We start from the raw sequence: 72,089 nt of genomic DNA on the forward strand, positions 1-72,089 counted from the left end.
ACTTCATGCTACCTACTAAAATTCTTCGCACTGATGTTTTCCATGTCCTCGCTGGCCTAAACCCTCGGAAGGCTTATGGACCTGATGGGGTCTCCCTGTTGTTCTCCGAAACTGTGCCTTCGTGCTTGCACCTTGCCTAGTCAAACTCTTTCAGCTCTGTCTGTCAACATCTACCTTTCCTTCTTGCTGGAAGTTTGCCTACATTCAGCCTGTTCCTAAAAAGGGTGACCGTTCTAAACCCTCAAACTACCGTCCTATTGCTTTAATTTCCTGCCTATCTAAAGTTTTTTAATCTATCCTCAACAGGAAGATTCTTAAACATCTATCACTTCACAACCTTCTATCAGATCGCCAGTATGGGTTCCGTCAAGGCCGCTATACTGGAGTTCTTCTGGCTTTCCTCACTGAGTCTTGGTCATCCTCTTTTAGAGATTTTGATGAAACTTTTGTGGTTGCCTTGGACATATCGAAGGCTTTTGATAGAGTCTGGCACAAAGCTTTGATTTCCAAACTACCCTTCTATGGCTTCTATCCTTCTCTCTGTAACTTCATCTCAAGTTTCCTTTCTGACCGTTCTATTGCTGCTGTGGTAGACGGTGACTGTTCTCCTAAATCTATTAACAGTGGTGTTCCTCAGGGTTCTGTCCTGTCACCCACTCTCTTCTTATTATTCATTAATGATCTTCCAAACCAAACTTCTTGTCCTATCCACTCCTACGTTGATGATACCACCCTGCACTTTTCCACATCTTTTCATAGACGTCCAACCCTTCAGGAAGTAAACATTTCACGCAGGGAAGCCACAGAACGCTTGACTTCTGATCTTTCTAAAATTTCTGATTGGAGTAGAGCAAACTTGGTATTGTTCAATGCCTCAAAAACTCAATTCCTCCATCTATCAACTCGACACAACCTTCCAGACAACTATCCCCTCTTCTTCAATGACACTCAACTGTCCCCCTCTTCTACACTGAACATCCTCGGTCTGTCTTTTACTTATAATCTGTACTAGAAACTTGATATCTGATCTCTAGCTAAAACAGCTTCTATGAAGTTAAGTGTTCTGAGACGTCTCCGCCAGTTTTTCTCGCCGCCCCAGCTGCTAACTCTGTACAAGGGTCTTATCCGTCCATGTATGGAGTATGATTCACATGTCTGGGGGGTTACACTCATACTGCTCTTCTACACAGGGTGGAATCAAAAGCTTTTCGTCTCATCAACTCCTCTCCTCTAACTGACTGTCTTCAACCTGTCTCTCATCGTCGCAATGTAGCATCTCTAGCTGTCTTTTACCGCTATTTTCATGCTAACTGCTCTTCTGATCTTGCTAACTGCATGCCTCCCCTCCTCCCGCGTCCTCGCTGCACAAGACTTTCTTCTTTTTCTCACCCCTATTCTGTCCACCTCGCAAGAGTTAACCAGTATTCTCAATCATTCATCTCTTTCTCTGGTAAACTCTGGAACTCCCTGCCTGCTTCTGTATTTCCACCTTCCTATGACTTGAATTCATTCAAGAGTGAGGTTTCAATACACTTATCCTTCAATTTTTGACTACTGCTTTGGACCCTATTCTGGGACTGGCATCTCAGTGGGCTTTTTTTTTTATTGGCTTCTTATTGCTCTTGGCCAGTGTCCCTCCTACATAAAAAAAAAAAAAAAGATTATACTTTTATGTGGTCAGTGTGTGTATAATATCCTTATCAGATGAGGGTGGTTTTTGTTACTGTGAGGGATAGTCGTATGAGGTATTATACGTCAATATTTGTTGTCTATACCGTCTGTGCTCCATAACATGTGGCTCATCAGTTGTTTCCAGCATGGAAAATTAAAGTGGCGTTTGTTATACTCCCCTCTCGGTCAGTGGGTTAAAATGAGTGGCGATCTTAGAAATTTGTTAGTTGTTGCAGGTGCTCTGCACTAGGTAACGTAAGAGGTGGACCTTAGAAATTTGATAGTTGTTGCAGCTGCTCTGCACTAGGTTATGTAAGAGGTGGCTTAGGGAAGCTGACCCGAATCAGTGGTAGGTGTGAGAGTGGCTGTAGGTGGTCGTAACAGAACTGGCGACCTTGCCAGGATAGGTATGTGGGGGAGATAGTTGCGTATCGATTATTTGTTTGTCCCTTGTGTGCCCATACTCAGCCTATGATATCGAAGGGAAAGCTGGTAACTAGGGTAATTTCAAACCTGAGTCCCCTGTGTCTGCCAGAAGTGGCAGTGTAGATCTGGAACAGTTCAGTGTCAGGACACAGAATCCTACAAAGTGTCCAAGGCCGTGTTAGTCCTATCCACAGTATTGGTGGATTTTCCCTGATAGAAGACAGGTCTGAGGAGATGAGCTTCATATTGGAGATGAGGAGAATGGAATTGGAAGAGGCTAGAGAAGCTAAGAGATTAGAAGCAGAGAAGGAGAGGGGGGTGAGAAGCCTTGAGTTAGAAGATGAAGCTGATAGAAGAAGGTTGAAGGTTGAGGAAGCTAGAGAAGTGAGGAGACTTCATGCCGCAGAGAAGGCGAAGTTACTTAAGGAGGAGAAGGAGACGAGATTGTATGAGAAAGATATTAAAATACTTGAGGGAGAAAAAGAGAGGGAGGAAGCTGAGAAGAATAGAATATCTGAGTTGGAAAAGACTCGAATAGAGGTTAATTCACCTCATGGTCCGCGAAGCAGAGGAGTAAAGGAAGATACGGTAGAGAATCAGATGGTGAGAAGCCTGGAGCTAATACCCGAGTTTGATGAAAAGAAGGTGACAGAATGGTTCAGTTTTGAGAAGAAACCAGCCGAATTTGATTGGCCTCAGGAGAGATGGGTTGGCTTTGTTGCTAATATGTTGAAGGGCAAGACGTTAGAAGTTTATGACAGGATGTCAGTAGAAGATTTGAATGATTATGAAGAGTTTAAGACTGACATCCTGAGAGCCTATGATCTGTGTCCTGAGGCACATAAGTTGCAGTTTCGTGAAGGGAAGAAAAGGCCTAGAGACTCTTGCCTTGAGTGTGCTCGCTATTTCGAGGAGACTGAAAAATGTATTGCTACCGAGCAGGTCATCTCCTATCGCGTGTTAAAGGAGCTCATGTTAATGGAACAATTTGATATTGTGGTGGAGAACGAACTTGTACCGCTGCTTCGAGAAAAGATGTTTAAAATCCTGCTATGTGGGCAGATGACCATGTGTTAGCCCACATACCTGTACCTCGTTGGATTAATCACTGGAACGTCTGGCAGGGCTAGTGACCCCTACCACCCCTACCCAAACCAAAGAGACTTCAATGACCTCATCAGATATCTTGGTTTGACAAAGTCAAATGGTGAGCTTTTGATTTCAAGGCTGAAGGAATGGGATTTACTTGATGACACTGTGCAAGTGACCAACCAAAGAAAATGTCACAAACATTTCTCCAGCTTCTTTGTAAAAGGAGGACAGGCTGTACTACTGCAATGATGTATCAGGCTTGTTTGATGCTATTGGAATTGTTTGCAATGCAAATGAACGGAGACTTCTCATTGACAGCTCCTCCAAAAGCCTGAAAGCTGTACTTTTGCATATTGGAAACAAGTATCCATCTCTGCCTCTTGCTCATTCTGTGCATCTTAAGGAAGACTACAGCAGTGTAAAGCTTCTACTAGAAACTTTGAACTACAATAAGTATGGCTGGGAAGTCATTGGAGACTTCAAGAAGATGGCTTTCTTGATGGGACTGCAAGGAAATTTTACGAAGAATCCCTGTTTTCTTTGCCTTTGGAACAGTAGAGACAGAACAGCACATTACCAGAGAAAGCACTGGCCCCCAAGGACTGACACTACAGTGGGAGCACACAATATCAAACATGAGCCATTGGTGAATCCTCAAAGGGCTTTGTTTCCTCAACTACACATCAAACTGGGTCTCATGAAACAGTTTGTTTCAGTTCTTAACAAGGAGTCTGCTGCCTTCAGATATCTTCAAGACTTCTATCCTAAGCTTTCAGAGGCAAAGGTAAAAAGCTGGTATCTTCATTGGACCACAAGTAAGGAAACTTATGCAGTGCTCAGAATTTCTACAGAAGCTCACAAAAAAAAAAAAAAAAATCATCGTTGTAGTACAAGGCTTTCTTGGCAACAACAAGGCTGACAACTAAATGGGACTGGTTGAAACTTTAGTGAAAAGGTATGGTGACATAGGTTGCAGAATGTCCTTGAAGGTCCATATCTTAAATGCTCACTTCGACAACTTCGAGGAGAATATGGGGGCATATTCAGAGGAACAAGGTGAGCGCCTCCAACAAGATATAATGAACTTTGAACAGAGATATCAGGGACCCTTCAATGAAAACGTGATGGAAGACTGCATTTGGGATCTCATATGTGAAAAAAAAAAAGATTTGTTGTATTCACGTAAATCAAGAAAAACTGTTCATTTTTTTAATTCTAAAAACTAGTTTCAGAAGTAAAAAAGAAAAAAAACTTGTCATTTGAATTTGTTTTTTGTTTTCTGTCAAAAAATGGTGAAAATAGTGAAATTTAGCTATTTTGGGGCAAAGAATCATTCTAAAAGCCAGAAAGGCAAAGTTAGAAATATTTTATTGTTTTGCAATGAAAAGAGTTGGAAAGTAACACTTGCTTGTCAAAGACAAAAATCGTGTTACAGAGTGTAATGCACGGGATTTAAAATCCGGTAATAAGTTCTTCTTAGAGACAGCAGGGTTGCAGACAGAAATCTTCCAGAATTACCAGTAACCAACTGTAAGGAACCTACAGAAACATACAGAAACGTACATTTTATGCTACCATAGCAGATACAGCCCTGAAACCAAAAGGTTTAAAGAACCTCTGGTGAGACACATATATAGCTGAGGACGTGAGTCGCAGGAGAAGGCCACACCAGAAACTGACTCGGGAAGACGCTGGACTCGATACCAACACCTCAACATCCAGGACTGGAGACGCAAATCCAACGTAAGGACACCAGCATCCACCAGTAAGCTAGGGATTGGGGATTAAGTGGAACACACCAGTTTCCAGGCGAACACCGGTGTAGCGTCAAACAGGGGAGGCCTTTGCAAATCCGGGAACGAAAGGGATCTTCGCATGCGTAGGATGTTGGCGTCCTGGAAGACGCTAGATCACGGAGCAGTGCGCTCGTCACCGTTAGCATTGGCGAGTCCTCAGTAGTGGTGCGCAGGAACCGATAACTTAGTTATTCACGGAATCGATTGCTTGGGCTGGCGGATCCGTCGGAACCGTTTCCGGAACCGGTTCCGCGAAGAATCGTGTAGAGCGCGCGGGGCCGGTACCAGAGTCTTGGAGCCGCCAGCGCGCAGGGTGAGTACCAGTCTTGAAGCCGCCAGCGCGCTGCTCAGACGTTTACCAGGCGGAGACGGTTCCGGAGTTGGTTCCGTGGAAAATCGTGTAGAGAGCGCGTTGTTAGTACCAATTCTTGGAGCCGCCAGCGCGCTGCTCAGACGGTTACCACTAGTGTGTAGCGGTTCCAGGACTCACCTAGAATACTGGCTGAGATTATTATTACAAGCTCCTCGTTAGACCGACATATTAATTTTCCCCAGATAGCAGAGAGTGTATGTCACGTGGTCATGTTGCTTTAAATATCGTTCCATCATGTAGTATGTAGAATTCTATCTAGTTTCTACATTCTGAATGTTTTTTTGAAGCCTTCTTGTACTACTCTTGCACCTGCATGAGCTTATCAAAAGCCTTCACGCTGTGATGCAAAAAACTTGCAATAGTCTTTATTTTTTCTTTTAGCTTCTGGACATCCTCAGTGTTCTTAATGGAGTCCTGAACAACTAGATTTAAAGTGTGTACAAAACACAGGATATAGCGAACATTCATTTGTTTTATTGCTGCAGTCATGTTAGCAGCAATGTCAGTCACATTTGAGTGAATTTTATGTAAAATGTTCCAGTTATTGTAGACAAGTCTTATCATTTCTGCAATATTATCTGCTGTATGGGACTTAACCATACAAACAGTATCAAGCACAACAGACTTGAGGACTCACTCTGGGGATATGTAGTGAGCTGTCACTGTGATGAATGCTTTTGTTTGTTGGGATGTCCATAATGTGTCTGTTGTTAAAGCAATACGTTTAGCTTTCTCCAGCTCTTGACGGACTCTTCTCTATCTCTCTATTGTAAATAGGTCATATCTGGGGCTGAGTCCATTTACTAATCTCTTGAACCCCTTGTCTTCAACAACAGATAGTGGTTGTAAGTCTCCCACTATCATCCTGACAATCAGAGCGTCATGTTCTTTCTTTTTATTCGAGTCATTCTTATAGGGCTGAGCCCTAGTGATGGCCTCGACCAGTGTTGGTTGAGCAGAGGTGGATGGTCTTGGGTGTTTGGCAGCAGTTTCCATATCTGCATCCTCCTTGAGCTCCGCATATCCAATGGAACGTCTGGTGCGCAGGTGTTTCATCATGTTTGATGTACTTCCACTGTACTTCAGCTCATCTTTACCCACCAAGCATACAGCGACGTCAGACGATATCTGTTCCATGTACGTCCATACTAGAGCTGTTTTATTCTACTTAGATGCCATTGTTTTACGTGAAATTTATGCTTAATAAGTGAGATGTTCACCTCCGTTCTCTATGCTCTGACGCTGCTAAGTAGGTATAAACGCGATATGTGCGCATTCAGCATGCTGCCTTTGAAAAAGACTTGGTGCCTGTAAAAATATAACGTTATAATGTGAGAGAGGAAGGGTTGGAGTACAACGTGCAAGTAAGTTATTTTAAGTATCCGAAAAAAAAATAAGATCTTCATTTATTCATGAGGATGATGGTCACAAACTACCTTTTTTTTTTTTTAAGCAGTTTTAGCTCCTATGAGCAAGTCGCTGCCCGCGCACTACTATTTATACCCTGTCATGACGTCACAGGACGTCTACCAATCAGAGTGTTAAGAAACTATTACTCATATGGTAACACTAAATCGGTGCATACTATTGGCCATCATGAACGAAATATTTTCATATCATTCATGCGATTTCTTTGCTATTCATGTATCATTCCTTTACATTCCATTTCGTTCATTTGTAGGCAGCATTTGCAAAACTTCCGGAATAATATTCATGATTACATATTTAAAACACTGCTTAACTGTTTGTGATTTGTAACTCACGAGCACCAGCCATCACTACTCGAGAGGAACCGTTAAGGCGGAACCGGCTCCAAGACTCGGAACCGATTTCATGTAAGGCCTAGCGGAACCGCCGGAACAGATTACGGAACTGGTTCTCGCCCAGCCCTATTTCTCAGTCGCTCTCATCTTTTGGAGTGTAAGGTCATCTCTACTGCGGTTAGGTTAGGTTAGGTTAGTTTACGTTCAATTGGGTTAGGTTAGGTTAGGTTACGTTAGGCTGGATTGGGTTTAGTTTAGTTTATGTTAGGTCTCTCTCTCTCTCTCTCTCTCTCTCTCTCTCTCTCTCTCTCTCTCTCTCTCAGGGTTCCTAGTGAACGGACGTGTTTAGTGAGCAGTGACCTGACGCTAATATAGCTGGCTAGTGTAGACATGGCGCCTTGTGTTGCTGAGTCGACTGGTTGTGTTAGTTCTCCTGTTCTCGAGGCCTTCGTTGTGAAGGTCTCAGAGGTGGAGGCTGAGTTCCATCGAAGGTTCTCGGAGGTGCAGGCTGAGTTTCGTAAGAGGATCTCAGACCTGCAGGCTGAGTTCTATGAGAGGATCTCAGCACCTGTGGGAGGGTCGTGCCCCACCGTCACCTTATCTAGTAAGGCGACGGAGGAGCAGTGCTCGGTTGTGTGCAGGGGAGACAAGAGGGTGAAGGTCCTCAGGGCACCTTGCGTGGAGACGAAGAATCACTTCAATGTGCTGGAGGAAGGGAAGGAGAAGGAGGTGGACAGGGCGGGAGGAGGCAAGAAGGAGGGGGCAGATGCAGTTACCCTGCCCCAAGGTAGAGTGCTTGTGTTTGGTGATAGTCAGGTTAGGCACTTAGATAGTGCGTTCTGTGCTAGGGATAGGAAGCGTAGGTTGAGGGTGTGTTTGCCGGGGGCCGGGATAGGGAAGGTAGCTGATAGGCTAGACACGTGGTTGGAAAAAGATGGGACCAAGCCCATTGTTTTTCTCAGTGCGGGAGGGAATGACCTTGGTAAGGTCAGGAGTGAGGAGCTTATCAGGAGGTTTCGACAGGCTTTGGACAGGATTAGGGACAAGGGAGGGATCCCCGTGGTATGTGGTGTCTTGCCGAGGAGGGGAGTTGGTGCTGAGTGGCTGTCCAGGGCTATTACAGTGAATCGGAGGCTCGCGAATCATTGTAGGAGTAATGGATGGACGTTCATCGACAACTGGGACCTTTTCTATGGTAGGGACACCTTGTACGCCAGGGATGGAGTGCATTTGTCACGCCAGGGTGTTCGTGTTTTGGCCGAAACACTCGAGCGGGAGGTAACTGCACTCCAGCACTTTTTTCGTTAGTCGGGAGGGAAGAAGGGGTAGTGAGGAGAAGGCGAGGGGCAAATTAGTTAAATCTAGAAAGGTAGCTAGCTCAGGGATGGTGAGAAATAGCTTAAGTGTTTACTACACAAACTGTAGAAGTATTCTGAATAAAATAGACTTGCTTAGAGGAATAGCGAGCGTAGAGAAATTTGAGGCGTCGCGTTATACGTTAGGGACACATTACAGTGTTGTATGAACAATAGAATTAAAACAGATAACAAAGGAGAGTCGATATGGGTAGATATTAAGGAAGGATCGCAGTAAGTAGTACTAGGGGTAGTTTACAGACCACCGACCAGTACAGAGGAAATTAACACCTCACTGTGGCAGGAATTAAATAGAGCAGGAGGTACAGTCAGGTATGTGTGGTAGATTTTAATTTTAGGAATATCGACTGGAGTCTGATTGTGGGTAACAAGGAAGCAGAGGGATTTCTTAAGATAATTCAGGATAATTTTTTGAAACAGGTAGTCGTAGAACCCACAAGGGGGAATAATATTCTAGATTTAATTCTTACTAACAGGGAGAAAGCAGTCACGCAGGTAGAGGTTGGAGGACAGCTAGGTAACAGTGACCATAGTGAAATTAGGTACAATTTGGAATGGGAAGAAACTGTTAGAAACAAAAACACTAGTAAAATACCTGACTTTAGGAGAGCAGATTTTGAAGAATTAAATAGGTACCTCCAAGGAGTGGACTGGTAAAGGATGCAGGGTGAGGTCAGGTCAGGGACGGATTTCAGAAAGATAAGGCAGGATGAGAGAGGTGAGGTGAGGCTCCGGAAGGGAGAAGGAAAGAGGAATGGGGGAGATAGGTGTGAGTATGTTGGAATGTCAGGTCATGCTGAAACGAGAGAGGTGAGGTCGAGGCGAGTAGATGAGGGAGTGGAGAGGATGGTAGGGGACGAGATGAGGGAATTAGGTGAAGTAAATGTAGATGAATTGTATAAATATTTCGTAAAGTTCATACAGTACAGTTAGCAAATATCCCGTATAGAACAATAAGATCACAAAAAAATGACCCTAAATGGATGACTGCTAGGTTAAAGCATTATATAGGGCGTAAGAGAAGTATATATGAGATTAAGGTCAGGTGAAGAAGTTTTAAGGACACAATATAATGAATTAGTTAGAACATTCAGGAAGTTAACGAGGGAAGCTAAGGACAATTATGAATTAAAGGTAGCCAGCCAGGCGAAGACGGACGGGTATACAGGTATACAGGACGAAGAATAAGGATACTGTAGGTCCATTAAAGGCAGCAGATGGGGAGCTGGTTAGTTCTGGGGAGGAGATTAGTAAACTTCTGAATGATTATTTTTAACTGTCTTCACCCAGGAAAACATGCAAGTTATGCCAGATAGTGAACAGGTGTTTAGAACAGATGAGAATGAGAAGCTGACAGATATTTCCATAACTAGGGAGATAGTGGAACAGGAGATAGATAGGCTAAAAAAGTTCAAATCACCAAGACCTGATGAAATATATCCCAGAGTACTTAAGGAATGTAAAGAGATTATTAGTCGTTAGTTTCTGTCTTTAGGAAATCACTGGAGTCGGGTGAGGTACCAGTAATGTGGAGGCAGGCTAATGTAGTACCCATCTTTAAGAAAGGAGATAAAACTTTAGCGTCTAATTATAGACCTGTCAGCTTAACTTCAGTTGTAGGTAAAATACTAGAGTCAATAATAGCGAGGAACATTAGGGAACATTTAGACAAACATAACTTGATAAATCAGTCACAGCATGGCTTCACGAAGGGGAAGTCTTGTCTGACAAACTTGTTAAATTTTTACAGTAAGGGTACGAGGCGGTAGATAATGGTGATAGTTATGATATCTTATATCTGGACTTAGTAAAGCATTTGACAAGGTACCCCATCAAAGGCTCCTGAGAAAGGTTAGGGCACACGGGATAGATGGGAAGGTGTTAGGCTGGATAGGGTCATGGCTTGGTAACAGACGACAGAGAGTGGTAATAAACGGCTCGAAATCCGAGTGGGGTCATGTAATTAGTGGGGTGCCACAGGGATCAGTATTAGGGCCATTGTTATTTCTAATATATATCAATGACTTGGATAGTGGAATTAGTAGTGATGTTAGTAAATTTGCGGATGACACAAAGACAGGTAGATTAATTAGGTCAGAATCGGATGCCATCGCCTTGCAGCCAGACTTAGATAGAATGAGTGAATGGACGGATAGATGGCAAATGCAATTTAATATCAATAAATGCAAAGTGCTTAGCGTAGGTAGAGGAAACCCACACAATAGGTACACATTAAACAACCAAACTCTGGTAGGTACAGGGTACGAGAAAGATTTAGGAATTATAGTTAGCTCTGAACTCCATCTAGGGAAACAATGCATAGAAGCCAGAAACAAGGCAAATAGGGTACTAGGATTCATTTTTAGGAGTTTTAAAAGTAGAAGGCCGGAAGTAATATTAAAGTTATACTTGGCGCTGGTCAGACCTCATCTAGACTACGCTGTGCAGTTCTGGTCCCCACATTACAGGAAAGATATAGGTCTATTAGAATCAGTACAGAGGAGAATGACTAAAAGGATACAGGGGATGAGGAGTATTCCTTATGAGGCGAGGTTGAAGCTGTTAAATTTAAATTCTCTAGAGAGGCGTAGGTAAAGAGGGGACCTGTTAGAAGTCTTTAAGTGGTATAAGGGTTATAACAAGGGAGATGTAAGCAAAATTCTTAGGATCAGCAACCAGGGTAGAACAAGAAATAACGGGTTCAAGCTTGAAAAATTTAGGTTTAGGAAGGAGATAGGAAAAAATTGGTTCTCAAATAGAATGGTAGATGAGTGGAACGGACTCAGTAATCATGTAGTTAGTGCTAGGACACTAGAGAGCTTTAAGAGAAGATTAGACAAGTTTATGGATGGGGATAACAGATGGAAATAGGTAGGTGTGTTTCATACAGGGACTGCCACGTGTAGGCCTGGTCGCTTCTTGCAGCTTCCCTTATTTCTTATGTTCTTATGTTCTCTCTCTCTCTCTCTCGCACACATACACACTAACTGACCAGTGTTGCCACTTTACTTTCATGATCCACGTAAAAGTTACTCTTTATCCACAAAATATCCACAAAAGTCATCAATATTCCACAGTGTATTCCACAAATTTCCTTGAAATCATGGTTTTATTGTTTCATCACACTATTAATTGATCACAAACTTAAACGGTATGAAATTAATATAAAATTATACTTTTAACAAAAGTAAAATTTCTGCACAACAAAAACAATGTAAAAAAAAGTATATATATATATATATATATATATATATATATATATATATATATATATATATATATATATATATATATATATATATATATATATATATATATATATATATATATCCTCTTTCTTTTGCATTTCTTTTTTATTCTGCATCCAGGTCAAGGGATATAATAGCTGCATGGTCATCGTCACTTTCAGCATTTCCTTTAGCAATGAAATTCTTTATCATATCTTCAGTTGGCTTGAAAGTGACGCATGACATCCATCGAACAGATAATCCATATCTGATCTGAGTATTGCCTCTACTGATCGTACACTGAAACGATTCCTTAGCTTAGTGTGTACCACATTCATTTGAGAGAAAATGCGCTCTAATGGCATTAGAGAAAGGTAAGGCAAGCAACACCAATGCTAGAGATGAAACGTTATGATATTTTGGCTCCCCTGCAGAATTCTTGCGATGGAGTCTTTGTGCTGGGAAGTAGCAATGGCAGGATGTAATTTTTTTCAGCATTAGCAGAGTTTCAACGTTGCCAGGCAATCGCATCTGTACTTGATCCAGGAGTTCTAACAGGTATTTTTGACAACGTTCTTTCACATACATTATTTGATTGCCATTTAGAGGACAGGCATTAGCACTGACATTGAATTCATATCCAAAGTTAATGACATTCAGTGTCAAGAGATGACGTAATTAAGTTTAGGGAGATTTTCTTTTGGGTATTTTGACAGAAAGCCTGATTCAATTACCACTTGCATCAGATTCCTATACATGTCAAGAAGATCTTCTGTAAGTTTTGTGATATCTACATTTTGTCCTTGAAAGAGTTTGTTCACTCTCATAACTTCCTTAAGGGTTTTATGAACAAATTAAAGGAAAAGTTTATTCTGGGGATCTTTATATGCTAAGCTAAGTTGTTTTGCAGTGTGGCAGCATTCTTTTGTAGAATATACATCAAAGTGAAGCTTCTGTGCGTCCCATTGATCAAGAATAGCATTTAAAGCCTCCAAACGTGACAGCCAATGTGTGCTAGCTAGCCTTGGAACTTTCTTTGGTATGTAGTTTTCTAAGACTTGGTACAACTCAGTGTAAGTTTGCATTTTTTTTGGGCTGTTAGCAAACCATATGTGTGTTTCTTTCACTATTTAGTCAACTACTGCGGGAAGCCCGTCGCATGCTTTACTTGCTGCTAAATGAAGAGAATGACATACACACATGATTAGTGTGATATTTGGATTATCCCTTCTCAATAATGTTATGAGAGAGTGAATGCGTCCATCTATAGAATGTACCAATTCCTGTACCAATTCCTATCAGTTTATCAATATCTAAATTGTCCTCCTGCAAACATCCCTTTACGGTCTTGTATACATTTTTTTTTGCAGTAGCATCTTTAAGGGGCACAAGTCGATAGAAAGTATCAACCATTGCTCCCTTTCTTGGACTGAAAAAGCGAAGGCTCATAGTTAGGCATGAAATTTTCGCTTTATTTGTGCTCTCATCAACAATCAAGCTAAAATGTTGGTCTTTAATTTTATCTCTTAATTGTTTTACGAAACTTGGTACAAGAACATGTAACCGACAACATTTAGTAAGGTGTAACTTTAATTATTTATTTTTATCTAGCTGTGGAAGCAGTTCAATCAAATGGTCTACAGATAAATTAGATAAAACTGCCGGTTTTAACTCTGCTATTTTTGTTGAGTCATTCACCAATGGTTGGAGACTGTCCATAACGGATCCCTGTGCTTTACTTCCTGCTACTGACATAAGGTCCAAGTGCTTCTTCCCTGAAGCGTGAGCCAGAAGCGATCTCATATGGGCTTGTATAACAGTCCCACAGGTCTTGCAACGGGCCTTTGCTGCGTCCCCAGGACATTGTTGTAGCCAGCCTATAGAAATTGAAGATATAATGTGCAAAAATATGAGTTTTCCAGCACATGCATAACTTTTTTTTTTTTCAAAAAAAGAAAAAAAAAAAACGCACTCACAAACGTACGACGGCACTTATGACCAACCAAGAAAGTGATTTTCCTTTCCTATATTTGCGAATTCATATTTTTCTACCCTTACAAACACTGCATGGGGTTCGATCGTTGCTCATAAAAAAAGTTAGCCCTCGCATCAAGCCTACACCTTCAAGGCATGTTTTCTAGTTACAATTAATTTAAACTGCACATAAGAAATATCCGTTAAGAAAGAAAATCCACAACATACGCAAAACTATTTTACCTTTAAATCTGCTATCATCTTCCCACGTCGATCTGTATCTCTGCGCGTATTTCTTTTCGCTCATGATGGCACTGTTGATTAGTATGACGAGAGGAATGTATAAATATATAAATATATAAATGTATAAAAAAAAAAGTGAGGCTTTATATGTGAAATCATGCAATGACAAAGTGTCAGACGTACTGACCGTGACTGGCATACTGAGATTAGCCAAGGACTGGGGAGGGAGGGGTTGCAGGGACGTGAAGAAAAAAAAAAAAACGCGTCCAAGAACGGAGCGTGTTTAGTAATACTAGTTATTGGCTAACGTTTTAACTGTGCTAATATTTTTCCTCCTAAAAAGTATCCTTAAAGCTTATCTTTCCACGAGATGTCCACAATATATTAAATTTCGACAGAAAAATCCGTGTACAGTGTAAATATCCATAAAAATATCCACAAAATTTGTTTAATTTTGACTGTCCACAAAAGGTTCCACTAAAGGGCATTTTATCCACAAATTTATGGATTTTATCCACGAAACGGCAACACTGTAACTGACTCACACTATCTCACTCGCTCTCCTCTCTCTCCCAGGCGCATTTTTTGCCTTCCTCTTACGGTTTTATATATATATATATATATATATATATATATATATATATATATATATATATATATATATATATATATATATATATATATATATATATATATATATATATATATATATATATATATATATATATATATATATATATATATATATATATATATATATATAATTCGCTAAGGTGGCTGTTGCAAAGCATAAAGCAGGTTTGGCTGGTGGTTACAAGGCGGGATCTCCGGTGTGATGCAGTACGATATCTACTGCCACGCATGCACATATCCATTTAGTTACCAGATTTGCAATAGGTCCCCTGTTTGACGCTATACTGGCATAGTGCACACAGGAAGGTGAACCTGAGGAGCAGAGGAATAAATTTCACAACCATACTCTAACTTAAATAAAGAGTTTGGTGGTAGTGAAGGATGGTCTGTCTATCAGCTCCCCAAGAGGTATGAACCAAAACCCTAAGGAGTGACAGCGCCTTCATACATGCTGCCTTAATATAACGAAGGTGAGGCACCCATGTCAGGCGTCTGTCAAATACAAGTCATAGGAAACGAATTTCCTCCACGTAAGAGATTTTTCTATCGTATTCTAGTTTAATTCTAGATTGTTCGTATGCTGTAGCGCTCTGGAGTACTGCTAGAATATGCCAGAGAAAGGCAGAGGTACTAGGTAGCTATATATTAATACAACTGGTATACAAGGAAACACCAATCCACCGGTGTCCACTCCCGAGGCATGGACGGATACCGACTATGGAGTAGGGCTGGGCAAGAACCGGTTCCGGAATCGGTTCCGACGGTTCCGCTAGGCCTTGCTTGGAATCGGTTCCGGTGAGGACGGAATGCTTGAGTTAAATAGTTTATTTGCTGGCTTGTCTTACCCTGCGGAGCCTGTCGGATGTGGCGCTCAGGCGGAGTTGTCACCTTGTTTAGAGGCTATGGGCGCCGGTACTAAGTCCGAGCCCTAGTCCGGTGTGTTTGAAATGTTAGGGGCCACTGCCGAAGGTGGAGAGGCTCCTAACTCTGCTGGGGAGGTGGAAGTTTTCTCCCTTGTGGAATGTACCAGGGAGTAGGCTACTCCCAAACACACGTAGTGAGCCACCCATTTTGATAGTCGCTACTACAGCTGCTTGCGTACCAGAAGAGGGTTCTGTCCCACTTCTTGCCGAGGCAGAAGAGGGCAGCAAGTAGGCAGAGAGGCAAGCAGTGTTTACACAGAGTAATACTATTCTGTATACCCGGCGGAGAGAGGAGGACATATTTGATGCTCCATTTTGTTTTGCCTTCCGCATTTAAGAAGGCACGTGTGCAAGTAGCACGTGGAGGCCCAGTATGTGGCCAATTTGAAGTCGGGTAGACTCGGTTAAGGCGGTTTTGGTGGCCGAGTTTCTTAAGTGTTGCTGCGTTGGTCAGGCAGCCAAACCTGATTACCTCTGATTACCTCTTGCCATAGTACCTCGTACTGTGGCTGGTATTGTTTCCCCGGTGGTGGGGATTGTAAGAGATGTTACTAGCTCGATTCCTCTTTCCTGTGGGAATGGTGATAGTGTTGTAGCTGACGTGGGCGTCAAGGGGCAGCGTCGGGAGGCAGTGAAGCCGCCGGCCATAATGGATTGCTGGCCCATAATGGGTTGCTGGCCCCACGAAGCCCCCAGCGTTGCTGGGGGCTTCGTGGGGCCAAATTACTGTTAAGTGTCAGGTGCTAGGCCCGAGTAGTAAAGTGTGTGATGATGGATGCCATCTTTTTCGAAGTAACAAGGAGTCGGGTATGGTGAGAAATGATTGCAAAGGAGAACAGGTGCTGGGACCAGTGGAACTGGCCCAGTTGCACGTTGGCCAGGCTCAGGATGGAGTCGGGAATGGTTGTATTTAAAATCAACAGATAATTAATTGGGCATATCATTGAATTTAAACAAGGGGCGTATACTCATCACAAAATATCAAAGACTACTATAGTACAGACATAATTGATTACTCTAACATCAGAAAACACTAGGGCTCCAAATTGGCCTTCCAAATCAGACTGCCGCTTCTTCTTTCTCCTCCTCCTATTCCCCTCCCATACCCATCTCTCGTTCTACACTGGTGTATAGTTTTTCTTCTGCAGGGTATCTTAGTCATCTCTTTTCTCTAGCAGTTACGGCTGCTCCAACGTCTCCTGTGACTCTGGTCACTCCTCCGTCTCCGTCGTCTTCTCGGTCCTCTGCCTTCACTCCTCCATCAACTCTCACCTCTCCTACTCTCTTCACTACACACCCTGCTCCCTCGGTATCTTCTCCGCACCATACAAACTTCAGAGTCACCATACAATGACATCCCTGCCTCTTTACAACACCCAATGCACCCATCAGGGACCGTAGTCTCCTGGTCCAACATCACGGAACCACCGGGCAAAATACTTCTCAGCCAAACACTACTCTCATTCGGGCCTGCACTGCCCACACCATTACTCCCGCTTGCCCGCTCCTGGCTCCATGAAACCTCCGTGCCACACCCATAAAACTGACAAAATAAAACGGCCACTTCCTCGGCAGAACTAAGAGGAACCATCTGGCCCCTCTTAACAAACAAAATAGCGCTTCCCGAGTGTGACATGACCAAGTCTGCGTCTCACTGTCAGGTATAACGCTACTCTCACACTCCATTCCTCCCGCCGGCCCCTCGGTGACACGGGTATCGCCAGAGAGAGCTGACGACTGCTCCTTTACAGGACGCAGCACACACATCCCCGCACACAGAGGCAAACAAACACTCGTGGCCGTCACAAAACTACAAACCCCGGCTCCAACATGAGCCCGGCCATCGTGCCTCTGGGCCAGCTCCACTGCTTCCAACAACTGCTCCCGTGTGCATTCATTTCTCATCATACCCGATATCCTGTCGCTACGAGGAACCCGACATCCATCAACACAAACTACACGTCTCGGGTCCAGCACCTGACAATTAACAAGAACTTGGTCAAACAAAGCCCCAAGAAACACTGAGGATGCTTCCCGAGCGGTAGGCAACAAACTATTATCGGCAGCCTCACAGCGCGCTGCCTCCCAACGCTGCGCCGTAATTCTCGCGCTAACTACATCATAACAACCCGTAGTTTTTTTTTTATTTATTTATTTTTTTATTATTTCATTGATATAAATCAAGTTAAGAAACACCTACGGATACTTTCCGTAGGCTATTATGACAGTCTAGTTACTAAACAAAGGTGTGTATAATGTAGTTAAGTTGTCACTCAAACTTAGAATGCAAGAGGCATGACAGTCTTGTAGCCTCTATTCCCTCCCCCCCCTCTTTCTGTCTCTCCAGAAGTTAATCAATAGACCCAAGGGAATGATGAACTCTCACCATCCATGACGTGTGTGTGTGTGTGTGTGTATGTGTGTGTGTGTGTGTTATATTGTAAAAACTGTTCTGAACGGTTAGGTAAGAGATGTTTACCTGCTAAAAATCTCTTGAGTTGACTCGTAGCGTTAGCTAAAAATAAGGGTAGGAAAGCTGTTTCATCAGGTAGAGAGCCTTCTGTACATAACCATGCGCATCAAATAGTTCTGCATTAGTTTTCTATAAGAATATTAAAGGCAAATGTTCAGTAAGAATGAACACAAAGAAATTAACTAGCATTGCTCACGTCTGGGAGATAAGGCTATTATCAGACGGTGTAATCTTTTCGTTAACCTTTAGCTTCATTTAGTCGTAACTTAACATCATCTCCTTGACAATGATAAGCGGACAGATTAGATAAGTCTCTCTCGCCTATTTTTGGTTCACTTTATTCAGTGTAGCTAAGAGAGTGAAAGACAAGCGACGCACCTGAGACACCTTCATTATTGACGCATGAAAATATGACTAAGAGCTGCAAAGATTATATAAAGGTGCTCTGAAATACGTCTGATTCAGGCTTTTTGAGGTATCTGGATCTTGTGTGTACGAAAATTCACAGTTGTTTCACCAACAGATGAATGTGATTACGCTGTGCTTGCTGGCTGTGGCCATGGCGAGAAGCACCAACGGAGGCCTGCCGCCCCCTGAGAGGCCCTACAAGATCCTCATGCTTCTTCCCGCCGCTTCTAAGAGTCACAAAAATGTATTTATGGCTTTCTCGGAGGCACTGGCCGACCGCGGACACAAGGTGAGACGCAGTTCGGCTTACTGACATAAGACCAACCATAAACATCATCAAAATTAACTGCCTCTTTACCATGACAATTTCACTCACAGGTAGTTATACTCAGTGGTCTACCTCAATCCTCGAAGCACCCAAACGTCTTGGAGATCAATCATGAAATGCCATACATGGGTGACGCATCCAAAAGTGTATTTGAAAAAGGAAAGTCAGTTGGAGGCGGCTTGGGGACATTTGCAATTACGCTTCCTGCCATGGCCCGGGAAATGTACAAGGTACCGTCAGTCAAACAGTTATATGAAAAGAGGAGAGAATTCGACATCATTATTGTCAACCACATGTTCAATGAGGTAAGTAACAGCTGATATATTATTACAGCAAATCTTAAATGAAGGAAACAAGGCACTACCATCACCGCCACAATTTCACTGACCAACGTCTTATCTCTAGATCGCGTACCCTTTCGTGCACAAGCTTCCATTCATCACTGTTGCCACGCCAGGGATGGACGCCCGCCAGAGTGCCATCTTGGGCAATGTCCTCAACCCTTCCTACGCTCCTAATTTACTCGGGAGCTACCCACATCCATTGTCTGTGTGGCAGCGAATCAAGAACACTTTCATGCATATCTTCATTCCCTTCTTTTGGAGAAACTGGGCTGTCGTACCGCTGATTCAGAAAGAGGTAAGGCAATGACAGTAATGTACGAGTACAATATATGAAACAGAGAAGACACAGTACATAGCACACACACACACACTCATTCTCTCTCTCTCTCTCTCTCTCTCTCTCTTTCTCTCTCTCTCTCTCTCTCTCTCTCTCTCTCTCTCTCTCTCTCTCTCTCTCTCTCTCTCTCTCTCTCTCTCTCTCTCTCTCTCTCTCTTTCTCTCATATATATATATATATATATATATATATATATATATATATATATATATATATATATATATATATATATATATATATATATATATATATATATATATATATATATATATATATATATATATATATATATACCAGACAAGCACAACTGCGACGAGCCTGGACATTAGTAACATTTGACACACACAACACACAACGACCCACAATATCACACTGCTATTAAGTAAAGCCGCAAGGGAGAGAGGACAGGAGCCTTCTCCCATCAATACTTTGTACAAGGATATAACGGAAGCCAAACACATTAGAACTGCTCGTGGAATCACCCTCCATCAGCAGGTGCAGCAGGAAACAAAGGGAGGCCCACACGCTATGCAGCCTGCACTCAAATCTAGACTTCCCATAGGGTCAAAATATTAAGCAATATAATCTAGATCTCCTGTAGGATCAAAATACTATTCAGTATTCTACAAGGAAATATAAATCAACAGTACCCCGCTTTATACACGCCTTAACTCGCCTTTTGCTACGCCACATGTCTGTTCTCTATGATATCCGGGCTGCTACTGAGCTGTGTATGAAAAGCCACTAAATCTATCTTATCCCCAATGCGGACACTGGACGGGGACCGGTAGAGAAGAAAGGAAGGGAAAAGTGGAGATGGGGGTTGAAGATTCGTCCTGCTCGCCTCGCTATCACTCACTACGTCGTTCTCTATCCCAGACTGAATATTATCTTACAAAAATTACAGGGGCTTTATTTGTGGGTCTGGGCAAAACTAATTATTTCATGAGAAAGAGCAACTCCCAAACTACATGATCTATTAATCACAACTCCCGACAAGGGATAGGAGCTAGGTAAATTAATTGGTGAAAACAATTTCTAAAGTTATATACAACTAAAATTATATATAAAACGTCAGCTACTCGAATTGCCTTTCGCTCTCTAACCCTCTTCCTTCTTTATCTTATCGTGAAAATGACCCACATCCACTACTTTTCCTGGAAGCACTCTACATAACAGATTTAGAGCTGTCCATGAATATCCAAGCTCAAGATCTGCAAGTTCTCCCCACACAAAAGAAGAGAGCACGGAGAAGCACAGCTACAGCCCACCAATATAGGAAAAGCCGCCAGCTACTCGCGCGCCAGAACCACTACTGAACAATCACCTTCCAGTACACCACTATAAGGACGCGCACTCACTATTCTCCTCACCTCGCCTTCCACTTCACTTCGACTTGACTTCACTAGAGAAGTGCCTGCCACCGCCTTGCACTTGCTAACAAGTTCTACTACTGGACTTAGCCTCAGAAAGAGTTTCTGGACTCCGTCTCTGACCGCTGCCTTTACACCTGCTGGCAAAAAGCCTAGTCGATTACTAGACATAGGCTCAGGGTGAGTGCCTGGGCTCTGCTTCTGCACTTGTATACCGGGGCTCTCCCTCTGGCCTAGAGCCCGCCCCTGTGCAGCGTCCGTCTGTTCCGCACCATAATACAACTGGGGACTTCCCCATATATAGACATTATCCTGTTGCCCAGGGTTTGGTTTGCCTCGGGCAGAGGAGATCCGTTAGCGATCAACCTGTGCTTATGCTCGGGGCTGCTGAGTCCGGGGCCGGTCTGTATCCGAACATATACGCTGACACTCTACAAATTTATATGCTTATGCTGGAAAAATGCCACTAGTCAAGATAAAACACCCGAACCCGATACCAAGTACCAAGCTGACGCTTCTCAGAGTATTATTGGAGAACCTCATCTACGCAACACGGATCATCCCTATTCAAGATGACTTCATTGTCCTTACGCATACTGATGATGACATCGACAAGATCTTCCGAAAAAAAAAGACGCTTGAAGAAGTCACAGAACACAGCCTTTCACCCATTCTTCCACCAGAATTACGAGTTATAAAAGAACAGTTATAATTTTCAACACCGATGAACACATCCACGGCCATATTGAAAATAAGATGAAAGAGGAAATGCTTCAGCATAATGGATGGATGAGCGGCGGTATAGGCAATATATCCAAAATCCCCCGCAGCAGAAGTCAAGATAACATTCAACGAATCATCAGCTGCTAAAAAAATCGACAGAACAAGGTACACTCTGTTTCAATATGTCGATACTAGCACATACAATCTAACTTGAAGAGTTCATTCCCATCACCACATGTTTTAAGTGCTGCGTAATCGAGGATCACACCACTCACCGCTAACTGCCCATACCCTCCTGAATATATCATTTGTTCTGAGTGCTCAGAAACATCTTACACCTGGAAGATATGCAGCGCAACAACAAAGAAATGTGTCAACTGCGGCGGAGATCACAGAGCACTTGTAAACAGATGCCTCAAATGGAAAAAAAATGTCCTGGAAGAGAAAAGAAAGAAGAAAAGGAAGCTAAGGTTACGTCTTACCTGAATATCTTCCTACGTACAATTTCAAAACACAATAAACCATCATAGCTTTCAACCATGCAAGCCAGATGCAAACAAGATTCTTGCATGTATGATACATGCCCACCTTATGGACTCAGTACTCCCTAGCACTTAAAATGACGAAGCAAATTAGCTTTTTAAGCTCAATAATCTGCCGGAGATCAAATCATCAGGTGACCCCCTTCACAACAAATTATCATGCAATTCAGTCATAGAGATTCAACACAACTCAATACAAATACAATGCAAGATGAAAGCAGAGCTCATTCTTCCAGTGTAACTACCCAGCATACACAAGAACAAGCATCACAGGAGCTCCTATTCTCCCTCCCGCCTATCTCTCCTATCTCGCCTTTCGGGCACACTCAAGCATCACGAACACGAGAAACACTTACAGCGTCAATTACACAACATGAACAGGATATAATAACAGGAAAGCGACTAGGAGTCCAAATAATAACAAAAAGATCACAAGGATGGCCTGTCAAAGAAATCCCCCTGAGCACTCATAAGGTAAGCTTGGATATGGGAGTCTATAAATGGAGGTACACCAGCGATAACTACAGCGAAACAGAAATGCACAAGCTCATCACCACTGGAAAACTCAATCTCGATAACTGCTCATGCGACATTGAAGATTCATAATTCAACAAAATTAGAAGTAGGTCAACACAAGACAGAACACCACCCCCGAACCAAACTACTTAAGCAACGCTCGCGTCACCTCTCCAAGTAAATTTAGTATTACCACTAATACTCATACTTACCAAACTCAAATTCAACCAACATGGACGAGTTAATAATTTTACAACACAATATAAACAACTGGAAAACAATAAATTAACCTGTCTCTTACTTACTATAGCATTAACCCAGATTTAATCCTAATTAACAGTCACGGACTACAATCAATCAAGCGGTTACCACACTTATCAAATAAACACATCCGGAGAAGCCCATGACGGCTCCGCTATCCTGGTTAAAGCTTCACTGAAACATACAATAAAAGATGACTTCGATACAGGTGTCATACAAGCCACAGTACACGCAACCATCTTCCCTATCAACACTGCCACAACCAACTTACCCCCTAAGAAGACCCTACCTCCCAATAAGAGACTTCCACATAATTTCCTCTCAAACATATCCAACGTACATTATACATTATAGGAGATTTAAACGCCCACCATCCTTGTCTTAATTATCCAACAAAAAACAACACAGGAAAAGCTATAAAGTTATTGATTAACAGCAAGGAGCTCGACCTCCTCGGACCATATTTTCCCGCCTGTGTAATACACAACTCAGCTACTACGCCAGATATTGTATTAGGCAAAAAAAAGAATATTTCATAATTTGTCAGTCACACCAGGTCAACTCACGACCTCATAACATATTCCACTAATAATAAAAATATCGACCAAGGCCACCACCACTCCCATTATACCGAGACTCAACCTAAACAAAATAAATTGGGAGTGATTTAAAGAGGATATTGCCAGAGAGATTTTCACTAATAAACACTGACCCACACATGAACCAACAAACCTTAGAGGAAAGCATCAACAAATGGACAGAGTAACTAAATCATTAAAACAACACACACCCATAATAACACATAAAACTACACGCAAAGCCATAATGAATGACGTTATAAAACTACTACATAGATCTGCTGGTAATTTATTGACTATCACACATACTCGTGGCTGGACATACCGTAATTACATCTGCTTTAAAAACATAAAATCACAGCTTCTAAAAGCATGCAAGGAAGCTGCAAAAAAAAAAAAAAATGGGAAAACAAAATCAATTACACTAGCAACATATACAACAAACCACAAGATTTCTGGAAAATGTTTAAAGCATTAAGAGGGGCCAGCCAACACGAATCCCCATACCTGACAGACAGAAATAAAATGAAAATTTATGAAGATCAAGACAAAGAATCTGCTTTCAGAGAGATTTGGGGAGACATATATAAAACTAGCCCGCAAGAAAATGCATTATTTGACCACTACACTGAACTACAGTAAAAGCATACATAAAAGATAACCATCATATTTTTACTCCACTGACAAGAGCAAACCCAAACAACATCGACAATAATAACCCACTCACACGATTTTTTTTTTTATATAGGTGGGACAATGGACAAGGGCAAGAAAAATCCAATAAAGAAAAAAAAAAAAAAGCTCACTGAGATACCAGTCCCAGAAAAGAGACCAAAGCGGTAGTCAAAAATTGAAGGATAAGTGTCTTGAAACCTCCCTTTTGAAGGAATTCAAGTCTTAGAAAGGTGGAAATACAGAAGCAGGCAGAGAGTCCCAGAGTTTACCAGAGAAAGGGATGAATGTTTGAGAATACTGGTTAATTCTTGCATTAGAGAGGTGGACAGAGTAGGGGTGAGAGAAAGAAGAGTCTTGTGCAGCGAGGCCGCGGGAGGAGGGGAAGCATGCAGTTAGCAAGATCAGAAGAGCCCTTGTACAGAGTTAGCAGCTGGGGGAGGGGTGAGAAAAACTGGTGGAGACATCTCAGAACGCCTAACTTATAAGTAAAGGACAGACCGAGGATGTTCAGTGTAGAAGACGGGGACAGTTGAGTGTCAGTGAAGAAAAGGGGATAGTTGTCTGGAAGGTTGTGTCGAGTTGATAGATGGAGGAATTGAGTTTTTGAGGTATTATACAATACCAAGTTTGCTCTGGTCCAATCAAGAATTTTAGAAAGATCAGAAATCAGGTGTTCTGTGGCTTCCTTGCGTGAAATGCATACTTCCTGAAGGGTTGGATGTCTATGAAAAGACGTGGAAAAGTCTAGGGTGGTATCATCAGCGTAGAAGTGGATAGACGAGAAATTTGGTTTAGAAGATCATTGATGAATAATAAGAACACAGTGGGTGAACAGGACAGAACCCTGAGGAACACAACTGTTAATAGATTTAGGAGAAGAACAGTGACCGTCTACCACAGCAGCAATAAAACAGTCAGAAAGGAAACTTGAGATGAAGTTACAGAGAGAAGGATTGAAGCTGTAGGATGGTAGTCTGGAAATCAAAGCTTTATGCCAGACTCTATCAAAAGCTTTTGATATGTCCAAGGCAACAGTAAAAGTTTCACCAAAATCTCTAAAAGAGGATGACCAAGACTCAGTAAGGAAAGCCAGAAGATCACCAGTAGAGCGGCCTTGACGGAACCCATACTGACGATCAGATAAAAGGTAGTGAAGTGATAGATGTTTAAGAATCTTCCTGTTGAGGATAGATTAAAAAGCTTTAGATAGGCAGGAAATTAAAGCAATAGGATGGTAGTTTGAGGGATTAGAACGGTCACCATTTTTAGGAACACTCTGAATGTAGGCAAACTTCCAGCAAGAAGGAAAGGTAGATGTTGATAGACAGAGCTGAAAGAGAACAATAGGAGGGACCCCATCAGGTTCATAAGCCTTCCGAGGCCAGCGAGGTCATGGAAAACATCATTGCGAAGAATTTTAATAGGTAGCATGAAGTAGTCAGAGGATGGAGGAGAAGGAGGAACAAGCCCTGAATCGTCCAAGGTGGTTTTAATCAAAGGTTTGAGCGAAGATTTCAGCTTAAGAAATAGATGTGATAGCAGTGGTGCCGTTTGGTTGAAATAAAGGAGGGAAAGAAGAAGAAGCAAAGTTATTGGATATATTTTTTTGGCTAGATGCCAGAAGTCACGAGGGGAGTTAGATCTTGAAAGATTTTGACAATTTCTGTTAATGAAGGAGTTTTTGGCTAGTTGAACAGACTTGGCATGGTTCCGGGCAGAAATATAAAGTGCATGAGATTCTGGTGATGGAAGGCTTAAGTATCTTTTGTGGGCCACCTCTCTATCATGTATAGCACGAAAATAAGCTGTGTTAAACCAAGATTTGAAAGGTTTAGGTCGAGAAAAAGAGTTAGGAATGTGCGCCTCCATGCCAGACACTATCACCTCTGTTATGCACTCAGCACACAAAGACGGGTCTCTGACATGGAAGCAGTAGTCATTCCCAGGAAAATATGCAAAATACCTCCTCAGGTCCCCCCAACTAGCAGAGGCAAAATGCCAGAGGCACCTTCGCTCAGGAGGATCTTGAGGAGGGATTGGAGCGATAGGACAAGGTACAGATATGAGATGGTGGTCGGAGGAGCCCAACGGAGAAGAGAGGGTGACAACATAAGCAGAAGGATTAGAGGTTAGGAGGTCAATAATGTTGATCTTATCTCCAAGACGGTCAGGAATATGAGTAGGGTGTTGCACCAATTGCTCTAGGTCATGGAGGATAGCAAAGTTGTAGGCTAGTTCATCAGGATGGTCAGTGAAGGGAGAGGAAAGCCAAAGCTGGTGGTGAACATTGAAGTCTCCAAGAATGGAGATCTCTGCAAAAGGGAAGAGGGTCAGAATGTGCTCCACTTTGGAAGTTAAGTAGTCAAAGAATTTCTCATAGTCAGAGGAGTTAGGAGAGAGGTATACATCACAGATAAATTTAGTTTGAGAGTGACTCTGTAGTCGTAGCCAGATGGTGAAAAACTCGGAAGATTCAAGAGCGTGGGCACGAGAGTAGGTTAAGTCGTTGCGCATATAAACACAGCATCCAGCTTTGGATCGAAAATGAGGATAGAGGAAGTATGAAGGAACAGAAAAGGGGCTACTGTCAGTTGCCTCAGACACCTGAGTTTCAGTAAGGAAAAGAAGATGAGGTTTAGAAGAGGAGAGGTGGTGCTCTACAGATTGAAAATGAGATCTTAGACCGCGAATGTTGCAGAAATTAATGAAGAAAAAGTTGAGGGGGGGTGTCAAGACACTTAGGGTCGTCATCAGAAGGGCAGTCCGACCTGGGGACATTTGTGGTCCCCTCCCCAGATGGGGACTCCGACGCTGGTGTAGGAGTCGCCATGAATTTTGAAATTTTTGAGTGAAGGGTGTGTGTGTGTGTTATTAGGTACTTGTAATTTTGTGTGGAGGAAGAGAGTTGTCTTTATAGGGCAGGCTGTGACTGCCCCCTTGTGTTGTGAGACACAAAGGGAAGCGTTCAGTGAGGTCAAAGCTGGGTTTAATGATAAGTTCACAGGACCCCCTGATCCAGTGCTTTAGACATCACTGGGAGTAATTATAGTTTCGGCAGGTGCCTACTGCCTCCTCCTCTGAGGAGACAATTCATTACATAATTAAACGAACAAAAAAAAACAAAGCCTCAGGAAAATCTCAAATCAATAAAGAAATTCTTACACATCTATCCAGTCAAGGAATAGAAACTCGCCAAACTGTTTAACATTTCCCTCTCTATGGGTTTATTTCCAAAAAAAAAAAAAAAAGTCGCTAAGATTAAATTCATTCCCAAAAGCAGAAAAAAACAACAAGCTCCAATAATTATCGGCCTATTTCCCTTCTAGAAGTTACAGGAAAAAATATGAAAAATACTGAACGACAGACTAACAATCTACTTAGAACATAATAATATAATGGTTTCAGGAAGAAAAGAGGAACATAAACAGCACTGGCCATAACAACTGAAGCAATAGCCGGTGCAAAACTTAGAAACTGCAATGCTGCATTGTTTTACATGATGTGTCAGAGGCATTTGACAAAGTATGGCATGATGATCTAAGTTACAAAGTTAATCAGATTAGTCTCCCCCTTAATTTTACCAGAACACGAAACAATTTCTTACAAGATAGAACAGGCTACATAACAATTATTAACTACAATGGGCCAGTATTTCATATTAATTCTGGTTTGCCACAGGGAAGCAATCTCTCTGGCTAGTTTCGCTAGTTGGAGAACACACTTGGCATGGTTCCGGGCAGAAATATAAAGTACATGATATTCTGGTGATGGAAGGCTTAAGCACCTTTTGTGGGCGACCTCTCTATCATGTATAGCACGAGAATATAAATATAAATATATATATATATATATATATATATATATATATATATATATATATATATATATATATATATATATATATATATATATATATATATATATATATATTGTTACGACCACAATTCCCAGCTCCTTCACCAAGCTGCCGCACCTGGACTACCTTTACTGAGCCGCCTCATACGTGGACTCGGTGCAGGGCTCAAACACGGATTTACAGGATCCCTTGTGACTCCTGCACTCTTCTCACAACTGTCATAATTCCAGGTCACACTAATTTGAGGTTGCCAGTCTGTTTTACTTACCCACAGACAGGGAAAAGACTCAAACAACACTTAACACCCACAGCTGCAGAAGAATCCACAGCCATGCCTAAAAGAAACAGTTAACACACAATAACGCACATATGATCAAGGTATAATAACCCCTTAGGCTTCACCCATCGTGACTGTCCTCCCACTGCCCAACAGAGTGTTAAGGCCTCAAGTTGAGTAGTATCGTTTCCTGCCTTCTGGGCGACAGGCCTTGTCAAGACCTGGAGAGGGAGTAAAGTTTACGACGTAGCTAATTACTGAAGTCCTCTGTGGCTGTACTGTATCAGTCTGTAGTGGTATTTAAGACAAACAGGGTTATAAAGAAAAGACACAAGAGACTACTACGAAAGAATGCCATTGAACACACTAGAGAGTCAGTGACTGCTCACTCTGCACAAAAGTCTGCGCATGTACACATGCAGACAAGGAGTCATTTTCCTATATATAGTGTATGGTATACACAACTACCCTTCCTGGCAGACTTCCATGGAGACTCCTATTCTCTATAAATAGGCCGGGCCGTACGGCCAGTAACGACTCACTTATCCCCTTAAGGCAATTGACCCGACTGCCTATTATCCCACCTTAGCCTCTGTTAAATGTTACAGCACGTCTCAGTACATCTCCTCCTTCCAACTGCTGGGTAGTGACTGTCCGTGAAGAAATGTTCCAACCTCTTTCCCGCGCTGCTGCTAAAAAGGAAGAGGATGCGACACACACACACACACACACACACACACACACACACACACACACACACACACACACACACACACACATAGAGACACGCGCCCACACCTGCTCCTCGCGCGGTCTATACTTGAATAAAACACTTTAGTTTTAAAAATTCTTCTGAGCAAACAAAGGGAACCAGATGAACACTGACTATTTCACTGCCAAGGGCAACTCTTCTGCTGCAAACTACGTGAGACTCAAACTCACTGAACAAACGGAAATAAGGTAAATTAATCGGAAAAGGAGAGTGTCTGGGGAATTCTTATCATAAGTTAATGGCAGCGAGCGGCTACGCTTAAACCGTACATCTAGCGTTCGTACCGTAGTTCTCTCTCTCTCTCTCTCTCTCTCTCTCTCTCTCTCTCTCTCTCTCTCTCTCTCTCGCCGTTTATTATAACTTTCTCTTTCATCATTCTTACATTATATATATATATATATATATATATATATATATATATATATATATATATATATATATATATATATATATATATATATATATATATATATATATATATATATATATATATATATATATATATATATATATATATATATATATATATATATATATATATATATATATATATATATATATATATATATATATATATATATACATAAAATATCAAGTAACAATCAAATACTAACAAGGGATACGTAACAACCCATATGTGTCACAGGAATTGGAGCGGTCTAAGTGGCAGAAGTTGGAACAATCACTTTTGCCTTCACACCTTACATACGCAACATTTTTGCTCACCGCCTTTCCACAGATGGCATACCACCACCGTGGGAAATAATTAGAGAGATTACATCGTTCGATGATCTTGTGCTCCATAATCTTCCTGGTGTTCCCGCCAGCGACGTGGATTCCCTTTGGAATTTAAGAAGCACGGCTGTCTAAGTGGAAGTGTGTCTTGGAATTCAATCAGTCTATTTTTCACTTCGCAACTCTTGGTCACTCGTAAGTAGGTACTCGTTACTGCATATTCATTCGTTTGTATAGGTGTCTTGTTGTTGCCACTCGCTACCAACTCGCCGTAACAACGAGAAACATGCCACAAGTGAATGAAAAGAGATAGGACGTAGCAACCCTAGGGGTGAGTGGAACAGAGAAGAGCTCGACTACTGTCTCAGGTCAAATGAGGTCGTGTCACTCATATTTTTTCTTATTTTTTTTTTCATTTTTCACCTTAGGTGCTTAATTTTCTGTCATATAACATTTTTCACAGAAACGCTGGCACTAAAAGATCCTAGTGCCACAAGTTGCTTGGCAGTAAGCAGCCCCTGGACATGAGCACTTGAGTATTTATGGAGCATCCTCACGTGCATGCCCCCCACCATCCTTCCCCCCCTCTCTCTCTCTCTCTCTCTCTCTCTCTCTCTTTGCTGGGAAACACATGTGTAACGGTAACAAAATATATCTTGCTACTATATTAGACTACATACCCTCAAAAGAAACCTACTACTACTGCTACTACTACTACTACTACTACACTTATGGTACAAATAAAATGACAAAAAACCGAAGATTTATTTTATTTTTTTTTAGTAAAGAACTGAATTTTCAATTCTAACGTCAAACATGAAAAATGTGGTTTTAGAGCTTTAGTTGAAGGCTTTCTGCAGTATATACTTCACTGTTTATATATATATATATATATATATATATATATATATATATATATATATATATATATATATATATATATATATATATATATATATATATATATATATATATATTTTATGTTGGAAGGATACAGGCCTAGGGCAACAAAAATCTAATAAAAAAAAATGCCCACTGAAATGCCAGTCCCTTAAAAGGGTCAAAGCAGTGATCAAAAATTGGTGGATAAGTGTCTTGAAACCTCCGTCTTGAAGGAATTCAAGTCATAGGAAGGTGGAAATACAGAAGCAGGCAAGGAGTTCCAGAGTTTACCAGAGAAAGGGATGAATGATTGAGAATACTGGTTAACTCTTGCGTTAGAGAGGTGGACAGAATAGGGGTGAGAGAAAGAAGAAAGTCTTGTGCAGCGAGGCCGCGGAAGGAGGGGAGGCATGCAGTTAGCAAGATCAGAAGAGCAGTTGGCATGAAAAGAGCGGTAGAAGACAGCTAGATATGCAACATTGCGGCGGTGAGAGAGGGGCTGAAGACAGTCAGTTAGAGGAGAGGAGTTAATGAGACGAAAAGCTTTTGATTCCACCCTGTCTAGAAGAGCAGTATGAGTGGAACCCCCCCAGATATGTGAAGCATACTCCATACATGGACGGATAAGGCCCTTGTACAGAGTTAGCAGGTGGGGGGGTGAGAAAAACTGGCGGAGACGTCTCAGAACACCTAACTTCATAGAAGCTGTTTTAGCTAGAGATGAGATGTGAAGTTTCCAGTTCAGATTATAAGTAAAGGACAGACCGAGGATGTTCAGTGTAGAAGAGGGAAACAGTTGAGTGTCATTGAAGAAGAGGGGATAGTTGTCTGGAAGATTGTGTCGAGTTGATAGATGGAGGAATTGAGTTTTTGAGGCATTGAACAATACCAAGTTTGCTCTGCCCCAATCAGAAATTTTAGAAAGATCAGAAGTCAGGCGTTCTGTGGCTTCCCTGCGTGATATGTTTACCTCCTGAAGGGTTGGACGTCTATGAAAAGACGTGGAAAAGTGCAGGGTGGTATCATCAACGTAGAAGTGGATAGGACAAGAAGTTTGGTTTAGAAGATCATTAATGAATAATAAGAAGAGAGTGGGTGACAGGACAGAACCCTGAGGAACACCACTGTTAATAGATTTAGGAGAAGAACAGTGACCGTCTACCACAGCAGCAATAGAACGGTCAGAAAGGAAACTTGAGATGATGTTACAGAGAGAAGGATAGAAACCGTAGGAGGGTAGTTTTGAAATCAAAGCTTTGTGCCAGACTCTATCAAAGGCTTTTGTTATGTCCAAGGCAACAGCAAAAGTTTCACCAAAGTCTCTAAAAGAGGATGACCAAGACTCAGTAAGGAAAGCCAGAAGATCACCAGTAGAGCGGCCTTGACGGAACCCATACTGGCGATCAGATAGAAGGTTGTGAAGTGATAGATGTTTAAGAATCTTCCTGTTGAGGATAGATTCAAAAACTTTAGATAAGCAGGAAATTAAAGCAATAGGATGGTAGTTTGAGGGATTAGAGCGGTCACCCTTTTTAGGAACAGGTTGAATGTAGGCAAACTTCCAGCAAGAAGGAAAGGTAGATGTTGACAGACAGAGCTTAAAGAGTTTGACTAGGCAAGGTGCATGCACGGAGGCACAGTTTCGGAGAACAATAGGAGGGAGCAAATAGTTCAACTTTAGAAATAGATGTGATAGCAGTGGTGCCATCTGGTTGAAGTAGAGGAGGGAAAGAAGAAGAAGCAAAGTTATTGGAGATATTTTTGGCTAGATGCCAGAAATCACGAGGGGAGTTAGATCTTGAAAGGTTTTGACATTTTCTGTTAATGAAGGAGTTTTTGGCTAGTTGGAGAGCAGACTTGGCATGGTTCCGGGCAGAAATATAAAGTGCATGAGATTCTGGTGAAGGAAGGCTTAAGTACCTTTTGTGGGCCACCTCTCTATCATGTATAGCACGAGAACAAGCTGTGTTAAACCAAGATTTAGAAGGTTTAGGACGAGAAAAAGAGTGAGGAATGTACGCCTCCATGCCAGACACTATCACCTCTGTTATGCGCTCAGCACACAAAGACGGGTCTCTGACACAGAAGCAGTAGTCATTCCAAGGAAAATCAGCAAAATACCTCCTCAGGTCCCCCCAACTAGCAGAGGCAAAACGCCAGAGGCACCTTCGCTTAGGGGGATCCTGAGGAGGGATTGGAGTGATAGGACAAGATAAAGATATGAGATTGTGATCGGAGGAGCCCAACGGCGAAGAAAGGGTGACAGCATAAGGAGAAGGATTAGAGGTCAAGAAAAGGTCAAGAATGTTGGGCGTATCTCCTAGACGGTCAGGAATACGAGTAGGGTGTTGCACCAATTGCTCTAGGTCATGGAGGATAGCAAAGTTGTAGGCTAGTTCACCAGGATGGTCAGTGAAGGGAGAGGAAAGCCAAAGCTGGTGGTGAACATTGAAGTCTCCAAGAATGGAGATCTCTGCAAAAGGGAAGAGGGTCAGAATGTGCTCCACTTTGGAAGTTAAGTATTCAAAGAATTTCTTATAGTCAGAGGAGTTAGGAGAGAGGTATACAGCACAGATAAATTTAGTATGATAATGACTCTGTAGTCGTAGCCAGATGGTGGAAAACTCGGAAGATTCAAGAGCGTGGGCACGAGAGCAGGTTAAGTCATTGCGCACATAAACGCAGCATCCAGCTTTGGATCGAAAATGATAATAGAAAAAGTAGGAGGGAACAGAAAAGGGGCTACTGTCAGTTGCCTCAGACACCTGAGTTTCAGTGAGGAAAAGAAGATGAGGTTTAGAAGAGGAGAGGTGGTGTTCTACAGATTGAAAATTAGATCTTAGACCGCGAATGTTGCAGAAGTTAATGAAGAAAAAGTTGAGGGGGGTGTCAAGACACTTAGGGTCGTCGACGGAAAGGCAGTCCGACCTGGGGACATTTATGGTCCCCTCCCCAGATGGGGACTCCGAGGCTGGTGTAGGAGTCGCCATGATTTTAAAATTTTTTGAGTGAAGGGTGTGTGTGTTATTAGGTGCTTGTAGTTTTGTGTGGAGGAAGAGAGTTGTCTTTAGAGGGCAGGCTGTGACTACCCCCTTGTGTTGTGAGACACAAAGGGAAACGTTCAGTGAGGTCACAGCTGGGTTTAATGATAAGTTCACAGCACCCCCTGAACAGTGCCTTAGACCTCACTGGGAGTAATTATCGTTTCGGCAGGTGTCTACTGCCTCCACCTTACAATATATATATATATATATATATATATATATATATATATATATATATATATATATATATATATATATATATATATATATATATATATATATATATATATATATATATATATATATATATATATATATATATATATATATATATATATATATATATATATATATATATATATATATATATATATATATATATATATATATATATATATATATATATATATATATATATATATATATATATATATATATATATATATATATATATATATATATATATATATATATATATATATATATATATATATATATATATATATATATATATATATATATATATATATATATATATATATATATATATATATATATATATATATATATATATATATATATATATATATATATATATATATATATATATATATATATATATATATATATATATATATATATATATATATATATATCAGACTGTCTTCCTGACAACTACCCTATATGTCTTAACACCCCCCTCAACTTTTTCATCATTAACTTCAGCAACATTCCCGGTCTAAGATGTAATTTTTAATCTTTAGAACACCCCCTCTCCTCTTCTAAACCTCATCTTCTTTTCCTCACTGAAACTCAGGAGTCTGAGGCAACTGACGATAGTCCCTTTTTGTGTTCCCTTCTACTTTATCCTCATTTTCAATCCAAAGCTGGATGTTGCGCTTACATGCACAACGACTTAACCTGCTCTCATGCCCATGCTATTGAATCTTCCGAGTTTTCCGCCATCTAGCTACGACTACAGAGTCGCTCTCAAACTAAATTTATCTGTGCTGTATACCTCTCACCTAACTCCTCTGACTAACTCCTCTCACCTAACTCTCACCTAACTCCTCTGACTATTAGAAATTCTATGACAACTTAACTTCCAAAGTGGAGCACATTCTGACTCTCTTCCCTTTTGAAGAGATCTCCAATCTTGGAGACTTCAATTTTCACTACCAGCTTTGTCTTTCCTCTACCTTCACTGGCCATCCTGGTGCACCAGCCGTCAACTTTGTTATCCTCCACGATTTAGAGCAATTGGTGCAACACTCTACCCGTATTCCTGACCATCTTTGAGAAATGCCTAACATTCTTGATCTTTTCCTGATCTCTAATCCTTCTGCTTATGCTGTCACCCTCTCTTCTACATTGGGCTTCTCCGATCACAATCTCATATCTGTATCTTGTCCTATCACTCCAATCCCTCCTCAGGATTCTGCTAAGTGAAGGTTCCTCTGGCGTTTTCCCTCTGCTAGTTGGGGGGGACCTGAGGAGGTAATTTGTTGATTTTCCTGGGAATGACTACTGCTTCTGTGTCAGAGACCTGTCTTTGTGTGCCAAGCGCATAACAGAAGTGATAGTGTCTGGCATGGAGGCGTGTATTCCTCAGTCTTTTTCTTGACCTAAACCTTCTAAACCTTGGTTTAACACAGCTTTTTCTCGTGCTATACATGATAGAGAGGTGGTCCACAAAAGGTACTTAAGCCTTCCATCACCAGAATCTCATGCACTTTATATTTCTGCCCGGAACCATGCCAAGTCTGTTCTCCAACTAGCCAAAAACTCCTTCATTAACAGAAAGTGTCAATACCTTTCAAGGTCTAACTCCCCTCGTGACTTCTGGTACCTAGCCAAAAATAGTTCCAATAACTTAGCTTCTTCTTTTCCTCCTCTATTTCAAGCAGACGGCACCCCTGTTATCACATCTATCTCTAAAGCTGAACTCTTCGCTCAGACCTTTGTTAAAAACTCTACCTTGGACGATTCAGGGCTTGTTCCTCCCTCTCCTCCACCCTCTGACTAGTTCATGCTACCTATTAAAATTCTTGGCAATGATGTTTCCCATGTCCTCGCTGGCCTAAACACTCAGAAGGCTTATGGACCTTATGGGGTCTCTCCTATCGTTCTCTGAAATTGTGCCTCCGCGGTTGCACCTTGCCTTGTCAAACTCTTTCAGCTCTGTCTGTCAACATCTACCTTTCCTTCTTGTTGGAAGTTTGCCTATATTCAGCCTGTTCCTAAAAAGTGTGACCCTTCTAACCTCTCAAACTACCGTCCTATTACTTTAATTTCCTGCCTATCTAAAGTTTTTGAATCTATCCTCAACAGGAAGATTCTGAAGCATCCATCACTTCACAACCTTGTATTTGATCGTTAGTGTGGGTTCCATCAAGACCCCTCTACTGGTGATCTTCTAGCTTTTCTTAATGAGTCTTGGTCATCCTCTTTTAGAGATTTTTGGTGAAACTTTTGCTGTTGCCTTAGATATATCAAAAGCTTTTGATGGAGACTGGCTTTGATTTCAAAACTACCCTCCTACCGCTTCTATCCTTCTCTCTGTAACTTCATCTCAAGTTTCCTTTCTGACCGTTCTATTGCTGCTGTGGTAGGTGGTCATTGTTCTTCTCCTAAATCTATTAACAGTGGTATTCCTCATCTTTCTGTCCTGTCACCCACTCTCTTCTTATTATTCACCAATGACTTTATACACCAAACTTCTTGTCCTATCCACTCCTACACTGATGATACAGCCCTGCACTTTTCCATGTTTTTTTCATAGACGTCCAGCTCTTCAGGAAGTATGCATTTCATGCAGGGAAGCCAGAAAACGCCTGAGTTTTGATGTTTCTAAAATTTCTGACTGGGCCAGATTAAACTTGGTATTGTTCAATGCCTCAAAAACTCATTTCTTCCATCTGTCAACTCGACACAACCTTCCAGGCAACTATCCCCTCCTTTTCAGTGACACTCAACTGTCCCCCTCTTCGACACTGAACATCCTTGGTCTGTCCTTTACTTATAATATGAACTTCACGTCTCATCTCTAGCTAAAACTGCTTCTATGAAGTTAGCCATTCTGAAACGTCTCCGCCAGTTTTTCTCACTCCTGTAGTTGCTAACTCTATACAGGGGCCTTATCCATCCACGTATGGAGTATGCTTCACATGTCTGGGGGTGGTACCACTCATACCACTCTTTTTTTTTTTTTATGTAGGAAGGATACTGGCCAAGGGCAACAAAAATCTAATAAAAAAAATGCCCACTGAAATGCCAGTCCCATAAAAGGGTCAAAGCAGTGTCTTGAAACCTCCCTCTTGAAGGAATTCAGGTCATAGGAAGGTGGAAATACAGAAGCAGGCAGGGAGTTCCAGAGTTTACCAGAGAAAGGGATGAATGATTGAGAATACTGGTTAACTCTTGCGTTAGAGAGGTGGACAGAATAGGGGTGAGAGAAAGAAGAAAGTCTTGTGCAGCGAGGCCGCGGAAAGAGGGGAGGCATGCAGTTAGCAAGATCAGAAGAGCAGTTGGCATGAAAATAGCAGTAGAAGGCAGCTAGATATGCAACATTGCGGCGGTGAGAGAGGGGCTGAAGACAGTCAGTTAGAGGAGAGGATTTGATGAGACGAAAAGCTTTTGATTCCACCATGTCTAGAAGAGCAATATGAATGGAACTCCCCCAGACATGTGAAGCATACTCCATACATGGACGGATAAGGCCCTTGTACAGAGTTAGCAGCTGGGAGGGTGAGAAAAACTGGCGGAGACGTCTCAGAACACCTAACTTCATAGAAGCTGTTTTAGCTAGATATGAGATGTGAAGTTTCCAGTTCAGATTATAAGTAAAGGACAGACCGAGGATGTTCAGTATAGAAGAGGTGGACAGTTGAGTGTCATTGAAGAAGAGGGGATAGTTGTCTGGAAGGTTGTGTCGAGTTGACAGATGGAGGAATTGAGTTTTTGAGGCATTGAACAATACCAAGTTTGCTCTGCCCCAATCAGAAATTTTAGAAAGATCAGAAGTCAGGCGTTCTGTGGCTTCCCTGCGTGATAGGTTTACATCCTGAAGGGTTGGACGTCTATGAAAAGACGTGGAAAAGTGCAGGGTGGTATCATCAGCATAGGAATGGATAGGACAAGAAGTTTGGTTTAGAGGATCATTAATGAATAATAAGAAGAGAGTGGGTGACAGGACAGAACCCTGAGGAACACCACTGTTAATAGATTTTAGGAGAAAAACAGTGACCGTCTACCACAGCAGCAATAGAACGGTCAGATAGGAAACTTGAGATGAAGTTACAGAGAGAAGGATAGAAACTGTAGGAGGGTAGTTTGGAAATCAAAGCTTTGTGCCAGACTCTATCAAAGGCTTTTGATATGTCCAAGGCAACAGCAAAAGTTTCACCAAAATCTCTAAAAGAGGATGACCAAGACTCAGTAAGGAAAGCCAGAAGATCACCAGTAGAGCGGCCTTGACGGAACCCATACTGGCGATCAGATAGAAGGTTGTGAAGTGATAGATGTTTAAGAATCTTCCTGTTGAGGATAGATTCAAAAATTTTAGATAAGCAGGAAATTAAAGCAATAGGATGGTAGTTTGAGGGATTAGAGCGGTCACCCTTTTTAGGAACAGGTTGAATGTAGGCAAACTTCCAGCAAGAAGGAAAGGTAGATGTTGACAGACAGAGCTTAAAGAGTTTGACTAGGCAAGGTGCATGCACGGAGGCACAGTTTCGGAGAACAATAGGAGGGATCCCATCAGGTCCATAAGCCTTCTGAGGGTTTAGGCCAGCGAGGACATGGAAAACATCATTGCGAAGAATTTTAATACATGGCATGAAGTAGTCAGAGGGTGGAGGAGAGGGAGGAACAAGCCCAGAATCGTCCAAGGTAGAGTTTTTAGCAAAGGTTTGAGCAAAGAGTTCAGCTTTAGAAATAGATGTGATAGCAGTGGTGCAATCTGGTTGAAGTAGAGGAGGGAAAGAAGAAGAAGCAAAGTTATTGGAGATATTTTTGGCTAGATGCCAGAAATTACTAGGGGAGTTAGATCTTGAAAGGTTTTGACATTTTCTGTTAATGAAGGAGTTTTTGGCTAGTTGGAGAATAGACTTGGCATGATTCCGGGCAGAAATATAAAGTGCATGAGATTCTGGTGATGGAAGGCTTAAGTACCTTTTGTGGGCCACCTCTCTATCATGTATAGCACGAGAACAAGCTCTGTTAAACCAAGATTTAGAAGGTTTAGGACGAGAAAAAGAGTGAGGAATGTACGCCTCCATGCCAGACACTATCACCTCTGTTATGCGCTCAGCACACAAAGACGGGTCTCTGACACGGAAGCAGTAGTCATTCCAAGGAAAATCAGCAAAATACCTCTTCAGGTCCCCCCAATTAGCAGAGGCAAAACGCCAGAGGCACCTTCGCTTAGGGGGATCCTGAGGAGGGATTGGAGTGATAGGACAAGATAAAGATATGAGATTGTGATCGGAGGAGCCCAACGGAGAAGAAAGGGTGACAGCATAAGCAGAAGGATTAGAGGTCAGGAAAAGATCAAGAATGTTGGGCGTATCTCCAACACGGTCAGGAATACGAGTAGGGTGTTGCACCAATTGCTCTAGGTCATGGAGGATAGCAAAGTTGTAGGCTAGTTCACCAGGATGGTCAGTGAAGGGAGAGGAAAGCCAAAGCTGGTGGTGAACATTGAAGTCTCCAAGAATGGAGATCTCTGCAAAAGGGAAGAGGGTCAGAATGTGCTCCACTTTGGAAGTTAAGTAGTCAAAGAATTTCTCATAGTCAGAGGAGTTAGGAGAGAGGTATACAGCACAGATAAATTTAGTATGAGAATGACTCTGTAGTCGTAGCCAGATGGTGGAAAACTCGGAAGATTCAAGAGCGTGGGCACGAGAGCAGGTTAAGTCATTGCGCACATAAACGCAGCATCCAGCTTTGGATCGAAAATGAGGATAGAGAAAGTAGGAGGGAACAGAAAAGAGGCTACTGTCAGTTGCCTCAGACACCTGAGTTTCAGTGAGGAAAAGAAGATGAGGTTTAGAAGAGGAGAGGTGGTGTTCTACAGACTGAAAATTAGATCTTAGACCGCGAATGTTGCAGAAGTTAATGAAGAAAATGTTGAGGGGGGTGTCAAGACACCCCCCTCAACTTTGATACCCCCTGTCTTCTAGACAGAGTGGTATCAAAAGCTTTTTGTCTCATCAATTCCTCTCCTCTAATTGACTGTCTTCAGACTCTCTCTCATTGCCACAATGTTGCATCTCTAGCTGTCTTCTACCGCTATTTTCATGCTAAATGCTTGCCTCTCCTCCTCCTGCGGCCTCACTGCAAAAGACTTTCTTCTTTCTCTCACCCTATTCTGTCCATCTCTCTAATGCAAGAGTTAATCAGTATTCTCAATTATTCATCCCTTTCTCAGGTAAACTCTGGAACTCCCTGTCTGCTTCTGTATTTCCACCTTCCTATGACTTTAATTTCTTCAAGAGGGAGGTTTCAAGACACTTATCCTTCAATTTTAGAGTACTGCTTTGGACCCTTTTCTGGGTGTGGGATTTTTTTTTTATTGGATTTTTGTTCTCCTTGGCCAGTGTCCTTCCTATATATATATATATATATATATATATATATATATATATATATATATATATATATATATATATATATATATATATATATATATATATATATATCGAGATAAAGTGATGTAACAAGAATAAAAAAAGAAGGGAGGGAGAAAAGAATGAAGGAAGTGGGATGGAGAGCGAGAGTACAAACGCCATAAGTATGATTAAGTGTGGCCACTGGTCGCCCTGAGATTACTGGATGAATCCCTGTGTCCATAGAATCTCCCAAATTAGTTTATCCCATTTCTAAATATCTCTTTTGATTGATCCTCACACAGTTAATTGTAGAAGAATTACTTTGAAGATAAAGTTATCAATTTCCACCAAATCTTTATAGCTTAATCGTGAGAATTGTCAGAAGAGAGGTGTTTTATTTATATAAGCCAGCTCTGAGAGAGAGAGAGAGAGAGAGAGAGAGAGAGAGAGAGAGAGAGAGAGAGAGAGAGAGAGAGAGAGAGAGAGAGAGAGAGAGAGGTGGTGGGCTGAGCGCGTGGGTGTATGTACCTATACCTGTGTTGTCGTGGTCAATAAACTAACTAACTAACTATGTCACCACCCCCACCTCCCTCTCTTGTACCCCCCCCCCGCGCTTGTAGCAGCGTGGGAGAGTGTTTGGCGCGCTTCGTAAGGATGTACTAAGACAGGCAGTATTATTTGGCAGAGACCTGGTAGGGAATACAGATAGTTGGGTCAGTTACTTTAAGGGGATAAGTGAGTAATTACTGGCTGTACGCCTGGGAAGTGACTCCTCATCTGCGTGCGTGTGTAGGCCGAGTTCTTATACGGTGAGAGGTGAATTACCCTTCTGTGTATTTGTGGGCACTCGTCTGTAGTCGTATCACCTGTTAGAGTAATTGATTTCTTAAATGCTACTGTGGGCTGAGGCTGCTCAGCCACAGAGGACTTAAGTGATTAGTGGGGTAGTGAAATTTACTCCCCCCTCAGGTCCTGATCAGGTCTACCATCCAGTAGGCTGTAAATGATGCTACTCAGCTAGAAGTTATAATACACTGGTTGACAGTAGAAGGATTCGTTACATGGGCGATTGTTTAGAGGGATTTTATACTTCGACCACATATGTGTTGCTACTCGTTACAATTGTTTTTTTTTTTTCTAGATCTGGTTGGCGATCCTTGTCCAGCTGGTGGAGTTTGTTGTAGCTGTTATATTTCCCTTGTCTGTGGGTGGGTAAAACACACTGGCGACCTCATTCATTTAACCTGGTGTTAGGTGCATGGACCTTGTAACCCATTTTAAGCCCTGCACCCAGTCATGTAGGAGGTGCCTTTGGGGGAGCTAGTCCAGTTGTGGCAGCTTTATGGATGGGCAGGAAATTGCGGTCATAACAATAGTGTGTGTGTGTGTGTGTGTGTGTGTGTGTGTGTGTGTGTGTGTGTGTGTGTGTGTGTGTGTGTACTTCTGTGTATTTTGTATACTTCTGTGGCAATATTTATTGAATACAGAAAACTATGTCTGAGAACGTTGAGGAAAAATGTGACAAGAGGACAATCCTGTCATTGCTATGACATATGAGCATTACGCCAGATTACTCTAATTTTTTTTCACGCATCCAAACTCGTGAGGCGCGAACTCATTGATTTATGATAAAAACTGGATGCTTCTATTTACAGATATCCGCTCAGTTTCCTGACCTGCCGCCGCTTTTGGATCTGGAGAGAAACCAGAGTCTTACATTAATAAACTCTCACTTCAGCATCACCACACCTGTGCCACTTCTGCCCTCACAAGTAGAGGTGGGAGCCATGCATTGTCGCCCTGTCAAGCCTCTGCCACAGGTAGGTAATGCAATGGTTTTGATGCCCTACTGTTGTGTCATGCTGGTTTTTGTTTATGATTTACTTACTTTACGATAAAATATTGATCATAATTACATATATTTAGTTGTTACTGATGAGATAGCTTGGAAAATATACTGTAACAATAAGCCATGATCTCTTACATGACCTCTGATTTGCATACATGCTTAGAGCATGTTAAAGAGCACCCTAAATAAAAGTTGAAATGTCAAAATTGTACATATAATAGTGTATACGGAATTTTACCTCCTAAAAACGCCTCTTCAAAATTTTCAATCGTGAAGAAATTTATTCTCACCTACCTGTAGGCGTACCGCTAACTGCCTTCTTGATTTCATACGATTTAGACCTAAAATTACAAAGTTTAAGTACCAAAATGTTCTATGATGTAAACACCAGAAAAAAAATAACTTGAATTTTCCAGCGAGAAACTTATTCCCCTAAATACTCCCATGGAAAATTTTAACCAGAATCCAATTCATATGAAGCCACCAGGTGCAGAATTCCAATACGTGTGTCAGATTTCATTCGATTTGAACTTTAGATTTCGACTGCCTGTTACACAAATACATATGCATAAACTGATTATTTAGTATTATATTATCTAGTTTTGGTATTGCTGTCAGTCAGTGACACAACAAATAAAGACACTAAGCAAAGAAGGCTCTTTTGTTATCTTTTCAGTCCCCAACAAATGGCACTTTTACCCCTTATTTCAGGACCTCGAATCATGGCTTATAGGGGCAGGCTCTGAAGGCGTCATCTACTTCAGCCTGGGATCAGTCACGCGTGGTGAGTCCATGCCGCCAGAGTACATCAAAACCTTCCTGGAGGCTTTCCGCAGACTGCCACAACGCGTCTTGTGGAAGTACGAGGGAGAGCTGAAGGATGCGCCTGACAATGTCCGGATCAGTAGTTGGCTCCCGCAGCAGGACATCCTCGGTAAGACGGCTACTGTATTACATTGAGTCATCCAGTACTGCTCCTATCGTGAATGTGCTCTGGCAGGGAGACTTGGACTACTGCCGGCTTACGCGCCCTTTTTGCTGCAGGTCATAACAATGTGAAGGTGTTCATCTCCCACGGCGGCCTCCTCAGTCTTCAAGAGTCCATTTATCACGCAGTGCCTCTCCTCGTCCTCCCCATCTTCGGTGACCAGCCCAGGAACGGCATGTTCGTGAAGGACTCGGGTCTTGGTCACATGTTAGTGTGGGAAGAACTTAGTGCTGACAGGATCGTCAACGCCCTCACTGACATCATCAGCAACCCGAAGTGAGTTTCCCTCAGCAGTCCAGGATGTACATTTAATCTGCGATTCATGACGACTGTATCAAGAATACATGATTAAGGTCAGGGAAGCTGTCAGCCAATGGGAGAGGTGGTCTCGGTTGTCTAGCTGATTCTGTCATTGTCCTGGTAGTCTTATGTGTCTAATTGATGCCGTCATTATCCAGGTACAAAAGAAACGTGGCCAAGATGTCGGCGTCCTTGAGGGATCAGCTGACGACGCCACAAGAGCGTGCGGTGTTCTGGACAGAGTACGTGATCCGCCACCGGGGGTCACCCCAGCTGAGGTGCCCGGCCGCCCAGCTCTCTTGGGTGGAGTTCCTGATGTTGGATGTGGTGGGTCTCCTGTTGCTGCTACTGCTGCTGCTACTGCTTCTCATCCACCGACTCCTGAAGGCAGTCTCCACCGCTCTCTTCAATAGCAACGCCAAGAAGAAGAAAGATTGAAGTTTCGAAAAAATCGTGCTTTGCTCTTTTTGTTGTTTTAGCAGTAGTACTTGTGTTAAGTGAAATAATGGTGAGTTCATGTACATTTCATATTTTTCTTTTTTATAACAGTGTCTAAAAGTTAATATTACCCATGTTTTAGGTGTCGGATGTAACAATGAACTAAAATTACACTGAACAGATAACGTAATATCAACTTGAAGCTGATGAATATTGTGATGAAAGAACATTCGGATTGAACTAAACTACAGTTCACTCATTGTCATCGTTATGACTCGATTGGTAGAGCTGCGTTCCTTGAGCGTACTGTAATTTCATTGTAATACATATATCTTTAGATAAGTTTTGTAGAAATTATCCCCCTTCACTCTTGACCGTGATCTCTCTGCTAACGAAGACGAGTACTGTATTATTATTTTAAATATATAAGATTAAGTTAAAGTTGGGACAAGTTTGAATTATAAATAAATTAATGGCAAGGATGGTATATTTATATCACATTGATTAACAGAATTCGGAACAAACCAATGGGAACAATGGCGCGAACATTGTGACGTCTGATCGAAACACATAAAGCTGACGACGTAATTTTGATTCAGACAGCACAGTCTAGTGATCACGGGGAAAAACGGCTGTTACTGAGAGAAATTTGATACCGTAGATTTAGAGCCACAATTCAAATTATGTATATAAATTAGCTTAGCTACCAAATTTACTTGATGCTTTACATACATGTATTTATTAGCATAAGTTATCTATTGAGGACTATCATTATGGAGCGGCTTTAAAAATTATAATGTTCAATTATGAAGTTTATGAACTTTAAAGCAACTTCTGGTAGAAATTATTAGATTTACCTTGTCTTGCAGATAATTATAAATCTAAGTGTATTTTATATGACATGGAATTACAAAACTGTAAGTGATTCGTAATTGATACTTAGTGGAATAAAAAAAATTCTGTGAAAAAAAAGATTATCTTACTCGTACATCAAAAGTATAATGATAATTTTTTTTTCTAATGTGTTAATAGAAGATGGCTTGGTGGATGTAACTAAACATCTTAGAATATTTCGTGAGAATTACACTCAAAAGAAAAAAAAAATCCTGTCAGGGAAAGCCAACCTAGTTTTTCATCCCTTACAGAATTTTGAGAGTGAGAACATACTGCACATTCAGCCACAAGTGGTGCCAAAAGTCCTCTCATAAAGAATCCCCGATAAATTAATCATCTAGACAAGGGCTAGACCTTCACTTAATCAATATATGATCAATATATGCATTCCACAAGCAAGAACGTAAGTTTCTGGACTTCATGACAAGAATGAAAAGATTAAAAGAAATTAGTGTTTGCTAGATGATAACCATAATATAGCTTCTTGTTCTAAAACTGGCAATGAACCAGGTTGAAGACCTTAATTATCGGTTGCTGATAAGAATGGTATTATTCGGGCGTGTCCACCATAGACGTGAAGGTGGAGCATAATAATTGCTGACAATTAGTAACAACCATATTTGAGTGTAGTGTTCAGAAGTCCTTCATTAATATATAAATAACCAATTTATATATTAAGGGAACCAGGGATAAGTAAAGATAACTTTGCCATTTCAGGATCCTTTCAAGTAGAGTTTAAATCTTTTTTTACATATGATCATATGATCTCTGATCTAGCGAGAGTAGAGTAGGAAAAATGTTGTAGAAACAGACTTCAACATAAATTTGAAAGTCAAGGAATTGACAGGCACTGTAAAATTATAATGATATTAACAGGCTTATCAGATATTGGCTAACTAGTGATGCCAATTGTTTTAGAAATTTTCTCAAAGAATTAACTAGGAAAATAATGTCCACATATTCATCAGTGCTGTAGGTTATATCATACTCGGCCCAGGCTAACTATAGCTTCAGTAATGATGGTAAAAGGTATTTATAATATACTGTTTATTTCACGGTACGGAGGGTTGGTTCAGGGTATCAGTCATCTCTTGCAAGTTCGGAAAGTATCTAATTTCTTGCAAGTTTTCGGAAAGTATCTAATTTCTCTCTCTGTTTCAATATTTTAAAGATGCAGTATTTCTCAACTTAGTGCTTTAAATGATAGGGGGCGAATATTTTGTTACTGTTGATGTAATGTACTCAGCCAACCAACGATAGGTTAAGTTTAGTCTGGCTAAAAAAGGACTGTCTCCAGAGATTGGCTTCTTGCTCATGGATTTCAGAATGCAATGGTTATTAGTGTTTTTCACATGATTGTAATATCAATTTCTGCTTGAGTATCATCGGTTTCTTTCCAAAGGGGGAGGGGTTATATAAGTGAAATTAATGCCATTAGCATGGCAGTGAAGCAAAAGTGTGGAATAATTTGATGGTATTTGCAGAACAGTTAAGAAATTGTATGTACCATTTAGTAGGAGAGTTAATTTTGTAGTCATGCAATTACTAAACACATATAGAAGAATTTGTTTTCAACACCTATGACCTTTTTTTGTGTGTGTGTGTGTGTGTGTTATGTATGAAACTAACAAATGAAAACTTGCAGGCATTACAAGGAGAAAACCAATGATCTTCCTAGCAGAAATTATTACCAATATTAAAAAAAAAAAAAATTGCATTCTGTAATTCCTGAGTGAGTAACAAACCCCTAGGGACAGCATAACTTAGCCTAACTAAGCCTAACCAAACCTAACCTTGGCTGGGTGAGGTCATTCTAAAGAGACTCGAACTCCCAGTTAAAAGAAAGTTCCCTTGCAGTTGCACCAATGCCAATTAACCATCAACAATCAATCCCCGAGTTAACCAGGTGGTGATTCCCAACCCTCCTCCTTCACTCTCATTTTCCCAAGTCTGTACAGCTCTCCTTTGTGTTTTCCAAATATCTTGAGTAATTACAGCATTTGAAATTTATAGAGTGGCAATCTGGAGCACTCCCACTACGGTAAATGTTCCACAAAATTGCAGGGACCCCACAAGACTAGATAGCAGCAATTACATGCCATTCGCTCCCCTGTCATTTGAAGCATGTTAGCCAGAAAAGCGAAGTTAACTTGCAAGAGATTGGCGAAGCCATGATGTTTGTCATCGGCGCGCGCTTTTGATCTTAATGCAACTTTTAATACTTCATAAAAAGTATGACAGTTGTTACGACATATATAGTTTTCATTTCTCTCATACAGAAAAAAAAAAAAATGCATACACTTTTCAAGTCATACTACAGCAAATAGCATTAATTTAATGCAGTAATTTGGAAACTTATTACGGATTGGGCAGCCCTACCCCTCCCCAAAAACTCCTCACCAAAGTTCCAATGTTTGGTACTCTCCTAAGCGAAAACCAGCGGCCAAAGATGACTGTGGAACCGGATTACGATTCCATTGGCTTTGTTGGCTAGCTAGCAAGCGAAAAAGGGTGACTGTGGAACTGGCCGACAGTCTGGAGGCTTAGGTCGAGAGAAAGAGTGAGGAATGTACAACTCCATGCCATACACTATCACCTCTGTTATGCACTCACCACACAGCGACGGATCTCCGACACGGAAGCAGTAGTCATTCCAAAGAAAATGAGTGTAATACCTCCTCAGGTCCTGCCAACTAGCAGAGGCAAAACACCAGAAACATCTCCGCTTTGGGGGGATCCTGAGGAGGGATTGGAGCAATAGGACAAGACACAGATATGAGAGTGTGATCGGAGGAGCCCAACGAAGATGATAGAGTAACAGCATAAGCAGGATTAAAAGTTAGGAAAAGATAAAAAAATGTTGTGCATGTCTCCAAGACAATAGCTTTTGACTGAAAATGAGGATAAAGAAGGAATACAAAAAGGAGGGAATACAAAAAGGGGCTATTGTCAATTGCCTCAGACACCTGAGTTTCAGTGAGGAAAAGAAGATGAGGTTTAGGTGGAGGAGAGGTGGTGTTCTACAAATTGAAAATTAGATCTAAGGCCACGAATGTTGCAGAAGTTAATGAAGAAAAGTTAAGGGGAGGTGTCAAGAGACGTAAGGTCGATACCGGAAGAGCAGTCTAACCTGGGGACATTTATGATCCCTTCCCTAGATTGGGACTCCGACGCTGGCGTAGGAGTCACCGTGGAATGTTTATAAGACCAAGGAGTTTTTATAAAACCATCATATTGCATCTTTAGGCTGAATCAGATGGCAATTTATTTATTTATTTATTTTTTTGCTATCAGCATGGCGCGAGTGTTAGGCCATTTTTTATTTCATGTAATTTTTATTCATTTCGTTTAATTTTATCTTGTTTTTATTGTGTATTATATATATATATATATATATATATATATATATATATATATATATATATATATATATATATATATATATATATATATATATATATATATATATATATATATATATATGCAGATTTGATTACTTTGTCATGGCAATAAAAGAAAAATTATTAATGTAGTCACTGTCTTATATGATGAGTTTAAACAACTAATAGGTACATAAAATGGTAAGGGCATGTAGGTAGCAAAATGGATTGCTTATGGTGAACGCATACAGCTATACCCTCTGTAGGTGTGTAGAAAAGTTAAATTAATGAGAAAGGCTGTAGCTGAGTATACCGAATTAGATAGCTTAGATGTAAGGGATGAGGGTAGAGGATAGGACCTTGGGAATGAGATGTGTTGTTACTGAACAGATAAAGAGGCATCCATTATCTATCAGATTCAGTTGTGAAAATAGTGACAGCTGACTGTGAAAGACGTGTAATTGGCTATTCAGTAAGGTTCATTTTCGAGTAACTATATTTTCTCATACTTTGATCATACGATTCATTTTCCTATACTTTCCGTAAGGTCCACTTTCAAGTAACTTTATTTATCCTCCCATACTTCGATCATACAGTTTATTTTCTATTAACTTTCAATAAGGTTCATTCTCGAGTAACTTTGGTATTCGCATCTTCTAATCAGGAACAAGGAGGCGGCGATTCCTTTGGTTTCCCGGCTGTTCGTGTTGTCCGCGTCATCTGCTTCTGGTGACCTCTGCTTTCCTCGTATACTAATTCAATGATAGCCACCTGGGTATCTCTTCTTGTAATCTGGTGCTAGTCTCCGGCTCTGTTAGTCTTGTGATGACTCACCGCATCTTGTTCTCTTCGGTGGTCACGTCTCGTCTCTTATATATCAGGGTGGTGATAGCTTCTTGGTACCTGTTTTCGTGTTTATCATCATCATCCCTCATTTATTCTTTTTACTTCTTATTTCATTCTTGATTTCTTCATTCTTGTTACATTCTTCTTTCTTTTTACGGGTTTCATTTCTTCTTGTTTCTTGGGTTACAACATAGATAATAGTGACCATTTCTCTTTGAGATATTACCTGGAACAGCGCGAGTCATTCTTTTCTGTACATTAGCAAAAAAAAAAGTTAAAGTGCAGGATGATATGTCCATATCGTGCGGAACTGTGCGGATCGGAGATTTCAGATCCGAGATTTCAAGTATTCGATAAATGATGTAAGACTACTGATGATGGGTTATATACTCTCATAATGACAGCTGATGATCGTGCTTGCTCTAATTGGGATATCAGCCCCGTACACAAATTTGAGGAACGATAACAGAGGGGTGTGGAGCACAGGGGACACTTTCGCACAGCGGGACGCTTTTGCACGCGACAGCGCCAGCCTCTGAACAACGAACCATAAAACGTCGCTAGCTATGAACCCGCACATGTATTCATATGTATTCACACATGTACTCACATGAGGCCACCTCAAACACACAGCATGCTCATGTACTCGCCTGTAGGGCTGCTACATATACGCGTTCGTAACAATACTGTATAAATATGAGTTGAATGTTGTGCGTGTATGCTGTGTGGCATGGCCTTACTAACTGCTATACATATCTGCATAGTATCGGTGTATAAAGACTGTTTTGGAGTCTCTCTTTTCCTTTTTCTTTTCTTTTTAATTTTGCTGGATGCATATGACATTACGTGACTGCCTGGTCCAGTCTCACATTGAATAAAAATAAATAAATGTGTAGTTTTTCCATTTGCCCCATAAGTATGTAACAGCATGAGAGAGAGAGAGAGAGAGAGAGAGAGAGAGAGAGAGAGAGAGAGAGAGAGAGAGAGAGAGAGAGAGAGAGAATGGAGGCATGGAAGAAGTTACCCTGAAAACGTTTTCTCTGAAGATACTCGTCACCGACAAGTGGCACAGCGCCGCTGTCCTCCAAACTTTAACCCACACCACTACTTTCTTATACATTCCTTAAGCCTGACCCACTGCGGGCTAGTACGATATGTTGGGACGACTCAAACGGCTACAGGGGCTGTGGTGATCCAATGCCGATCTTATGAGTCCATATTTCAGCTAAAGGTAAAACATATAGTGTCTGCTCGGAGAAGACGCACCTAAATTCTGTTTCATTATTCATATCACACGCACACTGTTTCGTGGCAAAGGTATCAAAAAAGCTTGTAAGCGCGTTACGACGCTTTATTAATGTATTGTACTGGAGATGACTGAAACGAATTGTGTAGTACTTCCTCTTTGTATTCAGAAGCGGTCAAACCTGCGAATTAACATATCTCTAATTTTGAGAATAACACAGAAAAGTATATCAATACATCAGTACATCAGTGTCATGGCACATCACGTCGTCATTTCCGTAAAATATGTGAGTCAATACAGAGTTACTTATACTTTAGCGGGTTCAGTCGGTTTTATAGATGAACATCACCAACACAAACACAGGAAGTCGCCCTCTCGTCTGCGTGATCTGATGCAGGACATTATATTACACCACTAGATCCTCACAATTGCGTATCTAATTACTAATAGGTAGTTATATTAATCATATCAACACACATCATCAAATCCTCACAATTCCATAAGTATCTATTATCTAATACTATGATAAATACATACACAGCGCGGGAAACAATCGTTCTTTTGGTTGTATGCAAGAGATTACACCGGGACGAGCACTCGCGGACTTACTGGGATTCACTCTCCGCGCCCTCTCGAGACACGTCTGATGTGTAGGCGTGACTGTCGTAAAGTGGCTTTGGAGACGCTGCTGGTTCCCTACAGCATATCATGTTCATTATGCTGTAGGTATGTTATCAACATTCACGTCATTTCAACTGACCCTTCGGCTGGCAGAATATGCTGAGTGGGCAGTTCAACGCGTCTTCTCGGCCCTACACTCCCCTTTCACTCTGTTGTGCTGGCGCCATACACTTCTCATGTATAACATCAAATTTTTACGAATAATATAACGCTAACAAATAAGACATAAAATTTCACATTACAACGTACGTATGTACGTATCTCTAGCCGACGTGTAAGTTGTACGTATACGGCGGCTACACTCTCCCTCTTTTATTGAGTGGGCACTCAATCAACACAAACACAGGAGCACTAAGTGACCAAAGCCTACTCTAGTCGGGATTCGTCTTCCAGGTCACCTTCAAGAAGACAGAGTTTTACAATGGAATGGGTGAGGGTGCCCGTGCCAGTACGGACGCGAGCTTTCCTCACTAATTCATCTGAATCGGTTAACGTGTGTGTAACCCTGCCAAGACGCCACTGGTTCCAGGGCAGCTGGGGTTCCACGACTAGCATATCCCCTGGACATAGATCCCGCACGGGTTCGATCCGGGCTGTCTTGCTAGAAGTGATTGCATGAAGTATTTCCAGCGCCAAGTTCAAGTATTCAATTCCAGTCAAGTATTTCCAATCCTAGTTCAAGGCCCTGTTCAGCAGGCAACCGTAGACAATGGGCTATCAAGACATGTAGTTTCGGTTCACAGTGGTAGTACAATTGTGGCCCGTTCTGCAGGCAACCGTAGACAATGGGCTATCAAGACTTGTAGTTTCGGTTGACAGTGGTAGTACAATTTGTTTAGCTTGTGCTTAGCCGAGGCCGATGATTCAAGATAGAATTCTTGAAATCAGCTTTTGAATGTCAAGTAGCTTTCGACACGGCTCACTACCGACCGTCAGTGTCGGAAGCTTTGCGTTTATGATACGAACTGTCTCCGACAAGACACCATCTGATTCACGTACTCCATTCTCTCTCTCTCTCTCTCTCTCTCTCTCTCTCTCTCTCTCTCTCTCTCTCTCTCTCATTCGGCTGTAACTTGGCCCAAAAGTGAGATTCATGTGGGGAGTCGCTCCAGGTTGCAGCTTCGTATCTCCACCCAAGTTGCAGCTTCGTTGCTCCACTACTTGAATGGCACAGCAGGTTTGAAGCCCCTCGCTTGTAGAGGGTCGCACCCTAACGTTCCCGCTGCTCCTGCTTCCCCGATGTTTGCAACCTCTTCTAACGGATAAAGTTTCATACTTGGGAGTAAAGGCACTGCACCACGTGGCTCTCACATTAACCTTCAATATCTACGAGTAGCTCCCATTACTCGCCATCACCTCTGATGAGTCTGTTTAATATTGATATATGTTCTATAGCGGCGCTCCATTGCTCAAGTGAAAGCTGTCCTTTGTCATATTGCTTGGCCGAAGGGGTGTCTTTTCAGGATTTTCTCCTTGTGCACGTTAACTTTCTGACGCTACGTAGGAGCCGTAATGAGGCCTTTCTACAGCTGAAGCCGCTCGAAAGTCTTTCTAAAACCCTTTCTCCTAACAGATAAGTCTCTTCACCTGATTGGCTAATTGACAACTCAACGTGACTAATACCTGAGCGAGACGAAGGCACGCGGTGGGAGGGTAATTACGTTAGTGAGTGTAAAAAACCCTGACATTTACGTTACGGTGCAAGCTCCAGGGGAAAATCCGTAACGTAGTCATTCTCGCCCCAGCCGGTATCAGCAATTCACCCATCAGTGGTTGAAAGTCCTATCTCCTGCATTTCGATATTGATTTCCCTGGTCCAGTTCAGTTCCAGAAACTAAGAGTTCCTGTGATGATGTTCATCTGGCCCTTCCGTCTTTTTCCATACGATGTGTTCCCCCTGGTGGGGATCCCGTCTGAAAGTAAGGTATTGAAAAGGAGAGGACTGAGAGAAGAACCCTGTGGGACACCTCTGGTGACAGAGTAATGCCTAGAATAGGTATTGCCTGTTGCCTGTCACCAGAGAGAAGGGCCTGGAAGACAGGAAGGATTCATCCCAATTAAGGGGATAATAGCCTCTGAGTCCCAGGCAAGCAAATTTTACAACAATGACATTATGTGAGCCAGAGTCAAAAGCTCCTTTAAGATCAAGAAAGGTTACTATACTAAAATGAATTGCTTGTTGCTGAATCCTTCATGGATGTGGTGCTCCAGGTGGAGCAGGGTTTTCAGGGTGCCACTGTGGGGATGAAAACCATACATGTGTGCAGGAAGGTGTTCGTGTTCCAAGCACCATGTCAGTCTGTACTGTACAATGTGTTCTGATGTTTTCCTGAGGTTGGAAAGAAGGCTAATAGGCCTGTATGAGAGAGACTCTGAAGGGTCCTTGCCAGGTTTGGGGATAGGAAGTGTGACGGCATGCTGCCACACTGAAGGGAATGTCCCCGACAGCCAGCTGGCATTGAAGACGTTCAGGAGGAGACGGGCTAGAGAATCTGAGAGGCATCGGAGGAACTCGTTGGGGACGTTACCCGTCCCAGTGGCCTTCCCAGCAGACAATGAATGTAAAGCTGAGGGAAGCTCCTGGGGATTCATGTTCGTCATATCACTTGTGAGGCCAAGTAGGGCCTGGAATGCTGGAATGGAATAATCCAAACACGGATTATATATCAAAAGGATCTGAAGAGGCCCAGAGTCAAAGGTGACAGTCACTCTCAGGTGCTCCAATCCACCCCCGGGGAGGGAAGTGATAGTGAGAGGGCTAGAATGGAGGGACTAGTGGACCAGCAGCAGCAGGATGCCTCCTGCTCCAAGAGCCCCCTGTCCACCCTGTAAGAAGTATACCTGAGAAAGGAGGAGGAGAATGCATCGGTGAGCCACGTCTCACAGGAATCAACTAATAGAGGTGAATATGAAGAGATCGTGGTTTTAAAGACTGGAAGTTCTCTGCATAGGGACAGGACATTACAGAGTATGAAGTGAGGGGGAGGTGAATGAGTCATTTCGTAAGTGACATGAGGAAGAAAAAGTTAGAAAGTTTGGCAGACACTTCAGAAGGCTTTCTCTGAGACTGGTACTTGAAAGATGATGATTAATAAAGGTCAGTGCAATGTGTGCAATTTCATTAATGAAGAATCTTCCTGTTGAGGATAGATTCAAAATCTTTGGATAGGCAGGAAATTGAAGCAATAGGACGGTAGTTTGAGGGATTAGAACGGTCACCCTTTTTAGGAACAGGCTGAACGTAGGCAAACTTCCAGCAAGAAGGATAGGTAGATGTTGACAGACAAAGTTGAAAGAGTTTGACTAGGCAAGGTGCAAGCACGGAGCCACAGTTTCGGAGAACAATAGAAGGAACCCCATCATGTCCATAAGCCTTCTTAGGGTTTAGGCCAGTGAGGGCATGGAAAACATCATTGTGAAGAATTTTAATAGGCAGCATGAAGTAGTCAGAGGGTGGAGGAGAGGGAGGAACAAGCCCTGAATCATACAAGGTAGAGATTTTAGCAAAGGTTTGAGCGAAGATTTCAGCTTTTGAAATAGATGTGATAGCAGTGGTGCCATCTGGTTGAAATAAAGGAGGGAAAGAAGAAGCAGAGTTATTGAAGATATTTTTGGCTGGATGACAGAAGTCACGAGGGGAGTTAGATCTCGAAAGATTATGACACTTTCTATCAATGAAGGAGTTTTTGGTTAGTTGGAGAACAGACTTGGCATGGTTCCGGGCAGAAATATAAAGTGCATGAGATTTTAGCGATGGAAGCTTAAATACCTTTTGTGGGCCACCTCTCTGTCATGTATAGCACGAGAACAAGTTGTGTTAAACAAAGGTTTGAAACTTTTTTTTTTTTTTTATGTAGGAAGGATACTGGCCAAGGGCAACAAAAATCTAATAAAAAAAAATGCCCACTGAAATGCCAGTCCCATAAAAGGGTCAAAGCAGTGGTCAAAAATTGGTGGATAAGTGTCTTGAAACCTCCCTCTTGAAGGAATTCAAGTCATAGGAAGGTGGAAATACAGAAGAAGGCAGGGAGTTCCAGAGTTTACCAGAGAAAGGGATGAATGATTGAGAATACTGGTTAACTCTTGCGTTAGAGAGGTGGACAGAAGAGGGGTGAGAGAAAGAAGAAAGTCTTGTGCAGCGAGGCCACGGAAGGAGGGGAGGCATGCAGTTGAGCAAGATCAGAAGAGCAGTTGGCATGAAAATAGCGGTAGAAGACAGCTAGATATGTAACTTTGCGGCGGTGAGAGAGGGGCTGAAGACAGTCAGTTAGAGGAGAGGAGTTGATGAGACGAAAAGCTTTTGATTCCACCCTGTCTAGAAGAGCAGTATGAGTGGAACCCCCCCAGACATGTGAAGCATACTCCATACATGGACGGATAAGGCCCTTGTACAGAGTTAGCAGCTGGGGGGGTGAGAAAAACTGGCGGAGACGTCTCAGAACACCTAACTTCATAGAAGCTGTTTTAGCTAGAGATGAGATGTGAAGTTTCCAGTTCAGATTATAAGTAAAGGACAGACCGAGGATGTTCAGTGTAGAAGAGGGGGACAGTTGAGTGTCATTGAAGAAGAGGGGATAGTTGTCTGGAAGATTGTGTCGAGTTGATAGATGGAGGAATTGAGTTTTTGAGGCATTGAACAATACCAAGTTTGCTCTGCCCCAATCAGAAATTTTAGAAAGATCAGAAGTCAGGCGTTCTGTGGCTTCCCTGCGTGATATGTTTACCTCCTGAAGGGTTGGACGTCTATGAAAATACGTGGAAAAGTGCAGGGTGGTATCATCAGCATAGGAGTGGATAGGACAAGAAGTTTGGTTTAGAAGATCATTAATGAATAATAAGAAGAGAGTGGGTGACAGGACAGAACCCTGAGGAACACCACTGTTAATAGCTTTAGGAGAAGAACAGTGACCGTCTACCACAGCAGCAATAGAACGGTCAGAAAGGAAACTTGAGATGAAGTTACAGAGAGAAGGATAGAAACCGTAGAAGGGTAGTTTTGAAATCAAAGCTTTGTGCCAGACTCTATCAAAGGCTTTTGATATGTCCAAGGCAACAGCAAAAGTTTCACCAAAGTCTCTAAAAGAGGATGACCAAGACTCAGTAAGGAAAGCCAGAAGATCACCAGTAGAGCGGCCTTGACGGAACCCATACTGGCGATCAGATAGAAGGTTGTGAAGTGATAGATGTTTAAGAATCTTCCTGTTGAGGATAGATTCAAAAACTTTAGATAAGCAGGAAATTAAAGCAATAGGACGGTAGTTTGAGGGATTAGAGCGGTCACCCTTTTTAGGAACAGGTTGAATGTAGGCAAACTTCCAGCAAGAAGGAAAGGTAGATGTTGACAGACAGAGCTGAAAGAGTTTGACTAGGCAAGGTGAAAGCACGGAGGCACAGTTTCGGAGAACAATAGGAGGGTCCCCATCAGGTCCATAAGCCTTCCGAGGGTTTAGACCAGCGAGGGCATGAAAAACATCATTACGAAGAATTTTAATACGTGGCATGAAGTAGTCAGAGGGTGGAGGAGAGGGAGGAACAAGCCCAGAATTGTCCAAGGTAGTGTTTTTAGCAAAGGTTTGAGCAAAGAGTTCAGCTTTAGAAATAGATGTGATAGCAGTGGTGCCATCTGGTTGAAGTAGGGGAGGGAAAGAAGAAGAAGCAAAGTTATTGGAGATATTTTTGGCTAGATGCCAGAAATCATGAGGGGAGTTAGATCTTGAAAGGTTTTGACATTTTCTGTTAATGAAGGAGTTTTTGGCTAGTTGGAGAACAGACTTGGCATGGTTCCGGGCAGAAATATAAAGTGCATGAGATTCTGGTGATGGAAGGCTTAAGTACCTTTTGTGGGCCACCTCTCTATCATGTATAGCACGAGAACAAGCTGTGTTAAACCAAGGTTTAGAAGGTTTAGGACGAGAAAAAGAGTGAGGAATATACGCCTCCATGCCAGACACTATCACCTCTGTTATGCGCTCAGCACACAAAGACGGGTCTCTGACACGGAAGCAGTAGTCATTCCAAGGAAAATCAGCAAAATACCTCCTCAGGTCCCCCCAACTAGCAGAGGCAAAACGCCAGAGGCACCTTCGCTTAGGGGGATCCTGAGGAGGGATTAGAGTGATAGAACATGATAAAGATATGAGATTGTGATCGGAGGAGCCCAACGGAGAAGAAAGGGTGACAGCATAAGCAGAAGGATTAGAGGTCAGGAAAAGGTCAAGAATGTTGGGCGTATCTCCAAGACGGTCAGTAATACGAGTAGGGTGTTGCACCAATTGCTCTAGGTCATGGAGGATAGCAAAGTTGTAGGCTAGTTCACCAGGATGGTCAGTGAAGGGAGAGGAAAGCCAAAGCTGGTGGTGAACATTGAAGTCTCTAAGAATGGAGATCTCTGCAAAAGGGAAGATGGTCAGAATGTGCTCCACTTTGGAAGTTAAGTAGTCAAAGAATTTCTTATAGTCAGAGGAGTTAGGAGAGAGGTATACAGCACAGATAAATTTAGTATGAGAATGACTCTGTAGTCGTAGCCAGATGGTGGAAAACTCGGAAGATTGTGGGCACGAGAGCAGGTTAAGTCATTGCGCACATAAACGCAGCATCCAGCTTTGGATCGAAAATGAGGATAGAGAAAGTAGGAGGGAACAGAAAAGGGGCTACTGTCAGTTGCCTCAGACACCTGAGTTTCAGTGAGGAAAAGAAGATGAGGTTTAGAAGAGGAAAGGTGGTGTTCTACAGATTGAAAATTAGATCTTAGATCGCGAATGTTGCAGAAGTTAATGAAGAAAAAGTTGAGGGGGGTGTCAAGACACTTAGGGTCGTCGACGGAAAGGCAGTCCGACCTGGGGACATTTATGGTCCCCTCCCCAGATGGGGACTCCGAGGCTGGTGTAGGAGTCGCCATGATTTTAAAATTTTTGAGTGAAGGGTGTGTGTGTTATTAGGTGCTTGTAGTTTTGTGTGGAGGAAGAGAGTTGTCTTTAGAGGGCAGGCTGTGACTACCCCCTTGTGTTGTGAGACACAAAGGGAAACGTTCAGTGAGGTCACAGCTGGGTTTAATGATAAGTTCACAGCACCCCCTGAACAGTGCTTTAGACCTCACTGGGAGTAATTATCGTTTCGGCAGGTGTCTACTGCCTCCTCCTGAGGTCGAGAAAAAGAGTGAGGAATGTATGCCTCCATGCCAGACACCATCACCTCTGTTATGCGCTCGGCACACAAAGACGGGTCTCTGACACGGAAGCAGTAGTCATTCCTAGGAGAAATCAGCAAAATACCTCCTCAGGTCCCTCCAACTAGCAGACAAGACGCCAGAGGCACCTCCGCTTAGGGGAATCTTGAGGAGGGATTAGAGCGATAGGACAAGATACATATATAAGATTGTGATCGGAGGAGCCCAACGGACAAGAGAGGGTAACAGCATACGCAGAAGGATTAGAGATCAGGAATAGGCCAAGAATGTTGGTCGTATCTCCAAGACGGTAAAGAATACGAACAGGGTGCTGCACCGATTGCTCCACGTCGTGGAGGATAGCAAAGTTGAATGCTAGTTCATCAGGATGGTCATTGAAGGGATAGGAAAGTCAAAGCTGGTGGTGAACATTGAAGTCTCCAAGAATGGAGATCTCTGCAAAAGGGAAGAGAGTCAGAATGTGCTCTACTTTGGAAGTTAAGTAGTCAAAGAATTTCTTAAAGTCAGAGGAGTTAGGTGAGAGGTATACAGCACAGATAAATTTAGTTTGAGAGTGACTGTAGTCGTAGCCAGATGGTGGAAAACTCGTAAGATTCAAGAGCGTGGGCACGAGAGTAGGTTAAGTCGTTGCGCACATAGACGCAACATCCAGTTTTGGACTGAAAATGATGATAGAGAAAGTAGGCAGCAACAGAAAAGTGGCTACTCAGACACCTGAGTTCCAGTGAGGAAAAAAAGATGAGGTTTAGAAGAGGAGAGTTGGTGTTCTACAGATCGAAAATTAGATCTAAGACCACGAATGTTGCAGAAGTTAATGAATAAAAAGTTGAGGGGGGTGTCAAGACACTTAGGGTCGTTATCAGAAGTCCGACCTGAGGACATTTGTCGTCCCCTCCTCAGATGGGGACTCCGAGGTTGGAGTAGGAGTCGCCATGATAATTTTGAATTTTTGAGTGAAGGGTGTGTGTGTTATTAGGTGCTTGTAGTTTTGTGTGGAGGAAGAGAGTTGTCTTTAGAGCGCAGACTGTGACTGCCCTCTCGTATTGTGAGACACAAAAGGAAACGTTCAGTGAGGTCACAGCTGGGTTTAATGATAACTTCACAGCATCCCCTGATACAGTGTTTTAGACTTCACTAGGAGTAATTAGCGTTTCGGCAGGTGCCTACTGCCTCCTCCACTTGCATGGAGACGATGATTTCTTACTTGTGGGAATCGAGTTCATTCTTGTGGTGTCGAGTTCTTACTGTAGCCGCATTGACAGGTCTTCTCCAGGTATTAGGTGATCTGTTTTACTGATCACGCCCCTCATCGTAGGATCGAACATAAAGGCAATTCTCTCCGACATTTATTGATTAAGCGTCGTGACCATAAAAACTGCAAACAAGTTTTCGGTCTCAATTTCTCTCTCTAAAATATATATATATATATATATATATATATATATATATATATATATATATATATATATATATATATATATATATATATATATATATATATATATATATATATATATATTGGTATAAAAACGCTCTCAACAGTACTCATACACATTGTGGAAATTTCCACTTGTATTACGCATAATATCAATGTATTATTAGTTTGTGTTATGATTTGTATATGAATTGTAAAGTTATATCAAAGAGTAATTAAGGTTAATCTAATACAAACTAAATATTATTTATCAAATTAAATAAAACCAAGGTAAAAGTGTTGTTTCTGATGTGGCTAGCTGTAACATCTTCTCGCCTTTCTTAACCATCAATTATTTCCTCCCGTTCTTGTGAGAATGTTGCTTCAACAAGTTCTCTGTTTTGTAAAATTTTCACAGATAAACCCTCCTCTGAATCTTCATCCAATTCCTCTATTACATCTTCAGCAATCCCCTCCACTGCATATTCATCAACTACATCATAGACTTCCGGAACAGGAGTTTATATTGCAGAAATCCACGCCCCCATTGATCTTCAAACACAAACATCTCCCAAGTTTTTTTAAGGCTCCACAGGCACATACAAACAAATCTCCCAAGGTACCTCCTCAATCCCATCAGAAATGTTTCCGGGGATCTGCTGAGTCACTAGATTTGACAGGCGTTCTCCCTAGAAAGATCCCTTTGGGAGCATCAGGTGGCTTTGAGCAGGACGTCATTAATCAAAGTGATTCATCCACATTTGATAGGAACGTAGAGAGTTTCTTTGAACGTCTTTGCAATAATACGTCCTCCTCCAGGAGTGATACCAATCCGTCTATGTCGAGGAATCCTCTTCCTCCGGTCTTTTCAGAAGTTTCAGAGAATTGTGTACGGTTTTCTTTTTATTTTATGCAAGAAGGCCACTGGCGAAGGGCAACAAAAAATTGCATAAAAAAGGCCCACTTAATGCCAGGTTCCATAGAGAATTACAAATAGAAAAATCAAGTAATGGAGGATAAGTGTCTTGAAACCTATGACTTGAAAAAGTTTAAGTCATAGGAAGGAGGAAATATAGAAGCAGATAAGGGGTTCCAGAATTTACCAGAGAAAGGGATGAATAATGGTTAACTCTTGCATTAGAGAAATAGACAGAATAGGGATGAGAGAAAGAAGAAAGTCTTGTACAGCGAGGCCATGGGAGGAAGAAAGGCAACTGTAAGCAGGATCAGAAGAGCAATTAGCGTGAAAATAGCGGTAGAAGATAGCAAGAGATGCAACATTGTGGTGATGAAAAAGAGGCTGAAGACAGTCAGTTAGAGAAGAGGAGTTAATAAGACGAAAAAAATTTGATTCCACCCTGTTTAAAAGCACGGTATAAATGGAATTACAATACATGTGAAGCATACTCCATGTAATACTCCATACATGGACGGATAAGGCCCCTCTCCAGAATCAGCAGCCAAAGGGAGGGGGAGGGGGTGAGAAAAACAGGCGGAGACGACTCAGAACACCTAACTTCACAGAACCTGCTTTAGCAAGAGATGAGATGAACATTTGAACATTTGAACATTTATTAATAACTAGCACTTACAATGTTACAACAGTTACAAATAATTCTATACACACTTTTTATAACTGTAGTTGGCCTTTCTAAAGCTAAGGTTTTCAGGCAAGTAATGGATATTAATTTGTTAGGATGTGATCTGACAGGTGGCATCAAGGATGATGATGTGTTTCATATTATAGTCTCACTATGGTACATTGAAGTAGCTGCGTTAACAACATCTGACAATGCATAATTATGTAACATAGATACAGGTACAGTAAAGATAATAATCATGGGTATATAGGTGATTTCAATACAAAAATAGTTGGTCTGTTGAGTTTAAATAAGAACAGATTGGTGACATTTAATTGTGTTAATAGAAGGTACATCTCAGCATTGGTTAGCATGGTACACAGAGGTAGCTATATTAATGGCGAATGACAATGCAGATATAATAAATACATATACAGTAAACATAATAAACATAAGTATATAGGTACATATGTAATTTAAGTACAAAAATTGTAGTCTGTAAGGGTTAAGCATGGTAAGATTAGAAATATTACTGCATCAGGGTCAAAGAATGTATTACTTTATTAGGTTGTTCAGATATGAATTTAAAATTTATTTTTAAATGTGCTGATAGAGGGTGCATCTTGAATCTGGAGAGGAACAGATTTTCATATAACGGGGCCTAGGTAAGAAATAGTGTTGAATTTTTTTTGAAGTAGGTGAATAGGAATGGTGACGTTATCCAGGTGACGGGTTATAGTCATGAGATAAGAGAAGGTTTTGCATTGTTTCTGTTTGTATACATGGAGCAAGCAAGCAAACAAGCAAACAAACTATAGCAAGTTTAGTAATATAATCTTGGAGGAACAACACAAGGGAGGTAATGAACATCTTTAATGGTACGAAACGTTTCAGCTTTTCTTAAGTCATCTTTGGTGGTTCTAAAACAAGACAAAACAATAATAATTAGTCATAATATAAAACCAAAGTAAAAAATATAGAAATTAAAAACTAAAAGGTAGAAGAAAAATGTATAAAACGTAAAACATGAAAAAAAAAAAACTTAGTGAAAAGGTGAAAGGTATAAAATGTTTAGTGAGGTGCAGACATGTTATTTATTTATTTTTTTCCTGATATGTATGGATTCTAATATCCGTAAATCAAAGTTATTACACGAATCTATGATGTTCTGCACTAATTTCAGTCTTACAAGAAACACTGTGGTCCCTTAAGGATGAGTGAGGAGGGATGGCGAGTGAGTGGCCAGTTAGACTGGAGCACCCTAAATGCTCGGCGATACGTGTATGGAAAAAATGAAAGGTGCTTCCCTCATACCCAGCCGGTTTTATATTATATCTCTGTGTAACACAATTTCTGTCTTAGACTAGCAAGTGTTATTTTCCATCTCATTTCATTGGAAAACAATAGAAAATGTAGATTATTCCTGTTAAACTTTGCTTTTGAGACTTTTAGAATGATTTTCTTTTTTTTTTTTGCCCCAAAATAGCTAAATTTCACCATTTTTCCAAATGCTGTCACAGAGAACTTCTTTGCTCTTGTCTTAATGGACTGACCACATATGTAGCAAAATGTATCTGGAGAATGATTGCAGCCTCTTGATACCTTTTCATCTAGTGTGTCTTCTAAGGCAGCCAAAGGAGAACTGATTGGTGGTCTGCAAGCCCCTACTTTTATGTTGTCGAGCAGTACTCTAGAAAATTCTTAGTCTTTCTAGAATGTGTTCCAGAGTGTTCTCAGTCTTTCTAGAATATTTTTTAACCTACTTTAGACTATTCTGAATCATTCTAGAAAATTTTTGTAGATTTTAGAAAATTCTTGATAGCTCTATATATTTCTACTGTATTCTAGAAAGTTATAGAATATTCTGGAAATGTTTACATTGAAGAGAATATTCTAAAATCTTATAGAAATTTCTAAAAGTGTCTGGTAGAACATTCTGGAAGATTTGAGAAAATTTCTGAAATGTAAGCAAATTATTCTAAATATGAGAAATTTCTTGCTAGATCTGGTGAGTTTAAGAATGGTCTTATTAAAATTCAACATCTTTAAAACACTTTATATTCTTTCTTTGATTGTTTTAACTTATTTGCAGCATTTCAAAAGCAATTAGATAGGCAATTGAGATTTTGTAAAAGTCTTTACCTGACATGAAAACTAATAGTAACCCATACTATGATGAAATAGGGCAAAAATTTTAATTCATTGTTCTAACCACAAAAGCAAAGTTTTAGAATCAAAATAACTTTTTTTAAAATTTTATTTAGATGGAAATAACTGGAAAATAATGGGTTTGGGGCCAAGGACAAGACAAAAATGAAATTTTGTTACATACTGTTTTTTCTTGTTTTGAACCACTGAAGATGACTTAAGAAAAGTCGAAACGTTTGGTATCATTAAAGATGTTCGTGACTTCCCTTGGTGTGTTGTTCCTCCTACAACTGCGATTCCCCACGAACACCCCAGTTTCTGTTGTTATTTCTTGTTTTGAACCACTGGAGATGACTTAAGAAAAGTCGAAACGTTTGGTATCATTAAAGATGTTCGTGACTTCCCTTGGTGTGTTGTTCCTCATACACTTGAGATTCCCCATGAACACCCCAGTTTCTGTTGTTATAAGAAAATATCATCGTTTTAAAATCTTTGTTTCTTTGAAGAGAGGATTTATATGTTCCAAGTAATTGCTATTGTTTATTATTCTTACTATTTTTCTGAGTTAAAATTTCAAAGTAGTTAGATAAGTAGAGTATGTTGTGCACCATATGGAGTTATAGTAGGTTAATAATCCATGAATGTGAGCAACATCTTGTGGCATGAAATCTTTTGTTCGGTAGAGTAGGGCGATGTGTCTTAAGATTTTTAAAGTAAGATTGCTAATGCGATACTTAAAAGTTAAAGAATCATCATATGTAACACCAAGAAATTTTATTTTGTGAAATTTAGAGATTATTTTATTATTTATTTGTAAGTGCTTTATTGTAAGTAACATGAAGTGAGTTTTGATAAGATTAATAGTCTGATGCATAGGCACCATTCACATGCATCATTCATAAAGTTTTTAAATTCATTATTAGCATTATTAACATTAGCTAATCAGAGGCTGGGTCTGTCAGGTACAACGCCATTTCATCAGTAAATAATAATGTTTTAGATTATGAAAAAAATATCTGAAATGTCATTAATATTATCATAAACAACAGAGGACCTATGGTCTAACCATTTTGAACTGGACGTTTAGGCGTTTGTCGTTTCCGGGGATTCCGCGGCCTGCGGCCCTACCAAACCTTGTACTGGGCAATTATCAGATTAGAACCTATGTGTCGCTGATAACCTCGTTCCCCACACACCACCTCTCTCTCTCTCTCTCTCTCTCTCTCTCTCTCTCTCTCTCTCTCTCTCTCTCTCTCTCTCTCTCTTTGCATATACATCTATATTTCATGCAAATTTATTTACTTGCCTATGAATCATTAGAATTTGAGAAAAAATCTGCCTTTCAGTCAGTCAAGCTCTCTCTCTCTCTCTCTCTCTCTCTCTCTCTCTCTCTCTCTCTCTCTCTCTCTCTCTCTCTCTCCAATGTGAATTTCTGTCAAATGTGATAGGTTTCCATTTAGATATGATATTTTCCTTAAACTATGATGTTATATTTTTATTCTTTAATTACGACTTTTTTACACATTACCATTGAGGTAGAAGTCAAGTCACGTTGATGGCTTTCGCTGTTCGGGCAACAGCTCTTGAGGGGTCAAGTAAGGATCCCCTATTAGCCTTTCTTTCCAAAAGATATTTATTTACTGAGTAAATTAGCTCTTTTTCTCTGCTATGGAGGTGACAAGAGTGAGCGGGAGAGGTAGCTTCCATCCTAGCTGACGGCGAGAGATGAAGTGACCATGGATTAACACGGTCACTTTAACCTTGTGACCTCACTCGGACATGACAACGCCTGAAGGAAACGTTGCCAAGTATTGTGGTATTTGCAAAAAAAAAAAAAAAAAAAATGCAAGTATCATTAAAAGAAAATAAATAAATAAATAAACATATTACACTAACTTGCCTTTTATAGAGCATCACAGTGAATATATACTACAGCACCATTTAAATTTTAGGTAGGAAGTATCTGACATGATGTGTATCTTGGTATAAGTGTGGTAGCGCCGCAGGCCGGAAAATCCCCGAAAAGGACAACGCCTAAACGCTGAATTCAAAATGGTCAGACCATAGTATACTGTCTTCAGTATACTATGTGACTATTATTATGAATGTATTTTAACTACTTAAAATAGGATGTAGCTGTTTTGTCTGTTAGATAATCTTTAAACCATGAATAAAGGTGCATTTTACTAAAAAAAATTTGTGGTTAACTGTATAAAAATTCTTTTTCAAAATCAGTAAAAATGGATAGAACAGAGTGTTTGTTATCAATGGAGAAAAATCATTAGAAAATTTATTCAGCGCTCTAAAAGTGTTATATTGTTGTCTAAATCTATACTGTGAGGCATTAAAAATGTTTTTGTTTTCCAAGTATAGTATTAAATGTGTTCTCATAAGAGCATCAAATATCTTTGAGAATGTTGTAAGTTCAGAAATCGGTCGGTAATTTCTGGAGTCATCAATAGGTCCAGATTTGTGAATAGGAGTAATTTTGGCAGCTTTTAACACAGGTGAAAAAGTTTCGGTAGCAACAGACTGATTAAAGAGTATAGCTAAAGGTATAAAAAAAAAGCTTAGCATTTCTTTTAATAACAGGAACTGATATGTCATTTACACCAATATTTTTTTGTTATCTAATTACTTAATTACTGTATCTAAATCATAGGTTGTGATAATGGGAAATACCACCGAATGTGGGTAATCATTCTTATATAATCTTTTGGGTTTCTATTGGATTGTAGAAGATTACTGTCAAGTTCTGGTGCAATACTGGAGAAGTATTTATTAAAAGCTTCAAAGATATCTGATGGATTATTCAATCTGAAATTGTTATACTGTAAGGTCTTAATTGTGTTTATATTGTATTTAGTTCCTTTTATCTCATTAATTGTTTGTTTTCTTTGTGCTGGTTCTAAAGTTACTATATGTCTGACGATAATAATTGGATTTGGCAGCACGTATAACTTGGGTAAGATTGTTCCTATATTGTTTGTATATATCAGGTGGAATAGTTCGTTGTTTATACAACCTGAATAGTTTAGATTTAGATTTAATTGAATAAATTATTCCAGTAGTGAGCCATGCGTTTTGGAGTCTTTTACCAGTGCCATGTTTTATTTTTATTGAAAATCATTTGGTGTAGAGTTCACAGATGATATTAAAGAAAAGGTTAAAATTATTATTTATGTCTTCTAAAATGAAGATTTCTTCCCAATTTTTCCTATTTAATTCATTAATAAATAAATTTTGGTTATTGGTAATGAAGATTCTGAATTAATTGATTGACTAATTTAATTTATGGCGCCACAACATCTTTTACATATGGCGCCTCTACAAAGCGTCAAAGATTGCAGTTCTTAAAATATCGGTATTAGAAACAAAATTATAGGTATGGTAAAAATGTTAAAAGACCAATATAAAAGAAATCATAAAAAAAGAAATGGGAAGAACCATAAAAAATGAGAAGGTTAGTATAGTGATGTTTTTATTGACTTTGTTGAAATTAATTTAATTTGATTTAACTTAAAGTGAAGGGGTACTGACCCCGCTGACCTAGACAACTGTGTCTAGCGTTGTTCGTTCCCTACCCAAAGACAATGACCCCACTGATCCAGATATATGGCGTTGTTCGTTACGTGCCCAAGACACTGACCCCACTGACCTAAATATCTGCCGTTGTTTGTTACGTGTCCAAGACACTGACCCCACTGACCCGGATATTTGGTGTTGTTCATTACGTGTCCAAGACATTGACCCCACTGACCCAGGACCTAAGACTCAGTATTGTTTGTTACGCGTCTTCCTCACTTGCATCCATGCTCTCCCAATGCAAAAATAAGGTTCTGCCCAATATTATATTACTTATAAAATAAATAGGAAAACAGTTAAAGGGTAATCTATAATTTGTTTAAGAGCCCAGCCTTCTCCACAAACATAAGAATCTCATGTCCCGGGGAGAGAGCCCTCTTTACAAGTATCAGCGACATCTGGAAGATCCCATCCTCATCGCGACAGCGGAAAAGCTAAAGCTCCCGCAGCTCCACCAGACTGGTGTTCCACTAGAAAGTGTCGCACTGTAAGGGGAACTAAGCAGTCATCGCAGAATGGTTGGGTTTTCCAGAACATGAGATAATCATGAGTGTGACTTGTGAGACCCGTGTGGAGACAAACCAGTGCAGTCTCTGAGCGGCGCCACTGCACATGGACATACGTCCATGGGCAGAGAGTTACAGAAGTCATCTTACCCATCTTATTGGTGGCAACCACATCTTCCCACCTGCCCTGCCAACTGGCAAGAACTGCCACCCTTATATTGGTGTATAAATCATGAAAGGGAATGGGGCTGGAAGAAGCCTTCTTATTCCCATGAACATGTGCAGGTACCTAACAAAATGTTATGTGATATCCCCAGCGCTGAAGCAGGTGAATCCACTCTAAAACAGATAAAATTAGGGGAGGGAGAGGGGAAGTAAAATGCTCCAGGGAAGACAAAGCACAACGGGAGTCACTAAAAATAGTAAAACAAAAAACCTGTAAGGTAAAAATTATTTTTAGGGCAAGAGTAATAACAGATAACCCTGCCGTAAAAAACAGAGGCAACACTCGGAAGGCTACCGCCTCAACAGAAGGTAGGGAATATAACACTATATCCCACTCCTGTATTAGAATTTGAACTATCTGTGTAGACAGGGAGAGAGCCAGTGTGTGTCGAAGAGTGTTCCAAAAATAAAGCACGAGACTCGTACTGTGGTAATAAGTTTTCATCATTAACAACATGAGGGCAAATCGATACCCGCGAAAACTGCCACTACCCAACACTTGGAAGGGAATAGGGGAAAATGAAGATGGAGGGTATATCAAACTCGGTCAAAATGCTTAGGAAATCTAGGGCGAACATCATATAAGGGAGAACGTGCATTATGAGAAACTGTCGTACAATGGCAGGACTCTAACATCCATCAATAAGCTGGGGATTGGGGATGAGCAGAACGCACCTTTTGCCAGGCAAATACCAACGTGGTACACCGAATCCAACACACGGAGCCGAGCCTCAGTAGCAGACGAATAGATTTCACAACCATACTCTAATTTATAAAGAATAAGAGTTCAGTGCAAGGCTAGGAGGGTATGTCCATTAGCGCCGCAAAAAGTATGAGCCAAAACTCTTAGAAGTGACAGCGCCTTCATGCATACTGCCTTAATATAACGAAGGTGGGATACCCAATTCAGGCGAATGTCAAATGGCGAGTGTCAAATATAAGTTCAGGAAACAAGTTTCTTCCTCACAAGAGATTCTTCTATCATATAGATACAAGTCTGGATAAGGATGAACACCATGAAGGCGGCAAATATACATGGCCACAGTCTTTGAAACCGAGAAAGGAATTCCCCGAGTTGCGGCCCACTGAGAAATCCTATTGAGTGTCACCTGCAGCTTCCTCTCAATCAATGGCATCGGAACTCCAGAAAGGGAGATAGACAAGTCATCGACATATAAGCTACCAAGAACTCCTTCCGGAAGTACACCAGTGACAATGTTTATAGCTACAGCGAAAAGTGTGACACTAAGTATACTTCCTTGCGGCATGCCATCTTCAAGTGGACGTACTCCTGACAACCCGTACCTGTAAAAAAAAAAAAAAAAAAAAAAAAAAAAGATAAAAACTGTTGTATGAAAACAGGGAGTCGCCCATAAAGACCAAACTCAAACAAACTAAATAAAATGCCATGACGCCAGGCTGTGTCGTAGGCTTTCTCTAAATAAAAAAAAAATGTGATGTGGTGTTGCTTATCAGCAATTGCCTCACAATTGGAAGATTCCAGTCATCATTCAAATCCATCCAGATCAGTAGTACATTGCATCTTCCGGAAGCCATACAGAACAAGAGACAAGTACCACATAAATCTGATATTCACTATCTTTTCCAGTAACTTACAAATGCATGAAGTTAAAGAAATGGGGTGATAATTTGCTGATGATGTTTTCCTTGCTTTCGAATGGGAATAATTACAGCCACATCCCAAGAGGATGGAAAATCACCGGTATTCTAAATAAAGTTATAGTGATCGAGTAAACAGGTAAAAACTTTATCAGACATGTGGCACAAGGAGTATATACAGGAGTATAGGATGTCATCGGGACCTGGTGATAAATCATGGCACTGGGACAAAGCCATGCATAGCTCAGACCGGGAAAATGGGACATTATAATACTCTCCACCAAGGGAGGCAAAATTGACGCCAGCAGATTCCAAATGTCGACGATGAAGTGTCATTGGTGTTGCTGGATCCTTTCTAGAGATAATTGCCAAGTGCTCAGCAAACAGGTCAGCAACTGTCTTTGGGTCTGCCACCGTGCCCCCATCATGAGATAAAACAGGGGAGGGAGGAGCAGAGTACTTCCCAGATATTTTGCTGACTTTGTTGAAGACCTCGGTGAGTGGTGTGGAAACTGTGATGGATGAGACATAACTCTTCCAACCCCTCTTTAAAGTGTGGTGAGCACGGGCACGCACTCGTCGAAAAGCCTCCAAACAGTGGATGTCCCCACGATGCCGTCGAAGGTGAGAAAAGGCGGCACGCTTTTCTTGAACAGCTGCTGTACAATAGGCATTACACCATGGAACAGGACGTTTAGGGATGGAATGAATGGTACCGGAGTGCATGACATCAGTGAAGTATGTTGCAGCCTCATCACAGTTTCCTATCTCATCCACTGAGCGGGCAGGGGTTCTGAGATCTTTAAATAGGTGCCAATCCGCATTATCAAGCCGCCATCGGGGAGGATGTGATTGTGGTGCAGAATCAGTTGACTCTAGCAATATTGGAAAGTGATCGCTCCCATATAGGTCTGGTAAAGCTTTATCAGTTAAAATAGAAAAAAATAATTATAGGTATGGAGAGACAGAGAGAGAGAGAGAGATCTATTTTTGTAAAATACGTACAAAGGTTTAACTGTGGAAATGGGTCAAGTCTCCAGACCTTAAAATCTCCAATCCTGAATCTTCGATAAAAGAAGCAATTAAGAGTACGAGGGTTGACAGCGCCATGATCCCACAAAGGATGGCGACCACTGAAGTCTCCCAATAAAAGAAAAGAAGAAAGACCATCTAAAAGATTATCAAGTTCATTTCTCTCGATAGGAACACTAGGAGGCAGATACAGACTACTCAATTAATAAAAACGATTTTATAAAAACCTTAATAGCAACAACCTGCAGTGACGAGTGAATCTGCAGCTTGATAAAATGAATAGCATTGTAAATAAAGATGGCGGTGCCACCATGGTGGCTCTGACCAGGAAATGGAGTGGAGAAGAAATCACGATAACCAGGAGGACCAAAGTGAGTCTCCGGGCATTGTCTCTTGCAAACAAATGTAAACTGGAGAAAATCTAGAGTTCCTCCCATGACGTGCGCAAACCATGACAATTGCACTGCAGGATCTTGAATTTTAGTATTTTGAAGGGATTTTCAGGGAAGCCAGAGAGAGAAACTTTCCTTTACCAACCTGACTAGTTACATTACTCGGCTGGTGAGGTTTATCTGATCCTACGTTACTTGTAGGTGTGTGTCTCTAGATATGAAAGCCGATGGCCAGAAAGTGCTAGGCTGATCATGGGTGACTTTAATACGTGTGATTTCCAGGGAAAAATCCCAGAATACGAACAATCCGTTAAATGCACAACCCAAGGAAATAATACGCTAGATAAACTATATTGCAATGTGAGAGGCGCCTATCGTGCCTACCAAAGACCGCAATTAGGGACCAGTGATCACAATATGATCTTTTGTGCACCGACCTATAAACAAGTGTTGAAAAATGAACCGTGCAAAGTGGTACAATATAGAAAATGGGAACCAGAAAATATATCCCAGCTCCGAGCCTGCCTGGAGTGTACAGACTGGGCCGCGCTCATAGAGAACAGGGCAGACATTAACGTAAACACGGACATTTTTAATTCATATTTTAACTTTTGTCTAGACATGCTTATACCTACCAAAGATGTGAAAATATATCCTAATAACAAGCCATGGATAAATAAAGAGTTGATATCTATGTTAAATGAAAAGCGCAGAATAAGGCATAGTGGAAGTACAGACCAGAAAAAGAATTTGCAAAAACAAATAGATAAGAAAATAACAAACTCAAAAAAAAAAATACAAAGAAAAGATTGAAGGGCTTTTTAGAACAAATAAATCGAAAGATGCTTGGAAAGGAGTCAAGGCACTTTGCGGATATAGAAAAAAGCAAATAACACCTGAACCAGACGATGTGGTAACATATGTAAATGATATGAACTCATTTTTGAACAGTATGATACTAGTGTAGAAAGAAGTGAGGTGTTGGGTGTCATACGCGACAAGAGAGACGAACAAATCGAGATAACGAACGAAGCAGTGATGAGGGAACTGAAACGTGTGCGAGTGAGTAAAGCCACGGGGCCGGATGGGATACCAGCTCGGGCAATTAAGTACTGTGCGGAACAGCTGACTCCGGTGCTGACACAACTGCTCCAAGATTCCATCGACCAGGGAGATGTGCCTCATCTATGGAAACTCACAGAAATTAAACCCATTGCCAAAACTCCTTTTCCGAATACATTTAATGATTTTAGACCTGTTGCCCTCACATCTAATATTATGAAATGTTTGGAGAATATTGTTAGAAACCTTTTATGTGATAGAATGGAATGTTTTAGAGACCAAATGCAATTCGCTTACTGTAGAAATAGAAGTGTTCAAGATGCAAGCTTAACTTTTATGAATGATATTAGCAAACACTTAGATCAAAGATATTCATCAATTAGAATTTTATTTATAGATTTTAGTTCAGCTTTTAACACTATACAGCCCCATATACTTTTAAGGAAACTTTTAGCGATGGGCTATAACAGTAACCTTTTAAACTG

General features: G+C 41.1%; 1 protein-coding gene across 1 annotated transcript; it reads left to right on the forward strand.

Moving 5' to 3' along the window:
• Positions 1–18,293: 18,293 nt before the first annotated feature.
• On the forward strand, positions 18,294–44,779 carry LOC135089171 (UDP-glycosyltransferase UGT5-like). The gene is made up of 8 exons (XM_063984471.1): positions 18,294–18,410; positions 18,494–18,667; positions 18,757–19,011; positions 19,112–19,345; positions 41,888–42,052; positions 42,793–43,015; positions 43,126–43,345; positions 43,528–44,779. Exons 1-8 carry the CDS (start codon positions 18,381–18,383, stop codon positions 43,805–43,807), a joined length of 1,581 nt encoding a protein of 526 aa, XP_063840541.1. The 5' UTR covers positions 18,294–18,380; the 3' UTR covers positions 43,808–44,779.
• Positions 44,780–72,089: the final 27,310 nt, after the last annotated feature.

The sequence above is a fragment of the Scylla paramamosain genome, chromosome 32, assembly GCF_035594125.1.
Source record: "Scylla paramamosain isolate STU-SP2022 chromosome 32, ASM3559412v1, whole genome shotgun sequence".
Classification (NCBI taxonomy): Eukaryota; Metazoa; Arthropoda; class Malacostraca; order Decapoda; family Portunidae; genus Scylla; species Scylla paramamosain.

What these genes read in the sequence shown, in the direction of transcription:
- LOC135089171 (XM_063984471.1), top strand. Translation starts at nt 18,381, where the DNA reads ATGACTAAGAGCTGCAAAGATTATATAAAG. An exon ending in TACCGCTGATTCAGAAAGAG is followed by an intron (nt 19,346 to 41,887) that starts GTAAGGCAATGA and finishes TTCTATTTACAG; the next exon opens with ATATCCGCTCAGTTTCCTGA. An exon ending in CCCGCAGCAGGACATCCTCG is followed by an intron (nt 43,016 to 43,125) that starts GTAAGACGGCTA and finishes TTTTTGCTGCAG; the next exon opens with GTCATAACAATGTGAAGGTG.